This window comes from Emydura macquarii, unplaced genomic scaffold, assembly GCF_026122565.2.
Source record: "Emydura macquarii macquarii isolate MOO-44397 ecotype Brisbane River unplaced genomic scaffold, CSIRO-AGI_Emac_v2 contig_2676, whole genome shotgun sequence".
In the NCBI taxonomy this organism is placed as follows: Eukaryota; Metazoa; Chordata; order Testudines; family Chelidae; genus Emydura; species Emydura macquarii.
The window spans coordinates 14,066,785-14,138,873 of NW_027132813.1; the positions used below are offsets into that span (position 1 = coordinate 14,066,785).

General features: G+C 44.4%; 1 long non-coding RNA gene across 1 annotated transcript; it reads left to right on the forward strand.

Moving 5' to 3' along the window:
- Positions 1 to 2,840: 2,840 nt before the first annotated feature.
- Positions 2,841 to 46,551, forward strand: LOC137164510 (uncharacterized). The gene is made up of 3 exons (XR_010923063.1): positions 2,841 to 3,117; positions 45,124 to 45,207; positions 46,248 to 46,551. It is a non-coding gene; the product is annotated as an uncharacterized lncRNA (long non-coding RNA).
- Positions 46,552 to 72,089: the final 25,538 nt, after the last annotated feature.

Below are 72,089 nucleotides of genomic sequence, written 5' to 3' on the forward strand. Positions count from 1 at the left end.
GCTGGGGAAGAGCCTAAAGGAAGCCCACAGGATTGACAGAGCAAAAAGTTAGCTTTGCCTCTCTCTCTTTCTCACCCCCGCCCCAGTGCCCCCTTCTTGTCCTGGGCTGAGTGCAGTGGAATCAGAACTAGGATGTGACCCTTGCCATTCATGGGACAGAACCCCAGCTGGCAAAAATTGGTGTAGCTTCATCAACTTCAGTGGAGTGCTGCCAATTCACATGAAGTGGGAATCTGGCCTAACATTCTGAGCCAGAGTTTTAAAAAACAAACAAAACATTATAAAAGGGTTTTGGGGGTTTTTTTTTTGGAAAGAGATCACTTTGTTTAGGAGAGGGTAAATAGTATGTAGAATGTAATTGTTTTCAATAAGCATTTAAGCTGAGATTTTCAGCCATCTTAAAATTAATGGGTGTCAAAATCCTTTTGGTATCTTTGAAAATATCAGCCCCATAGAGCAAAAAATCTAGTCCTGCAAGATCCTGAGCACCCTCAACTCTCATTAAGTTCAATGGGAATTGAGGGATCTCAGTGCCTGAGAGGATCAAGCCTCAGATTTTTCACCCCTGCCATTTTAGTGAAATATGTACATGCAAAGCACTCATTTGTGCATGCAAAACACCAGTAAGTGAATGCTTGCTTTTCATGCAAGGATGTTTATTTTGGAAGTGTTACTTTGAGTCTATCTAATAGATCCTTCATTCCTTGTGCATCCATCACTCCCATTGACTTCAGAAGTGTCTTTAATGGGGCTCTTGAATGCTTCAGGAATACAGAATAGGCCAGATTTACAAATATAGGGCTCAGAGTCATATCAACATATGTATGATGCCTAGTTCATGTAGTCCCATAAACAGCGGGCACAAGTGTAAATAGTATAAGTGTATTAAAAACAGCTTGTCACATATATTTTCAGGGGACATTCTTCTCCTGTCTGAATTGTCAGATGATATTAGAGACCTCCTAATAAAGTTCCAGCTTCTTTGGAGTCTATCAGCATCACATGATTAGAAAGGATGTGAACCTGACAGTTTGACCTCTTCAGTCCCCATAGAATACAATCATAAACCTGGCAGATAGAGCTAGATCACTCTGAGTTTTTTCCCTTTTATTCTATTGCCTTTTAAGAATATAGATAAGTTTATATTTAAGAGGAAAGTCACAAAGTAATCCTCCTAGCTTCTTAGTTGCTTTCATTTAGTAGGCATGAAAGATGATGGGAAAAGTGTATCCAGAGCAGGTTTGGAATAAAAATGGAAGAGGAAAGCACTGGCATAGTGTGTCACCTGCAATATTGCAACTGAGTGACACGAAACTTTTAATATTGTGTTTAAATGTAAAAAAACCCCTCCACTTCCATGCAATGCTAAAGCTGATTAGTCAAAATATAAAAAGTTATAGATATATTAAAGTTGCATCAGCAAACTTAGCTCAGCCACATTGTATGTGTTTTATTGACATTCAAGATGCTAATAATTATATTTACACCTGTTCAGATTGGTTTTATTTATTATTTTAATTAGGATCATCGGTCATGTTGATTACAAATATTTGTGCTTTGCCAGTAGCCATCTGAGGCACATTTACACTGCACCTGCAAAACAACTATTGAAATGAATAAGAGCTGTTTGTGGAGTACCTGCAGAATTGGCCCAGAACTGTATAACCAGACTTGCACATGTGGTCTCTTATACAATGAACATATTGGATGTGGAGGAATTACAGACTTTAATATTATAGCCAAATGGAGTCCCAAATTAAATATCTGACATCAAAGCAATTTTCACCTATGGGAATTCCACTTAGAAAACTAAATTGCTAAATCTCTGCTCTGTTTTTCAAAGCCTGTATTGTTGGCTTGTCTTTGTGTAGAGACATTTAGTGGTGCTGTTCCTTTTTAAAAACACTTAAATCTGCTAAGTGAGCGCCTCAGTGATTTGTAAATCAGTGAAGCTTCATTGACAGTAAAATGAAGCAAGCAAGAAGGGGTGTGACCGAATGGTTGAAGCAGAGGACTCCAAGTTAGGACTATTCCTGGGTTCCATGTGCAGCTCTGCGACAACCTTACTTTATTGTCTTGGGCAGACACCTCTTCCTGTGCTTCAGTTTATGCCTGTTAAATGTTGGTCAGATGTGCCTCGCACTGGTATTATGAGGTTTAAGTATTCAATCATTGAAAACAATAACAAAAATATTGGAAGGTATATTAAGTCTCATGCATCAGGGTTTAAACTGATCTCTGACTTCTTGAGATCAGGATGAGATCTAATGTGTGTGTGTGTGTGTGTGTGTGTGGGGGAGGGGGGAGGCAGACTGTCCCAAACAGGCCTACGGTGGCATTCTTACCCCTATCTTTGAAGCATATGTTATTGGCTACCGTCAGAGACAGGATACTGGACTAGATGGACTGCTGGTATGATCCCTTTTTGGCAATTCTTATGTTCCTGTTAAGTCTTTGTAAAGTGTTCTGAGATCCTTGGATAGAAGAGATTATAAAAATATTATTCTCTAAACTGTTACATACATGCAACAGCAGTGGTTCTTAATCCTTTTGGGTTGACAGTCTGAGAAAATGTTACAGGAAAAATCATTCCGTGACCTAACTTATTACACATTACATGTGGTTTCAAAGGACTGTGGGATTTGGGTCAACATTGCTGTAACGGGGTGGCTTGCCCTGCTGGAGAGCCAAAGGCTAAACCAGCCTGATTACAGAATGGGCCGCACCTGAGAGGAAGCAGGTGATTCCTCTGTAAAAGGAGTCAGTGATAGTGGTGAGTAGTGATAAAGCCCACCTGGGGAAGAAGATTCCTTCAGGGTCTTGAGTTATAGTACAGAGATTAGTTTTCCAGGCAGGGAGGCCTGGGAGAGACTTTGCTTGAGCAGTCTGAGAAATAGCCCTAGGGAGGGCAGAAGTTTGTTTTTGTGTTAAGACATTTTTGGACTTTTAGGTTAGATAACTGGGATCCTGAAAGGGATAGGTTAAAGACTGTGATTTGGCCAGAGGGCTGAGTTACTGACCATGAAACTACAGTGCTGTAGTGACTGTGGGCATGGGGGCACCGAGCCTGGTGAAACAGCTGTGATGCCACATCTGATCATGAAAGGATGCCTAGTGGTGAGTTGATTTGGTTGCAAACCTACTGAAAAGAACATTTTGCAGAAATTGTGGGTGTTGGGTTGGCCTCTTGTTGGGTCCCTAGATTGAATGGTGGGGTGTTAATAGTTGGAATTTAATAAATTTAGCAGTCAGCACCATAATAAAATACCTGTATAATCCAAATGATTTCCAAAAAACAGATATACCACACGCCAAACTGACAATGGACAAAAGCATCCAATGTTGTCTTAAAAGTATGACTTGATGCTTTACTGGCTTAGATGGAATGCCCCAGGGCAAGGAATTTAACTCCTCTTTAATTGTTTAGCAGAATTCTAGCTGAACAAGAATCTTCCTTCTGTTTGCTTTTTTGTTTGTTACCTTTGCTCTTTTTTAGAGCAATTGAATAACTCCTAGGAAGCTAGTTGGAACAGTATACTATCATCATTATCTTGTAATTAGTTTATTTATTCCCAGCCAGGGCCTCTGCTAATTAAAAAGTGCTGTACTGCAGACAGGTGGTGGCTGTGACAAATTAGGAATCTCTTTTGCTACACAATCTATTACATTGAAGCAATGGGAAAATGGTTTTCTAAAAATATAGCCTTCTTGATGACCTGGTAAACAGAGCATGCAAACTCAGAATTGCATATACCCCAGGTATTCTTTCTAGTTACATTGTTCACCCTCCTCAGTTATGGGGTGCTTTGCTTGTATTATGCTACTAATGAATGTGTTTAACCAATTATTATGTGAACTCAAACACAATTGCTGAGTGACTGCATCTTTCTATTGTGACACTTACACCTGTGTGTGTCTCCATACTTTGGTAGAAAGCTTTTCCTGAACAGTTTATTGGTCATGAAAATGCTGCATCTAGTTACATGTTTCTATTACAAAGGCATTGTAGTCTACAGAAACAGTTGGTGCCACCTGCATTTCTTTGAACCCAAGCCGGTCATTCAGCTGAGTAGCCTAATGTTTGTAATGAGCAACACAGGGGGGAAAAACTTGTTTCACATCTGCATATGGCGAATGTTGCCAGGCAAGGAGTCACACAAGTGTTGTTAGAGTGCTAAAAGGTATTTGTGCTGTAGATATTTTTAAACAGAATATTCAGAATGTAGGGGAGGCTCTGGGCCGGGACAAACAGCTCATGGTTTCCCACAGGTTATAAAAATCACCTTAAGGGCCACTCAGGGAACTTCCCTGTTGTAGGGAGTTCCCCACCACATGTGGAGTCAGAGAAACTAGTTCCATGACACCCCATACATACCAGGGGTGGGATGAGGTCTGGCTCAGTTTCCTAACTGTTATACTCTGGCTATTCCTGGCTTCTATAGTGGTTTATAGGGTCCACTCAGGCATCTCTGCACCTCAGCAGGGAGGGGGCTGAGGTGGCCTCTGACTGGCCTAAGATGTAGGAATGGCAAAAGAGGTGTAAAGCCACCTCATCCCCCCTCTCAGTCCATCCTCCAAGCCTAGCTCTAACAGAGAGCGGTGAATGGAGCCCTAAGAGTCTTTCTGCCTAACTTCAGGATTCCGGTGGATTTTTCAGTCCTTTCTCAACAATCTGAGTTGTTCATGTTGCCAAGACTGTGGCTGCTGCTGGTACTGTGATGGCCTGTAGCTGCCACAGCTTTGAAATGGATTTTGATAGAAGGAAAATTAAAGATGGGTTCTGTCCAGGCAGGCCAAAAAGAAAGAGAGTGCTTGAATTCTTGATCTCTCCACGGGTCCAAAATCTGTTAAAACAGGGGATATAGTATCCTGATCAACAATTTCCTCCAAACTCCTCATTCCACTGATGTTACCTATGAGTGTGTCTACACAGGGCTCAAAGATCCACAACTGATCCCCATCAGCTGACTCAGGCTTGTTCCGCAGGGCTAAAAAATGCTATGTAGATGGTCAGGCTTGGACTAGAACCTGAGCTCAGAGATCTTCCACCCTTACAGGGTTTCAGGGCTTGGGCTCAGCCCAAACCCAGAATGCCTACACGGCAATTTTTCAGCCCAGATTCCTGAGCCTGGTGAGCCTTAGTCAGCTGACCTGGGCCAGCCATGAGTGTGTTATCCCTATGTAGACATACCCTATATCTCTTCTGGGTTGTGTATGCTACTAAAAGATTGTGGGCCAAAGGTGGCCTTCACTTATAAAGCTCACTGATTTCAGTGGGATTGCATAGGTGTAATTGAAGACTGAATTCTGCCCTAATAGCATCAGGATGTAATGATTTAACCCAGATCTGCTGCTTGATGACATGTTAGTGACTAATGCCGTTCAGAATGAGATCCAGAAGTTTGGAAGTAGATTGGATAATCTAAATATGACAGGCCTTTAGAAATATGTATAGTAATAACAAATGATGTTTAACAAAAAGTTTCCCATCTCATTTCTCTCAGGCAGAAAGAGAGGATAAGCAATACATTTCTCTTCAAAAGCAATCCAAGAGAAATATATTAACAGTCCTATATAGTTTTTGATTATTCAGAAAATAAATATTTGTATCCTAAGTACCTGTAAACCGTTCTTACTGGCAGTAGAAGTGTAGTCAAAGACCATGCAGCCCTGAAACTGAGTAGTGAAATTCTAAACTTAAACTGGATCTGATTAAATATTCTTTTTAAGAAAGGGTCTGATTTTTGATCTCACACCAGAGTAAAACTGGTATATCACCATTGGCTGCAAGAGTTACTCGTGATTTACGTTTGCACAATAAATCAGTATTGATAGATTTCACTTTCTGGTTTTTGGGCACCAACCCAATCTGCTGCCCAATACATCAGGGAGCAATTTAACTTTTAGAGAGACACTTCAGTGAAAAAAGGAGGAAAAAATCAGTTAGGTTTGCTTAAAAAATGATTTTGGGTCTAATCTACCTAACCTCATCTCTCTGTGCTTTAGGGATTATAAACAGATATTTGTACTTAATTGAGAATAATAATAATAAATAACAAAAGCCAGCGATAGGCTTCGTCATCTAACTATGGTCCTGTTCCTATGTTTGTATGGATCTAGGGCCTTTTTGTCTACTACTTGACATGATTTAACGCCTGTGCAAGGAGGATTTAAAGTACTATTACCACTGACGTAAATGACTACTCTGCACACCTTTAAGTGACTGAGATGCAAGACTGGAGAATTGGGCCCTTACGGTTAGGAATTTCCCCTTGGTCAGACTCTATTTTTCAATTTCTCTCTGACAGGATTCTAAAGTTTTGAATCTTCTGTTCTTCAGTTTCAGCTGTGTTGTCATGAGGTCCCTGAAATCCTGACCCCTGGCTCTATTGACAACTATGGGTGGTGGTGGTGATGGTGTCATTGATTAACTGCAGGCTTCTCTGCCCTGAACTCAGCAAATTAGAATCTCATGATTTCAGCAGATGTTTCTGCTTCTTTGCCAAATGTAAAGTTTATGGACCAGTGAGGTGAAAGTCTAGAAACCTGCCTCTCAACACATGACCTGGGGAGCATCTCTGACTTTATAGAAACACTTTGTAAATACACAGTCCTAATGAACACAGTACTTAATGCTGCCTCCACCCCCTCATTTCTTAAGAGGGAGCGTGCCACTATTTTTAAAGCACACTTTAAGGAATGAACAGTCATACAAATTCTGGCTACAGAGGCTTCATTTTTTTGCACATGTTCACATGGTCCTTTCCCACAGAGAAACCTATGAGATGGGGCAGGCCAGAGATGCAGGAAGACCTTGAAGTTTCTTGGCAGTCATCCATCCCCAGCAAATTAGATATCCCAACATGGCTGAAGGCAGGCAGGGAATAGTGATCATTAGGCACCAGGATAGATGCTGAAGGATTTTTTTAGTGTCTGCATGGTGTGAAGGGGTGAAGAAGGCTACATAGTTGGATTCCTAGAAGCAGGACATAGAGGCTAGGAAGCTGCTGGTGAAATAATTGGAACGCAGGTGTATTGAATCTGTCTTTCTGCTCAAGGAGAACAGGATTCATACACAGTCAATAAAATAAACAAGGAGGACTATTCCAAGTCTGTTCAACTGCCACAGTTGTCAAGAGGGCCAGCACCAATGAGACAGGCCTCAATAATTTGATAAAGGAGACTTTCTTTTCCTGTGTGAAAGGAGTAGGCTGTTGTCTGACCCCAGCAACTATTCGAAGGAGATGTGGGACCATGCTCTAAAGGCCCAATCCTGTTAATGGCTGAATGCTCCCAGGGAGTTGAGCGTGCTCACAGGATCTGGCTCTAAGGCAATGTATTACATGTACATCACTTATTTCCATTCTATCATTGAACAGAGGCTCTCTAAAGACCTAGCCTTTACTGAAGTCTGGGACAACACAGGTGTACATAAGTCTCTGACTCCAGAGGTGGTGGTTCACATAGTGTGTGTGTGTGTGTGTGTGTGTGTGTGTGTGTGTGTGACTAGTCCTATGGATTTCTGAACCCCCACACAAGCAGAAAAAGAACATGTGGTACATGTGTCAAAGTAAAGTGTGGAGATTATTTGCTTCCTCCTTAAATACCATTCTAGGCAATAATAGGCAACGTAGAAAATATTGCCAGACATAAGGGTCTTTCCATTTTACAAGCCAATTTAAAGCTTCTGGCTTTGTTTTACTTCAGAGGAGTAGAAATCTTAATCCCTGAAAGTTTGACTTTAAATTACATCTTAGTGTCCTTCTCATAGTAGAAGGGATGTAAAACAGGTATTGACTTTCCTCTGGTTTTTTTCATGGCATTACAGCATGCTAACTCTCTAGAAAATCCAAGCTCTTGTCTAGTGACAACTTTTTCTTGCAAAACATAGTACTTATACAGGTGATCAAAGATGGGGCACAAATCATAACTGAGAACTCAACACTCCCAGCTTTTTGGGAAGTCTGTATTCAGAGATGGAATTTGTAGCTAATCAATTTCTACCAAGTCTGAGCAAATATATAATTTTAATTTACCAAACCAGATCCTCAGATAGTGTAAATTTATGTACCTCAATTTACTCTAGTTGAGTATCTGGCTCTCAATCTTTTACTTTATTGGCCGTTAAAATACTGGATTGGTATGGAGGAGAGCTGAGTTCGATTTCTGGCTCTGCTACAGACTTTGACTTTGAGGCACAATGAAATTTAATTGCGCATCCCCATTTTACAGATGGAGGTAGGGGGAATAGAACATTCACTAAAGTATGTGAGGTGCTTGGGTTCTACAGTGACGAGGTCTGTATAAGTATCTAGATGGATCACATGAACATCTGTTAAGGTTTATTTTATCTTTTGACACTTTTATGATCCTTTGGAAGGATCACATTTGTAGGAAAACCTAGGAGCTCTGTTATCTGGATGGAAACAAACCTTTTATAACCTTTCTATTTTTTTTCCTGAGAGGAAAAAGATCTAATGATGGAAAACACCAAACTTTGGTCAAATAAGAAAAATAAACTTCTTTGAGGCAAGCGTCTTTCCCATAAACTGAAACCTCTGAATGAAGTATCTGCCAAAGAATGCTCTTTTCCTGGAACACAGGGAATAGAAAGCCAGCAACTTGCTTTTAATACTTTCAACCAAATTTTACAGCAACATCTGACATCTAGAATAACCTTGAGCCTCCCTGTTTTTTTTAAATTTTCACAAATACTACTCCTGTTTCTTCCAGTTCATTGATATGTTCATTGAGGATGTATCATACACTTGTAGATTTCTGAGAAGTATCTTACATATGAAAAGCTGGTGATAAAGCTACCAAAGACCTAACTATGCTGGCTGGCTGTTTTTGTAGTATAAAATAAAAACTAATCTTTCTTCAGTAAGACCCCAAAGGGCTCTTGGGAAGGCTGTTTTGGCTATATCATCACCCTAGCTTGTTTAATTTTGTAAATCTGTAATTGGCAATACGTGACCACACTCTTGCTTATTTTAACTAATATTTATTTAAATCTTACCAGAGAGTGGGTAGGTAAGATCCTGTGGGAAGAAAATCTAAAGGAAAAGGGAGGTGAGGAGAGCTGGCAGTTTCTCAGAGACCATGTTAAAGGCACAACTGCTAACTATCCCAATGCAAAGGAAAGAGGATGTGGCCAACCTGCCTCTATCATGAGCCCTTTAATGACCTGAAAATCAAAAAAGGAATCCTACCAAAAAGTGGGAATATGGACAAGTTCCTAAGTAGGAGTACAAAAGAGCACAAGTGTGTGGAGACAAAATCTGGAAGGCTAAGGCACAAAATGAGTTACACCTAGCAAGGGACATAAGGGAATAAGAGGAGATTCTTTAAATACATTAGGAGAAGGAAGGATGGAGGAAAGTGTATGCCTTCTACTTACCGGGAAGGAGAGGTAACTGCTGACAACATCAGGAAGGCTAAGGTGTTTAAGGCCTGTTTTACTTCAGACTTCACTAAAAAGGTTAAAGGTTACCAAATATTCAACACAATTAATATTAACAACAAGGAGGAAGAAACACAAGCCAAAGTAGGGAAAGAGCCGATTAAAGAATATTTCTATAAATTAGATTGTTCGGCTAGATCCTTAAGTACCCTAGGGTGAGTTTCATCAGGCCCTGCTGACTTGAATACAATCTCTCAACTGTTAGCAATTCTTTGAGAACTCTTGGAGGATGGGTTAGTCTTCAGAGGACTGGAGAAGGGCAAACATCAGACCTATCTTCAAAGAAGGGACACTAGGAGGACTCAGGCTGACTAGTCTATAATTCCCCAACAATGATACCTGGAAAGATACTGGGAACAAACTATAAAAGTAATTTGAAAGCACCTAGGGGATAACAGGATTATAAGGATTCACAAGTATGGATTGTCAAGAACAAATTATGACAAACCAACCTAATTTCCTTTTTTGATGGAAAATCTGTAGGTGACACCAAGCTGGGAGGGGTTGCAAGCACTTTGCAGGACAGGATTAGAGTTCAAAATGACCTTGACAAATTGGAGAATTGATCTGAATTCAATAATATGGAGTGCAATAAAGACTAGTGCAAAGTACTACATTAAGAAAGGAAAATCAAATGCACAGCTATAAAATGAGGAATAACTGGCTAGGTGGTATTGCTGAAAAGGATCTGAGGGTTATAGTGCACCACAAAGTGAGTCCTTCGTGCAATGCAGCTGTAAAAAGGCTAATATTCTGGGGTGTATTGACATAAGTAAGTCATGGGAGGTGGTTATCCTTGTCTACTTAGCACTGGTAAGGCCTCAGCTACAGTACTGTCTAATTCTGGGCTCCACACTTTAGCCTCTCTCCAATTTGTTCACATCTTTCCTAGAGGAGATCAATTAAAAGGTTTAGAAAACCTGATTTATGAGGAATGGTTTTAAAAAAAACAAACAAACCCCCCAACACCTGGGCATCTTAATTCTTGAGGGAAGACCTGACAAGTCTTCAAGTATGTTAAGGGCTGTTCTAAAAAGGACTGATGAACTGTTCCCCAGGTCCATTGTAGATAGGACATTACCTTGCTGCAGATTAAGCACATTGCTTAAAAAGGAATTCCTATTACCCAACCAATATCTAACTATAATGGTAGTTAAGCACTAGAATAGGGTTCCAAAGGAGGCTGTGGAATTCCCATTGTAGGTTTATTAAGAATGGATTGGACAAACACCTGTCTGTGTTTACTTGGTCCTGCTTCAGTGCAGGGTGCTTGACTTGGTGACTTCTTAATGTTCCTTCTGAGCCTTACATTTGTAGGAGTCCATAAGGTGGACTGTAGTTTCTTTTGTTTCCATCAGGATAAAATTCATAAGCAAGCACCAATTTATCACTTACAGAATAATTTTATATTTAAAAAAAATTCCAGAGTTGGACAAAGTTGTTTTTGATTGACTTACCTTATGGTTTGCAAAAAAGAACTCCTCTTACAGGCCGTATGTACAGATTACTTCATGTCACCCAGCATTGAAATGTAGCCACCTCTGAGCAGGGATTTAGCAGCCTTTTTAACAATGGACATCAGTACTAGTTTCAGTTATGCAATGGACTTCATTTTGATGCTGACTACACTGCTGTAAATGTGAAGTTATGGAGTTTTTTTCACATTTAGACCTGTGCAAATGTTGAATAGCTATAACAGAGGTCAGCCTCTTTCCTAGCAGAGCTAGAGGGTATGGTTGCTAGCTACACACTTTGAGCATTATCTTCCCACTGCAGTCGTTTGGAATTCTGCAATTTAATTTTAGCAGGGAGGCTAAAAGACTTTTTTTCCCTAAACTACCAAGGAACCAAAAAGTCAGTGGGCCAATATTTTATCAAGTTGTGCAAAAGATCGAAAGTGTTGCTATGTCAATTATTTTGTGCTTCGTTACAAACAAAGGTCCTGGTCTGCAAACACTTATGCACATGCTTAACTTTTCTACTGTGAGTAGCCCTTTTGATTTCAAACTGATTGAAGCACATGCATAAGGGTCTACAGAATTGGGGGCCTAAAAATTTGGGCGAGTTTTGGCAAAAAAGGCCTAATGTGAGAATTAATTCCTTTTGAAAATCCACGCTTTTCTTAGTGATCTACCTCTTTCAGCAAAACGTGGTGTGGCAACTTGCATCTCTTTGCACCACGCCCCTCCCCAACAAACTAAATAGCCCACATCTTGTTGAATTACTCCAAAAGTGGAGCACAAACACCTAGAATAAAAGGGCAATTTTTTCCATGCAAAATTTTGTGAAACCATCCCCAATTTTTTATAACTGTTTTACATGCTGAACATGAAGTTCCATGGGTGTTTCCTAAAAGTAGCAGTATTCTTAGCGTAGACATTAATCCTGCTTTCATTTAAGTCAGTAGTAGCAGGATTGAGTTCTTGCTCTGTAAACCCTCCGGCTTAACTCAGGGAAATGATTTGAAGTGTTTGAAAGTTCTTGACTCATTGTTTTTTATTCATACTTTCCATTCCTCTGGAATAAAAAAAATTAATAGAATGAAAAAACACTTTTCTTGGATGCTGCACCTTTCATTCAAAGCTTTTAAGCAAATATAATGACCCTGACCTTGCTCCCATTGATTTCAATGGGGCAGAATCAGGTCCAGTGTGCATTTATTTATAAACTTTGGGGAAAAAACAAAACCAACCAAAAGTGAAGTTTAGAGATGTTTTCTAGAAAGTTTGCTTAGGATGAACAAATTAATAATAAGAACCTATCATAACCATACTAAATAAGTCAATTGCTCAAAATTCTTTAGGGACTGTACCAGCTGACGGGGGCAATTTCAGTTAGAACCATATGAACTTAGGCCCCTATTCTGCACACAGTTATGCACAATCTTTATGTAGCCCCACTGAAATCAATTAAATGACTTCTGTTGGCAGTTACACACATACTTAGTTTGTGGAATCTACCGCTTAGTGACTCTCGTTTCCTAAAATAATTCATAAAACAAGTGAGATTTGCAGGAGGATTCACCATTTCTTATGATGAACACTGAATTGCTTTTGATTTTCAGCTCTTTGAAAATCCTGCCCAATGCTTCTTTTTTTCCGCCACTGGAAAATTGCAGTGAAAGGTTTCAAATTCAATGATTCATTTTTCTCTTGAAAAATGTCAAGGAAATAATCAGCATCTTCCAACCTGCCATGATGAGCATAGCTGTCTTCTTGCTTCTCTACCTGCGGATCCCCAAAATGGCTAAACCTGTTTTTGTTTGCCCCCGCCCCCTTCAGGAGGAGTTTGACTCTTAGCTGATATGGAAGACTTGTGGGATGCCAAAGGGACACAACTGAAAGGCAGACCATTTGGAAACTAGAGCTGAGTTTTTTTTTTTTTTTTTTTTTTTTATGGCGTGGGCTGAAATTCTGGACTTTGCTTCTTAAAAATATTGTTCGCTGTCTCCATGTAAATATGAACAGAAAGTCCTCAAGGACTTGATGAGATGTCCTATCCATATCAAGTATCTTCAGCTCTGATTTCAGACTTTAGTAATGAAAGCAATAGTAAAGGAGGCTCATTTATTTTGTTTAGCACCATGGATTATCTCTGAACATCATTTTCCATCAGGTCCAAGGGGAAAGCAGTGATGCGTTTAACTGCCAAATATATCAGATTAAACAAACGATACAATTGCTTTTTTGGTTTTAAAAACACAAAACTAAAAAGTTGTTTTTAGCTCAGAGCTAAAATATGAGCTGCTACAGTTTTAAGTTAAAGACCCGAAGCTGCCTAGCTGCTGCTGTAACACACTTAAGTTTTCTGTGGATTGTGGGCATATTGGGACCTGTAACACACACTTTCCAGTGCCTTACAGAAGAACACCAGAAAACTGCTTTGGTTTAGCTAACCAATGCCATAGAACTCTGTAGCAAACTAACTATTTTTCATTTGAATCTGGTGGCTTTTTGAATAACAGTCTTCACCATGGCTGTTAATCAGCTATTTGCTATTAAAGTGCAAGAAGGTGGTGATATAGGACATCTGTCTGTGCAATGTTAAGTGACTCTTCCAGTTCTGACATTCACCCAGCATCAAAGGTGCCATAAAGCCTCTCCATGCAGCAGAACCTCTGCAGTTCTATTGCATAGGATGGGTTACTGCAGAAGGGGAGCACAGAAGATGCATTCAATCTTTTGTGCAGTAGAGGTCTTCTCTCTGCCAACCCAGGTGAGAGACAGAGGAGGGAAAAGGGAGAGCTTAGTGGATCCATGATTATGTAGATCTGGTGGCTGACTCCCTGAAAAGTGGGTACTGAGATCATGGGTCCTATTCTAGCTCAGGGCCTGGAAAAGCACCTGTGGGAAGACAGCAGGGCTGCACTGTGTTCAAGTTGAGGCTGTCCATTCTCACAGCTCCTACAAGTGCACCTCTTTTTGATACGTCAACTGCTCTGCTACTCCAGTTCTAAGCATCTGGAGTAGAGCTTGCCTGCCTAGCTAGCATTGAATAAATTTGTGGTAGAGATTTACTAAGCTATATTTGATGATCTCTAATGGGGTGCTTAACTACAATGCAGTAGCTGGCAGGAAAAGTTACCCCAAGGGTTTCACCCATATGGTCTATGGGGTGGATCTGGCTCCCATGCTATAGTTCTGACTCCTATAACAAATTCAGACTTTCCAGAATGAAAGCATGCTTCTAGCCCTCATGGCTGCAGAAATAACCTTCCCCATGTGAACTGAGAGTAACTAGTTCAGTGATGACTACCTGAGTATGCAGACCGCCTGAAACAATGACTCGGAGGTATGAACTCCCTGCCCCTCATTAATCTGATTGAAGAATCAACTCTGAATCCCAGTGATGGCACGTAATGTCAACATGAATTGTTTAACATGTAGTGGAGGGATTAAAGTAGAGGGTGGGAATGAAGCTCACTGGCATCGAAATTAGGAATTGCTATAGGTAAGAAAATGCAGAGAAAAGAATGGAGGAGACTCTCAAAAACAAGGACAAACAAAGGATGAGGAAGGAGAAGAAACAAAGGGCAGAGATAAGTGACCTAAAAGGGAGCAGTTTTTGCCACCGAACACTGAATGCAACAAGAAGTCATGGAACAAATAGTAACTAAAACACTGAGTTATTTATGTAAAGACCATCCCTTTTGTGTTTTTGCAAATGCCTATATACATAGGCATTCACTGTGTATTGTAGGAAGTATGTAGTGTCCTTTCCTACTCAGCATCTCAGGGGCTAGTCAAACTTACCTCACCGATGAAATTACCCAGTTATGACTGCCTACCTAGAGGAAGAATGGCATTAGCATTTTAATGCAGGTCTAGAGCCCTTTGGATTGTTCAGCCTTCATTGTGCTGTGAGCAGCCTGTGTGGCACTGCACCCTGGGACAGTAATTCTGTGTCTTTAATCCAGTGCTTGGACAGCTACTTTCACTTCACTCTGCCTTTGAGACCATTCCATTTCAAAAAGATTACCCAGGAAACACCCTGAATTGGGTCCTTTGGCTGTTAAATCTAGATATTTTAGAAGCTGCCCCTGGGTCCAATTCTGTGTTCCTTTGTTCCCATGCTGAATGCTTGGATATTTGCCCCCCAGTACAAGTTAAGGTCTTTATGATCATCTTCTGACCACCAAAGCAGTGCAAACAGGCTTGGGTGGAATAGAGAATTGGCCCCTTTGTCCGTGGCATTAAAGAAAAGACTGAAAGAGATGGCAGAGTGACACAATTGTATGTTCAGTGAGAGCCCTTCTTGCTATAGGACCTTCCACATTTGGGGCCGCCTCCTGTTCCAGTTGAAAATGTCTGACTTCACTGAGTGCAGGATCATGCCTCCATGGGTGACTGTCAATTATCTGATGGATTTTATTTCCCTAGTGCTTTATTAAAAACAGGTTTGTTCTTTGTCTATTAAATTCTCACTTAGAAAATTACACTTTGTATATTTTTCTCTTGTGAATGCCCACAACTGAGACTTTAGTTAAAAAAGTACAGACTTTATTAATGTTGTCCCTCTTCCACCCATGTAAACCCAACTCTAGGGAATTTCCAGTTTTCTAAGCAAAATCTGCATATTGTCTATTTATCCCTCCCTTTGTCTTCCTATGGTTTGTGTTCTATTCTGTATAACTAAGGCACTAATGCTTTGGTCTAAGTGATGCTCAGCACCTTTCTAGTCTGGTACCTGCATTAGTATGTCACTCTAGGGGATTAGCCCTGGATGGAACTACAGAGTTCTGGACTATTCAGGACTGTTAATAGTATGAATCAAATTTTAAAAATTTAAATTTAAAGATTTAAAAAATTATCTATGTAACTGGTGGGTAAAATTGAACTTGTCCAAGTTGATCCTTGTCACATACCCACTAAGGTTTCCTAACCTCACCCAAAACTATTCTGATGAGACCCCTTTGGCACAGGCTAAAATCGCTTTTCATGGCAGGTTTAGTGACCTGTAGTCCTGCAAATAAATCTTGAGGGTTATGGCTGCAGGATTACACCACTGATTTTCATCACTTTACAGAGGGCTGATACCTTAATATCCAGATATTTTTATATAACTGTTTGCTGCTTTATTCATTATAAGTGTCACCTGAATACTCACAGCACTTCCCAGAAAAGTCTGTTTGTTACATGTCCCTCATGGAGACTCCAGTCGTGTGCGTCTGGACAAGGGCACAGACTTCAGGTCAGTAGTCCTTAAGCAGGAGACATGAGTCTATGGGAATCTGTGTTGCTCATCCTTTAATCTGGCAGTGGATTTATCCTCCTGGAGAAGCAATGTGTTTACCTGATGAAACACATTGTCTCCTCCTCCCCCGCTCCCACACCCTCTAGGAAACACACACACACACACGGACTGAACACATGCGAGGTGGGCAGTTAACCCTGCATGGCTTTATTTAACTATAAGAGGGTCAAGAAACTGAAAAGAGCTCCAGAGTCTGGATGGACCACTCTATTGAGAATTGACTACCTAACCTCATACTAAATTTTCCACCCCCTGACCAATCACTATTGAATGGATTCCCTTATGCAAAGACTAACTCCCAATATGCATTATGAATGAGCTAAGACTATTAAATGTTCAGCTACAAAGCCTCTGTCTGAAGTCTACAATGTTGGCCGGTTTTCAGGCACAAGTAAGGGACTCAGTAATGAGATGGGATAGAGTGCATTAGACATCAAGGTGGTGAGGTCGCTAAGGAACACTTAGTCTGTAAGTATGAAGTTGTGGTGCCTATTCTAAATTACTCAGATATTTGTACTTGCTATTCCATCCGTGAGTAGTTACCCAAGTACTTTTGAGGCAATTCCTCTTTCCTGATAAAGATCTTTTTTTTTGGGGGGGGGGGGGGCTGGTGTTGTCCCAAAGTACTCACAGGTTGCACATAAGGTGTTAGGGCCCTACTATCAGCAACTGGCATTGGAGCTTGAAAATGAGATGAATTCTGGATAAACCTTCATTCCCTTCAGAGTTCCTCATCTTCCTCACCCAAATCTCAGTACTGTCTCCTCAGTTGTTTACTCACATGCCTGTTGGAGAAATGTCCATGGATTTTGATTTCTTCAAAGGTGTCTGACTCTCCCAGCCCTCAATGTCTACATTTTGGAGCCCAAATCAGTGTTCTAATAAGGCAGTTTTGTTCTGGAGTCACTACTGCAAGTGTTTGTTTATGTAAGTCCTTTTGACAGCTCTGCAGGGAGTGACTGGCAGGGAGCAACCAATGCCGTCGATTGGGCTTACTTGGGATTAAAGTGAGTATTTGCTGAACATGTCTGATATTCCAGAGGAAAAGGAATATTGTGCATCTAAGGGCAATAAGTTTAGTGGGGTGTGAAAAGTCATTGTTAATGGATCAGCTGCTCATTGGACCAGCTGTTTGAGTTGGCCATGTCCCCTATACAGCTTCCGTAGTGCAGCCTCTGATGTGACGAATACTCTGATTTTTAAAATAGCCATATTAAGACTGTTTTTAAAAACTGTGTGTGAGAATTCTGATCAAAGGCACCTGAATTTCAGTCTCCATGACTGTCATACTCTGTTTTACCACAGAGCTGTCAATGGCAGTGCCTGATCCCTCTCTGCTGCCTTGCAGAAGCACTGCAATCTTATCCTAATGTGGAAGGAACATTGCTAGAGGGGACATAACAGTTCAGTCTCCATGTCTATTTAATAATCATTAGCCTCTCTTCTGAGACAGCAGTAATTAGCTACTTCGTTGGCAGACTCTGGTGATTTTTGTTTTGTTTATACAGTTGCCCAGTGAATAGGAAATGAGATCTTCTCCCCCCCACCCCCACACACACTATTCTTGGGTCATCAAGCAGCCATCCCATGATGACCACTCTCTCTCCCATTCAGCCATCTCTACAGTTAATCTTGTAACATGACATAAAGCTGTTTGGGATGGGGGGGGGGGGAGGAGGGAACATTAAACACATTATTCCTGACTGGAAGCAAAGTCAAAGAACAGAACCTTCTAAGGCACATCACTCCTGCTGTCCTTTTACTATGCTGGGGAAGGGAGGAAACTTGTACTGATCACCTTTAAAACATACATATGAACTTTTTTTTTTTAATAGCAGCATGATACAAGACTAACCTGCAGGCCTTCAGACATTACATATACATACCTAGATGGATGCTAGACAAACGTTTCAGTGGCTAGTGGACTGGAAGTCAGGATTAGGTTTCATTGCTAGCTTGCTTGACTGTCACTGGTTAGTTGCATGACATTGAGCAAATCACATAGCCTCTCTGTGCCTTCCTTCCCCCAGCTGTAAAATGTTGCTACTTCTCCAGGCCATGAAGTTTTGTGGGAATTCAATGTTTGTAAAGTACTTTGAGTTTGCTGGAGCAAAGGTGCTGTATAACCACAGTGTGTTTGCCCTGTATTCTCTGTGAAAGTGTTTGCTCCTTCTCACTCACAGCCAGGCTCCTCCTCCTTCAGTCCGCAGCATCCTTTGATTATAATATTAATTTGTTACTGCTGGAATTAAATGGCATGATGCAAATCTGGCATGAGGTCTTCATTGTGGGATCAAGTGGTAAGAGAATGAGCTGTGGGGGAGCAAATGATTGTATAACACATTAGGGTAACGAGCTGAATAGGATTTCAGACGGAAAATTTTGCCTCAAATGAAAGTCCCTACCTAAAAATATAAGCCAAAAAAAAAAGCTGCTAGGTAATGGTTTTACTGTCTGTGATATGTCCTATATTGACACCATTATAGTATAGGAAATAGAGGGGGAAAGATTTGTTAATGTGTTAATTATTTATTGGTGCTGTACAAAACAGGCAGATATGGATCCTGGTCCTAACTTCTAGGAGTAGTCCCTCTGAAGTCTATGGGCCTGATTCACTTCTCATTTACACCAGTGGAATTCTGGAATTCCTCATTTTTTTGCTGGTGTTAGGGGTCCCATGGGTAGTTTTACGTAAGGAATTATTACTTGCCTGAGTAAGGGTTTGCATGATGGAAGCCTTGGTTTTTATCAAACAGATCAATAAAAACTCAGCCATGTAATACGAGAGGTCCTATCTAACTGCCATGGAAAGCAGTCTTTCCATCAACATCTGTAGGAGTAAGACTGGGCTCTAGGTGACCGGAAGGTGGATTTATTTCAAATCAGTGTAGCTTAAATAAATAGACTTGTATTTCTCTATTTGACTGCACTTTGTTGGTCAATTAGTGGTGGATCAGCTGCATGAAAGATGTGTGTATAAGGAGGGATGTGAGTAGAAAGGGTGGCTATTTAGATGCTAGTTTAATTGTACAAAGCCTCAAAGTTTTTTCTGTAAACACATTTGCTTTGCTTTTCCAAATGTATCTTTACTAAGAAATTAATGGACTTGTTTGATTTGGTACATATGCACATTAGAAATGTAGCTTTTGTTTTTTTGATGTTAGCTCAACATATCCAATAGAACAATCTTTGTAACAGTCTCATCTAATTATTCACATACTAAATGTACAGGAGATGACTGTTTCCATCCTTAGTCCTCTATCACATGCTCTCTTCAGCAAGAGAGTAAACTCCTTTTATGCTACAAGCCTTTCTATCCTAATGTCATGGACCTCATCCTGCATATGTCCGACCATCTCACTTTTTTCTGTCAATTATTAAAATCAAACACCAGCTCACGAAATGGAACTTATTGAATACACTCTGTTAAAGGACAGAATCTCCCCTCACTTTAAATTGCCTGCATTGTTTAGTTTTTTGCCTCTTGTGTCTCTCTCCATTGAGAACACCAGCTGACTCTTGACAGGTTGATAGCTTTACCTGTTCCCTTCTCTTTCTAATCTGCATCTATTCTTTGAACCTGTTACTAGCTTTGGGCCCAATCCTGTAAATGCAGACTTGCATTGCTAGGCAGGATTACTCATGTGCGTAGTCCCACTGACTTCATTATACTCCTTGCTAGTGGGAATACCCATAGAAGTAAGTCTTCAGGATCAGGTCCTACCTAATGGTGAGCTTTTCAATATATAAAGAAGAAATAGGTAGAAAAAGTTTAGATAAGAGAACTGAGTGAAAATGTTATGTAAAACTCAACCATTTCAGCAAGCTTTAAAAATACAAATATTTGGAAAGGCATAGGATCACTTTGCCCTGAGAAGAACAAAGTCTATCATTCAAACGGAATGATCATCCTGTTGGCAGAAACTAGGAATGGGCAATGGGGTGGATCACTTGATTACCTGTTCTGTTCATTCCCTCTGAAGCACCTGGCATTGGCCCCTGTCAGAAGCTGGTCTAGATGGACCATTGGTCTGGCCCAGTATGGTGGTTCTTGTGTTCTTAAACTATTTGCCAAATAGTTTGTCATCTTATCCAGAATGTCATGATCTAAGGTTACAAATGCTAATTTAAAATTCCCCCTTTAAAACTTCCCTTTTACAAGTGGCCTAATAAACCCTAGTCCTCCCATTTAAAGAAATGTTAACAAGTGAAAGAAAATATAAACACAACTACTCAAATTTCTAAATGAATACTGAGCTACACTGACCTTTCACTTACTCCTTGACAAACTCATCCCTTGTTTGTATCTTGTCTATTTAGATTGCAAGTTCTTTGAGGACAAAGACCTTCTCTGGAAAGCACCTAGCATGCTTTTGGTACTATGTCAACAAAAATAATAAGAATGTAATATATCTGAGCCCTTACGTGTGCTCTTGCTTTGTAGCATTCAGACAAGGTCTCTAACCTCAAACTCCTAATATTTAGAAGTTTATACTTGAATTTCCCATTATAGCTAAGAAACAAAATGCTGTTTGCTAAAAATGGAGATCTAGTGCATTTAATGCTTCACGTGCAAGTGTGTGGTGTGTTTTTTTTTTTTTTTTTATTTACACAGCTACAGAAGTAATGAACATGTAGCTAGTTAAATGTGTCCTGCATTAAATGGAATGTGATGAAAGGAAATACTTTGTAACATTCAGTGAGGGATTGGTCCTTTATTAGGATAACTATTCAAAGTTGTAACTAAATATTAAAAAAAAAAACTTTTGGAAGGGATTTAAAACATCCTGGTTCAGTGCTTACACCAATCGCTCCATATTGGCGGTTGAGACTCATCAGATGGGCAGATCATCCCACATCTGCCTACTACAGGGTTTATTGTACCTTCCTCTGAAGCATCTGGTGCAGGCTAGTGTTTGAAGACCAGTTATTGGACTAGATGGATTATGGGTTAGGAATTACATATTTGCTCAGCAATGTTCCTGTTTCCTACAGTGTGTGTGAGTGGAGGATTTTTATCCCTTTGTCTCTTCTACTAGTGGTCTATTTATGGCAGATATGGAATGAGAGCTGCCTCCATGTTCTCTTTTTACTTTGGTCTTGGGGAACAGTTTCCCAGAACATCTTTTGGCAGCTGAGGAATGAGGAATCATTTCTTCTGTGGTCACGTAGCTAAAGCATGCAGTCTCCTGTCTCTAGTCTCAGGTTTCTCATTCGCTGGTATTTCTGTCTCGATGTTTCCAGAAGGTTTAGTGATGAGAATCACAACTCCTCAAAGCCATAGTCTAGGCAATGACTGAGATCACCTATCACTGGGATTAGTTGTCAAATAGAAAATAGTATTGTTACTGTAGTTCTTTCTAAATTATTCAGTCCTGTAGGTGATACTTTTCCTGTTTGAGTTAGTACAGGAACAATGCTTGAAAAATATTAGAATGACCAGAATCAATAAAATACAGATTCTTAAGTGAATTTAAATATTGATCATAAAAGCTAGATTTAAAATTGTCTATTTGTCACTATATAAAATATTATTTACACCATTGGTCTTTACTGTCAAATCTACATCTAAAACCTGGTTCTCACTAAAACAGTTTTGTTCCTCCGGACCATTATCTCATCTCCATATTGGAGATCTTGTGCATCCATACGGCCAATATCTCCCTCTTTTATTCTTTTTAGTGGTAGAGGAGAGAACAGTCCAGCTATATGCATTACTCCCCTAGTATATTTAACAGTACCGGCTGGGGCATCATAGCCAGTAGTGGGGGGTGTTGTTAACCCAGGCTAGTGCCAATCTAGTATAAAATTTGATATTTTTTCTCCATAATTAAGAGATGTATCCCTTACCAGGGGGAAATTTACCCTTACCGGGGGAGCAGAGATGTTGGAGCTGCCCACCCCACCCCAAAAGAGGGAGTTTCACCCTCTGTGATCAGCCTGGTTCTCCACCAGTTACTGACTCACCACGAGGCGGTAGCGGTTGGACTTGCCACTCAGAGGCTTTCCTCACGGAGAGGTCCCTGCCAGCTTGAAGCTGAGCTGAGCTTGGCACTAGGGGCAATGAGCTGCTAGAGATGCAATATTTGTAAGTCCAATGTTTTGGGCTTCATTAGGAAAATTGAGATCATGATACACTTTCAAGAATAGGATGTTCACCCCAGTGTCTTGGTAAAGTTCCAATTTAGGTAACTCCGTTCTGCCTGTGTAAATATCCCTGCAAGTTATTCATTTGTTTACAGTACATTGCTCAAAGTTCTTTAAGGCCTCTCAGAATGAACAGTGCTTTAAAAAATAATTGCTATTAATTGAAGGCTCATTCATCAACATAAATGGCAAATTCCCTTTGACTTCAAGGAGAGCAGGACTGAGCTTTAAATAATTCTCATAATGAAGCATAAGTACAAAGAAAAACTCCTAAATCATACTGTTCTGAGATGCTGAAAAAATCTGACAATTTGACAACCTTTTTTCTTTTTTTCCAGTATACAGTTCTTCAGTTAGTCTATCAATTTTACACACAGATCAAAAAGCTATACAACACTTGGAACAGTGTACTAAAGCAACTGAGATGCCAGAATAATATAGGAATGGACTCCTGCCAGAGTTGGTTGCTTTTTTATTCAGTCTGTCATAACTTGCTTAAAAAAGCAGCTCATAGGGACTTTGGAATTTCTTGTATGAGGCCTACTTACCCTAGGTGCCCTAAACAGTACTTTGTATCAATAAACGCACAAGATTGTCCTGGCTTAGCTATCAGCCACAGATACTGAATGTTTGAGAGAGGTCTTCGGATTTAAGACTTGGGCCACAAAGGGCAATGAAGCTTTTTGAAGCACAGCAACCTTATTGTACACTGGATCCATACTGACTTCAGACGCAATTAGTCTCTCTAACTTTTCTGTAAATAAACACTAAATGTTTAAGCAAATCAGCAGACTGACCCTATTTTAAATATAAAAAATGGCATTACTGTTTTTTCCATTTGTATCTGGGTTATTTGTTGTCATGGCCCTGCGTTTGAATACTTGGAGGCATAAACAGTCATGTTATCCTGGACTGTATTCATTCCTCCTCGCTGATGGATGGATCTCTTTTGAAAAGCTGCTCTCATTAGAGCAGAAATTGGCATTCACACTGAAAGGTGAACCGCTATTTCAAGTGAAATAAACAGTGCCTGACTCACACCAAAGTATGTTTAAGATTAAGGTTCTATTTAATTACATTGGTGAATTGCATTCTTCCTGAATTGGGAGATAGTTCTCCAGGACGCAGTTTATAAACTGCATTTTGTAATAGCCAAGTGCTCTCTTGTTAAGACTTGGGTGTTCCAGTGTACATCAATATCTATATAAATTCTCTATAGGTACTTTGTGTACATGTACACACACACACAAAAAAGTCCTTCACTTCCCACCCCTCCCCAAATAGGCAGCCCTGTAAGGTTCATTGCACTGTACTCTCCCCTTAGAATGAGGGGCGCACAGCCTATAAGTACTGGAGCCAGAGGATTCAATAGCAGAGCATTCCCCGCTTAAAATCTTTTAACTCTGTGCTCTTGAGATTCCTGCTCTTGCCACGGGGTGTTCTAGAAGCCACATTGCCACTAGCTGCTCACAACATGATTGCACACTAATCCAAAAAGATTTTCTGTTGGGAAATATGGTTTCATCAAAATTATTTTTTTGAAACTGCATTAACTTTTGGCAAACCCCACCCCAAAAAATTCTGGTATTAATTTTTTTTCCAGAATTTTTATTTCATAGGAAACTTTGAAAATATTTTTTTTGTTCTAGCAAATGTCTAAATTTCCCACTACAGAAATTCCAAGTTTTACCCAGCTCTAACGAGGGGTAAAAGTGCTATGCAGTGGAATTAATCCAGCATCTAGCAGATTTGCTTTGCAATCTGTTAAATTGGGAGGGGAATGGGCTGGTACACTCTTTTCACCACCTGACATTTTCAAATGTGAAGCAGCTCATCTCTTAAACCACATGTCTGCTTTGAAGGATGATGCTTTGTGCCCATGTTATGTTGAAGTGTTTTGATGCTTCATATTGGCATCTGGCGGTAGGGGGAGGCCTAAGACCAGCAGCAGTTGTTGAGAGACTGGCAAGGAATCTGAAAAGTGGCCACACAGTGTGAGACGTGGCTGGAAAACCTTTTTTTGGTTTAAGTGTAGATGCAGAGAGAGGCCGGGTAGCCAAAAAACAATAGCAGCCAAAAAGCTAAATACATGCAGCTGAAGAACTTAAATTCAAGAGGAAGACATGAGAGGGCCAGAATAGTACTAACAAAACAGACTCTCCCTTTCCCTTCCCTGATCATCTTTCATCCTGCTACATCCTTCTCCACAAGTCTTGGCTTTCCTTTCTTTCCTCCTCCGATTGTCAAGAATGCTTCAGAATTGTCAGTTTAGGCTAGCGCAGCAGCAGAGAACAGTGACTGCAGCTAGAAAGTGGGGGGAGGCACCCCAAAATCAAGCCAGAGAGCATCATAAATGAATATGTAATTATCACTTCTCAAGAAGGTGGCACTTCTATGTGTAGCTATGGATGAATAATGCAGTTGCCTTGCAGACACAAATCATAGCCTCTGTATAGTCATGACTCCATACTTATTTTACACATGCAGCTCAACCCTGCAGTCCTTTTGCACACATTACTCTTCACAAAGCCCGTTGGAATTGTGCACTCTGACTGCAGGATCAGCACAATATATTGATCTTCTCTGTGGCTCTGTGCAGAATGAGCAATCCATTTTCTCTACCTTCAATATTACGGGATGGCAGCAGCCGTTACAAATCTGCCTCTATCAAAAGTAAAAATTAAACCATCACCACTTACTCAACAAGGAATTGTTTTGTTGAATGGCAGCTAGTGTGTTCTTTTTTTATACACCCCCATTTCCAACAGCTGGAGTTTCTTAAAGATGAAACCTACATCTTTCTGGATTGTGGCAGGGAAAAAGAAATAAGAGAACTGCTATTGTCTATCCACTTACAAAGAAACCTTTTGAGATGTAACCAAACAGATCTTGAGAGGTAAAAGGAGTTGTTGGGAGGAGGTGAACACTGCTAGAGGCACCACTGAAGATACAGATTTAAACTGAAAAATTCCCATACTAATACAATTCTATTGCATAGTGCATAGAGGCCCCAGCTAAGATCAGGCCTTGTTGTACTAGATGCTCTACATTCTCCTAATAAGAGACAATCCCCGTCACAAAGATTATGATGTAAGGAAGTAGTATTTGCCCCCATTTTTTGAAGTGGGCTGCTGAGAGAGTGAGATTTTCAAAAGTTCTCAGAATGAAGAAACCTAAACAGTCTCCCAAGGATCTGTACTGGGACCAGTGCTGTTCAATGTATTCATAAATGATCTGGAAAGAGTTAAACGGTGAGGTGTTTAAAGTTTGCAGACAATACAAAATTAATCAAGACCATTAAGTCCAAAGCAGACCAGAAACAGTTAAAAAGGATCTCACAAAACTGGGCAACTGGGCAACAAAATGACAGATGAAATTCCATCTTGATAAATACAAAGTAATGCGTAGTAGAAAACATAATCCCAACTACACATACAAAAAATGAGATCTCAATTAGCTGTTGCCATTCAAGAAAGATCTTGGAGTTGTGGAAGGTCTCTGTAAACATCTGCTCAATGTGTAGTGGCAGTCAGAAAATCAACAGAACATTAGGAACCATTATAAAAAGGAATTTATAATAAGACAGTAAATAATACCATTTTATAAGTCCCACATCTCGAATACTGCATGCAATTCTGGTTACCTCACCCTTCTCCACAGGCTTGTTGACCCCTTCAGAGAATTCTAATAGATTGGGAAGGCATGATTTTCCTTTTCAGAAGCTGCATTGCTTCTACTCCAACAAACTGGGTTCATTTGTGTCTGATAATTCTGTCCTTTAGTACCAGTTGAAACTATAGTAAAGTTAGGTTTTTCTGGCCTGTAATTGCCAGGATTGCCTCTGGAGCCTTTTTTTTTTTTTTTTTTTTTTTAATTGATATGTTAGCTATCCTCCAGTCATCTGGTGCTGAAGGTGATCGAAGTGATAAATATGAAATTACATAACTGTGGTATATAATCGGAGTTCCTTCACAATGCGTGAATGAGTCCAGGTGACTTATTAGTATTTAATTTATCAATTTTGTTTCAAAACCTTCTATGAACACCTCAATCTGGGACAGTTCCTCAGATTTGTCACCTGAAGAGTGGCTCAGGTGTGGGAAACTCCCTCGTATCTTTTGCAATGCAGAGAATTAATTTAGCTTCTCCACAATGACATTCATTTCCTTGAGTGATCTTTTAACACCTCAATCATTCAGTGGCCCCAATGATTGTTTGGCAAGCTTCCTGCTTCTGATGTCCTTAATTTTTTTGCTATTAGTTTTGTCTTTTGCTAATTGCTCTTCAAACTTATTTTTTTGGCCTACAAGCTTTGCCACCTCAATTACATTTGACTTGCCAGAGTTAATGTTCCTTTCTATTTTCCTCAATAAGATTTGACTTCCAATTTTTAAAGGATACCTTTGAGCCTCTAACTGCTTCTTTTACTCTGTTTAGCCATGGTGGCATTTTTTTTGGTTTTCTTACTATTTTTAATTTGGGGTATATATTTAATTTGAACCTCAGTTATGGTCTTTTAAAAAAAGACTCCATGCAGCTTGCAGGCATTTCTCTTTTGGGACTGTTCCTTTTAATTTCCATTTAACTAGCTTCCTCATTTTTATGTAGTTCCCCTTTCTGAAGTTAAATGCTACTGTGGTGGGTTCTTCAGTATTCTCACTCTCCTTAAGGATGTTAAATTTTAATTGTTATAACATTCATCATCTCTTGGACCAGATCTTGTGCTCCACATAAGACTAAATCAAGAATTGCCTCTCCTATTGGGAGTTCCAGGACTAGTTGTTACAAGAAGCAGTCATTAATGGTGTCTAGAAACTTTCTCAGCATCCCATCCTGAAGTGATATGTACTCAGTCAATATGGGGATAGCTGAAATCCCTCATTATTATTGTTTTCTATTTTTATAGTCTGTCTAATCTCCCAGAGCATTTAGCCATCGCCATCCTGGTCAGGCGGTCAGTCGTAAAGACTATAACAGTAGGAACAATTTCAAGCATGGAATTTCTATTCATAGATTCTATGGTATAATTTGATTCACTTAAGATTTTTAATATATTTGACTTTCTCCCACAGATAGTGCCACTCCCCAATCAGCACACCTATTCTGTCATTCCTAGATATTTTGTATTAGTGTCCCATTGACTTGTCATTTTTCCACCAAGTTTCTGTGATGTCTGATATCAATATCCTCATTTAATATCAGGCACTCAAGTTCATCCATCTTAGTATTTAGACGTCTAGCACTTGTATACAAGCACTTATAAAATGTGTCACTTTTTAGTGGTCTGCTTTCACGTGATGTTAAAGGGGACTTTTTTTTTTTCTTTCCATTTGACTGGTTATCCTCCATTCCTACCTGTACTGTAACTTCTCTCCGCTCCTCTTTACTAGGACATAGAGAATCCTGATTAATAGATCCTCCCCATGTGATGTCTTTGTCCAAATTTATGAGCACCTCTACACCTTTCAGCTTTCTCCAGCCCGTAGTTCAAAAACTTCTCTGACCTTTTTAATTTTACATGCCAGCAATCTGGTTCCATTTTGGTGTAGGTATAGAATCATAGAATCATAGAATATTAGAGTTGGAAGGGACCTCAGGAGGTCATCTAGTCCAACCCCCTGCTCAAAGCAGGACTAACCTTTGCTATATCATCCCAACCAGGGCTTTGTCAAGCCGCAGCTTAAAAACCTCTAAGGATGGAGATTCCACCACCTCCCTAGGTAACCCATTCCAGTGCTTCACCACCCTCCTAGTAAAAAACTTTTTCCTAATGTCCAACCTAGACCTCCCTCCCTGCAACTTGAGACCGTTGCTCCTTGTTCTGTCATCTGCCACCACCGAGAACAGCCTAGCCCCATCCTCCCTGGAACCCCCTTTCAGGTAGTTAAAAGCCGCTATCAAATCCCCCCTCACTCTTCTCTTTTGCAGACTAAACAAGCCCAGTTCCCTCAGCCTCTCCTCATAAGTCCTGTGCTCCAGCCCCCTAATCATTTTTGTTGCCCTCCGCTGGACTCTCTCCAACTTGTCCACATCCTTTTTGTATTGGGGGGCCCAAAACTGGACACAATATTCTAAATGCGGCCTCACCAATGCTGAATAGAGGGGAATAATCACTTCCCGTGACCTGCTAGCAATGCCCCTCCTAATGCAGCCCAATATGCCATTGGCCTTCTTGCCAACCAGGGCACACTGCTGACTCATATCCAGCTTCTTATCCACTGTTACCCCCAGGTCCTTTTCTGCAGAGCTGCTGCCCAGCTCGTCGGTCCCCAGTCTATAGCTGTGCATGGGATTCTTCCTTCCTAAGTGGAGGACTCTGCACTTGTCCTTGTTGAACCTCATTAGATTTCTTTTGGCCCAATCCTCCAGTTTGTTTAGGTCACTCTGTATCCTATCCCTACCTTGCAGGGTATCTACCACTCCCCCCAGCTTAGTGTCGTCCGCAAACTTGCTGAGGGTGCAATCTACCCCATCCTCCAGATCATTAATAAAGATGTTGAACAAAACCGGCCCCAGGACCGACCCCTGGGGAACTCCGCTTGTGACCGGTTGCCAGCTAGACATGGAGCCATTGATCACTACACGTTGAGCCCTATGCTCTAGCCAGTTCTCTATCCATTTTATAGTCCATTCATCCAACCCATACTTCTTTAACTTGCTGATAAGAATACTGTGAGAAACCGTATCAAAAGCTTTGCTAAAGTCAAGGTATATCACATCCACCGCCTTCCCCACATCCACAGAGCCAGTCACCTCATCATAGAAAGCAATCAGGTTGGTCAGGCATGACTTTCCCTTGGTGAATCCGTGTTGACTGTTCCTGATCACCTTCCTCTCTTCCAAGTGCCTTAAAATGGATTCCTTAAGGACCTGCTCCATGATCTTTCCAGGGATTGAGGTGAGGCTGACCGGTCTGTAGTTCCCCGGATCCTCTTTCCTCCCTTTTTTGAAGATGGGCACTATATTTGCTTTTTTCCAGTCCTCAGGGACCTCCCCCTGTTCCCACGAGCTTTCAAAGATAATAGCCAATGGCTCTGAAATCACCTCAGCCAACTCCCTCAGCACCCTCGGGTGCATTGCATCCGGCCCCATGGACTTGTGAATGTCCAATCCTTCTAAATAGTCTTGAACCTGTTCCTTCAGCACTGCGGGATGTTTGCCTCCTTCCCATTCTGTGCCACCCAGTACAGCAGTCTGGGAGCTGATCTTGTCTGTGAAGACAGAGGCAAAAAAGGCATTGAGTACCTCAGCTTTCTCCACATCCTCCGTCACTAGGTCGCCTCCCTCTTTCTTTAAGGGGCCTACACTTTCCCGAATCTTCCTCTTGTTGGCAACATGCCTGTAGAAACCCTTTTTGTTCCCCTTCACGTCCCTTGCTAGCTGCAACTCCAATTGTGCTTTGGCCTTCCTCATTTCATTCCTGCACGTTCAAGCAGTGTTTATATAATCCTCCCTAGTCATCTGACCAAGCTTCCACTTCTTGTAAGCTTCTTTTTTGTGTTTAAGTTCGCCAAAGACTTCTTTGTTAAGCCAAGCTGGACGCCTACCATATTTGCTATTCTTTCTGCACATCGGGATGGTTTGCTCCTGTGCCCTCAATAAGGTTTCTTTAAAATACAGCCAGCTCTCTTGGGTTCCTTTCCCCCTCATATTAGCCTCCCAGGGAATCCTGCCCATCAGTTCCCTGAGGGAATCAAAGTCCGCTTTTCTGAAGTCCATGGTCCGTATCCTGCTGTTCCCCTTTCTTCCTTTCATCAGGATCCTGAACTCGACCATCTCATGGTCACTGCTGCCTAGGTTGCCACCCACTTCTACTTCCCCTACCAAATCTTCCCTGTTTGTGAGCAGCAGGTCAAGAGAAGCATGGCCCCTAGTTGGTTGCTCCAGCACTTGCACCAGGAAATTGTCAGCGACACTCTCCAAAAACTTCCTGGATTGTTTGTGCTCTGCTGTATTGCTCTTCCAGCAGATGTCAGGGTGATTGAAGTCTCCCATGAGAATCAGGCCCTGTGAACTGGAAACTTTCCCCAGTTGAGTAAAGAAAGCCTCATCTACCTCATCCTCCTGGTCTGGTGGTCTGTAACAGACACCTACCACGACATCACGCTTATTGTTCTTGCTTCTAAGCTTAACCCAGAGACACTCAACTGACTTATCTCCAGTTTCATACTGGAGCTCAGAGCAGTCATAGTGCTCTCTTACATACAGTGCAACTCCTCCCCCCTTTCGCCCCTGCCTGTCCTTCCTGAACAGTTTATACCCATCCATGACAGCGCTCCAGTCGTGTGAGTTACTCCACCAAGTCTCAGTTATTCCAATCATGTCGTAGTTTCTTGACTGTGCCAGGACTTCCAGTTCCTCTTGCTTGTTTCCCAGGCTTCTTGCATTTGTGTACAGGCACTTGAGATAAGTAGCCGACTGGCCTACTTTCACAGTATGAATCGGGAGGCCTCCCCTGCTGCCCCCTCCTCCTTCTGCTTCCTTGTGGTGTCCCTCTTCCCCACTAACCTTCGGGCTTAGGTCCCCGTCCCCCGTCAAAACTAGTTTAAAGCCCTCCTCACTAGGTTAGCCAGCCTGTCTGCGAAGATACTCTTCCCTGTCTTCGTTAGATGAATCCCGTCTCTTCCTAGTAGTCCTTCTTCCTGAAACAATATCCCATGATCGAAGAATCCAAAGCCCTCTCTTCGACACCACCTGCGTAACCACGCATTTACTTCCACAATGTGACGGTCCCTACCTGGGCCTTTTCCCTGAACAGGGAGGATCCATCCTTCCTGTACAGGCTCCCCCTTTCCCAAAAGATTCCTCAATTCCTAACAAATCTAAAACCCTCCTTCCTGCGCCATTGTCTCATCCATGCATTGAGACCCTGCAGTTCTGCCTGTTTGGTCCTGTGTGTGGAACTGAAAGAGTTTCAGAGAATGCTACCATGGAGGTCCTGGGCTTTGATCTTTTACCTAGAAGCCTATATTTGGCCTCCAGGACCACCTCCTTTTTCCTATGTCATTGGTACCTACATGTACCATGACCATAGGCTCCTCTCCAGCACTGTGCAGATGTCACAAAAGATCTGCAGCCTTCACACCCAGAAGAAAACTGCACAGTGAATTGCCCTGGTCATCACAAACCTTTATTATTACCTGTCTCTTCCTAATAACTGGGGTTCCCTGCTCTGGAGCAGTATCCTTGGTGTGAGAGGATACCATGATATCATCTGAAAGGAAGGTACCAACTATGGGCTCGTTTCCCAACTTCCTAGTTTTTCTTTCCCTGAGGCTTTCATCTTCTTTCACAGACTGGGGGAGGGGGACTGGGATCACTCTATTGCATCCCAGAATGTTTCATCTGTGTATCACTGTCTCCCTTCAGTCCTCCAGTTCAGCAACTCTGCTCTAAAGAGTCTATAATCTGGGTCTGAGGGCCATGAGCTCCTTGCACCAAATGCACACACACACAATACATGCCTTGTGGGCAGGTGGTGTACATGCTCCATTCAGTGCAATGAACGTGGATAGTGCCAACTCTGCTGCTGGACTTCTGCCTGCATTCTTTGTACTCCCATGTTTTCTCAGGGGAGAGGGGAGTGTTTATTGGCCTAAATTTAAAGAATGTTAGGTGTATCTGGCTCTCATGCTCCCTTTCTAAACTCCCCTCACAAAACTCTCCTGGTTGCCAGCTCCTCTGGTTGCGTAAAGGCTGGCTTTTTGAACTCCTGTTCTCCTTAGGTTGCTTAGGTTAAGGGTTCCTAAAGGGATTAGGAATCCGAGCTAGGCTCAGCACATGGGCCCCCCCCCCCCCCCCCCCCCCCATGGACCCTCCTGTATACTAAAAGAATGTAAAGAACACTCACCCCAAGGGTTATGTATCCAGAGAAATCCCTTGTAAAACTCCCCTGTTCGTTGCTCCTGTTCACTCATGTGACTGATGGCAATATGTAAGATACCAGGACAAGGCCATAGTGGACACCAGTTTCAGAAAATGTTTCAGCTACATTCTTCTCTGGTGTTAATCAGGTACTTGATGATTCTTCATGATTTGTTAGGGCTAGGAAAAACTAACCTGGATGGACTTGGACAGAGAATGGTACTGAAAGGCTAACGATACATTGCTGGTTTGGAGTTAATACAACTTGATCCTGACTTGTGTGCAGTTGGGCATGCAATGAATCTCCATTATGTGTTTGTTTATGGGCGTGATCACTTCTCAGATTGATTTCTCCTCTCCAGTTGACAATCACTTTAGTTTGGAAGACATTTAAAAAAAAAAAAATCAAAGTTAATTGTATACAAGCTGAATTGGAAATTGATTAAGGAACATCTGTAAATGTCTAGCTAATAATGCCTTATTGAAACACAGCATATGCCACTAGAAAGGAGTTTCCAGCACTTTTAATGATTGGACAACAGTTGTCGTCCTTGTGTATGTTTCAACATTCTGAAACCGTTAAGTGGTGTAAGAACAGGCATAGGTAGATTGCTTCTGGCTCCCATATCCCAGTAGAGATTTAAAACTGGACCAAGTGGTCAGTTTGTTATGCAACAATAGTTCTTGCTGTAACCATCTCCAGATCAGGCCAAGGGATGAACACACAGTGGTCTCACATGGCAGTGGCATGTTGATTTGTTTACTAGGTGCTATAGCAATTGGTGTTGACTTAGCACATAGCAATTTTCCCTCTGGGGCAGTATGGAACCAGTATCCCCAGCATGATCAGATTCAGAGGCATGATGCTGCTAGCATCATTGTCTTGGGAATAAGATGTAAAACAAGATGCAGAACACTTCTTATTGTAAAGGTCACATGGGACCTCTCGGTCACCTTTCCATAAGCCCTCCTCTTGCAAATGTCCCAACTGTACAGGGATAGTCCTGATATTCAGAGCTTTTTCTTATATAGCTGCTTATTACCCCCCCACCTCAGTCCCAATTTTTCACACTTGCTATCTGATCACCCTAGCTTATGGTGTTGGAATGCTGGCTAAATCCCAACTCAGGCAAAATGTAACTACCAATCTAAATTTTACTGCAGTTTAATTGGGAAGTCTTCACTTCCCCTCTTGTGCACACAGCGGTGTGGTGTTGCTGGTGCAGTGTCAGTTTCCACCTGAAAGGATGTTGCAGCAGTGTTTGAATTCATCTTTAAAGACACACTTAGGAATATTTTGGAATTAAATTGTGTGTATGTTTAGGTGTGTAAGATATTGGGCTAAAATGTCTTTTCAACTGCAAGATGGGTTTTTTAAACTTGCATAGTAAAAGGGGAAAAAGTACCCACAATCAATTTTTTAGGGTTTTCCTTTCTTGCAATAAACTAAACATTATGGGGAAGAACCACAATTATATCTGTAATTTCTTCTTGTACCCATGTGTTGCAAGCAATATCAAGTAATTAAACAAGTCAGAGTAATAGGTGGCTTATTGGAAAGGTTACTATTGGTGGCTTAGTGTGGGATTTTTAAATGTGAACTACTGTACAATCCCCAGGCCTTGCAGAGTGAGTTGAGAACAAGACTTTAGACAGTTCAGGTACAATTTACTCTTTTGTGGGTCTAACTGCAGTCTAGAAATAACGTTTAAAGTCGCTTGCATGTGTGTAAATTATAATTGCAATTTACATGTATGTCAGCTTTCATTGCAAAGGACCTAAAGTGCTCTACACACTGTGCCTCAGTGCTGTACAACTGAAACACAGCCATCTCTGGAATAGATGGTGATGAACAACATACAGCACAGCAATGGCTGAAGGTGGAATTTTGACTGAGGACACGGGGACAAATGCATGCTCTTAGAAGTACCCTGGGAGTCTTTATTTTCACACAGGCCCTGGGGTTTTAAGGTCACATCTGAAAGACCCCCATAGCTGCATTGTAATAAAACCTAACTACCACAGGATGAACTGAATCTACACTGCCAACATTTGAACCTCTTGGTTCCAGGAAGTCTGTTCAGACCTGTGGTTTAGACCACTAAGCCATCCTCTTAGGCAGTAACCATATTGAGCTTTAACAGATGGCTTAGGGGCCAAATAACTAAATATTGACATTCCGGTCTTTGTTTAGGAAACATCAGTTCAAGGAAAACATGCTTACTTTAGCAAACATCTTTATTCCAGTGGCTCACCATTCTAAAGGCAATCAATGGCTAAACATTTTAGCATAGAACTCAAAGCATTGTGGGATAGAACTAAATTTCATTTTTTCCCCTCAAATCCACACACAAGTTAACTCTTTCCTGTAGTCTAGGCAGTCTAGATGCACTGTAATAAGGTCACCTTTTTTTACTAGTGAACTTGTCCTAAGTAAAACTTAAAAATATTTAAACTGAACACACACAAAATGGGTTAGCAATAACTTCATTCAAACAAATCCTGTTTCTTGCAGTAAACTAGAGCACACAATTTTAGCTTAGGGATTATCTGGGATTTTACTTAAATGGCACAAATGTACATGAAGCTGTATGGCATTTTACAAAACATAGTTAGACAAGGTCTCTGCCCCACACACCTTATCTGTCCAATTCAGAGTCTACCTTGTTGAACTACTAGCTACTAAAATAAACAAAAAGTAGGGCCTGAGCAGGCAAAGTATCACTCGAAGTGATAAATTTGAAGGAGAGCTGGTTTGTTTGGGGCCACAGGAAAATGAAGGCATTTTCACTTCAGGGAATGGCAGCATGGGAGGGGGGGAGGAGAGAGAAAGAAAAAGCACAGCATGAGAAACTGACAATGGGAGCATCAAGGGGAGAGCAATGGGGGGGGGGGGGGCGGGGGGGGAGGGCAGGAGGGACCCTGAACACAACTGGGTTCATGATTTCCTGTACAAACATCCCCCTGCACAGACAATTAAGCCAGACTGCACAGAGGTAAGGCTGAAGCCCTGTAATATGAGACTTGGTGACTGTCATTCTCTGAATGCAGAGCTGCAAGCGTTATGAGCATGTTGCAAATAATGAACCCGTTTTGCAGAAATCAAGGATGTTTTGCTGAGGAATTACTCCTCCCCCCCTCCCCCCCCAGCCTACATTATATTTTTATCCCACAATTACCATTTGAGCAGTTTTATTACTTATGAAATTAGCTATTTTCAGATCCCCCAACAGAATGTTGGATGAAGCAGATTGTTTCTTAGCCAGCATTTGCCAAGAAAACACATCCAAGCACCCTGAACACTCTAGCAAAGTTACTGGAAACTTCCTGTGCTGTTTCAAATGTTGGCAAGTCCAGCAGATGTGCATGGTTCTGAGGTAGAAAAATAACACCTGTATAACTCTCTCTCCCTCCTCCTCTTCTTCTCCCCCCCCCCCCCCAATGCCTGGGCATCCATTTTAAATTCTTTTTTTAATATTAAAAATGGCTTTGCCCCCACACCTGACAGCTCTTAATGAATATTATCCACATACTTTTTTCATTTACAAGTCCCTGGTGTATCCCATTTAAAAATGCTTAGACTCCCTACCTCAGTTTCTGAACAGTTCAAGCTTCAAAGAGATAAAAGATGGCAGATTTTATCTCTCTTGCCCAGGACTTTGCCTATATCTGCTTCCAAGTCTGCATTCTAGACGTATCAATGACTTCATCTTTCACATCTACTTCTCTTCAGTCACTTTTGCAATTTACATTTTTTACTAGCCCATCCTGTTTATACTGTTGCAATCCTTTCTGCGCTTGATTCTGTGGAATTACTTTTTATTCCTTCCTTAGAACCATATCCATTTGAGATGGAAAAGGCTGACTAGGTTATCTTGTCCATTTTCCCCCTGCCAATGCTGAATTATTTCCTACAGTCTAACTTTAAAATTACTTACGCAATGGGGTTTCCACTATTTCCCTTATGAGGCTATATTCCATGGTATGACACTGTAGAGCTCATCATTTAGGAAGTTTTCATAATCGTTATCTTAAATTTTCCTTCCTGTTTTTTTTGTTCTATATCCTTTGTAGTTGCATCCTATTGGACCACTCTAAATGATTGCTCTCTCTTGGTGTTGACATCTTTCAAAACTCCGATACCATATAACTTAATTTATTCACAAGTTGTTGGTCACCTTTCCCTCCTCACAATAACACAATGTGCCTGATTCTTTCTTGAGATAAATAACCAAGAGAGAAAGCAGTCCATGCTATCAGCATTTGCTGAACTGTTATATTTACCCCTGCAACTCTCCTTTTTTGTTAATTAAGTACACTTCTGATAATTTCCTTGTAGCCTTAGGGGTGTTGTGTAACTGATTTGAGGCTCCCAACACTTCACAGATCAATGTTAGACTACTATTTAGGAATTGCCTTAAGTTGGGGTTGGTGTGAAGTTGTACTGTCCTATAGGGAGCCAAGGAAGGCACAAACAGTCCCCAAACTTCCTGGTGGAAAGGGTGTATGTGCCCAGACCACACTGTCACTTTAGGGGGTGCAGCTTGTTCTACAAGCCAGGGCACACATGGAGAGAGGACAGAGTAAGGATCCTATCAGGAGCAGTGTGCATGGAAGGAGCAATTCTTGTGCTCAGACAAGTGCAGCGACTTTGGCCTTTGCATAGGGCAGGCAAGGGGGAGATATTTTGCACCTTATCTATTGTATACTTGTGCAATAGCCAAGGATTACCTGGCCCTTTGTGGGTTGACCCTTAGGAATTGGACATGTAGTTATCAAATCAGAATTTAATAAGAGAAAATAAAAAGACAAGGAGGGGGAATGTTCCCTTTAAAGGACCAGGTTAAGATAAACAAACCAGCCCAGCATCATTGTATTTGATATTGATTAAGGCAGTGACTGAGCAGAAAAATTGATCCTTTTCATTTTCATGGTCACTGAGTGAAATAGAAAAATGCAAAATAAATAGTATAGAGCAGTTTTCTACAAAACTCTTCTACAAAACTGCTTCCTCTCATGTGGGAAGTTTCTTTACTTCTGTAATATAGTATTGGAACACAGCACAAGCTCCAGCAGTTGCTAGAGTTAAGGTTGTATAACAGTTTCCATTCTAACTGTTTTTAGAACTCAGAATAGGGAACACAGTTCACAAAAATGTCCTTGTCCTCCCTTTTCCCATTAAAACTCAATATTTCAATGAAAATATGCATCTGAATTCTGACACTATTAACCAGCTCTACTAACAACTTTCACTTTCTGAAAATGCCATAATTCTCTGCTAAAAGATGAATTTTTGGAGAAAGTTTGGACACAGCTATAGATAAATATTAGAATCATAGGAGATGCTGGGAAAAGCTTCCTGCAGACCTTGTAACAGGGGAAGGGGCTGAGGGAGGGCTCCTGCATACTTGAATCACATTTTCAAAAATGCTCAGCACATGCAATTGAGGCCAGAGTTTTCAGAAGTCGCTGCCTATTTAGATGCCAAAATAAGATGCCATGTTTTCAAATGTGTGCTGACCACATCTAATCATCAGATCACTTATTCAGATGCCTAAAAAATAAAATTTGGCCTCGGAGAGTTGAAAATTTGACCCTGAGGGCTTTTGAAAATTTGCCACCCAGTTGTGTGTGCTAAGCATTTCTGGCTATTAATGAACTCAGTTGCTACTTTTAAATATCTCTAGTTCCCCCGCCTGCCTGCCTTAGTTTTATCAACCTGAAATGAATTGAGCCATGCACGGCACCAGACAAATCTTGTTGAGACCTACTCTATAACACATGTCATCAGAATTAAAGAAATACTCTTGGCAAAAACACAAATCGAGAACCCCTTGGTTTCCTTTTAACAAAATAAATACTGTTAGGAAGAGCTTTTCTTAACTGATTCCAAATCTGGCAATTCTCAGTCAGGTTGGCTCCATGGAGTCCTGTGGAGCATCAATGATCTGGTCAGGCTCGAAATAGATGGGCCATGAATAGTTTCCGTAGGAGGGAAATGAGAGGGGTGATTGAGATGAGCTCACCACTTCAGGAGTACATGGGTAGGCAGAAAAGTACATATGCAGTAGGGGCCAGGCCTCATTGGGGCACCATTTACAATAGAACATAAGATGTGGCAAATGGATTGGAGGTCACGGTGCTTCAGAGTGGAAATGACTAAAGTATGGTTATACTGGAATTAAGGGGTAGGTTTTTTTCTCCACAAAATGCTCTGCACTCTTGAAGTTAACACTCGCTGCTCTGTTTAAGATTCATTCAACCCTTGTGGCCTTATGTGTGGTGCCTTTGTTCTGTTTTCTCAATTGCTGCCACAGCAGCTCACTGAGGGTTATTTTTGGCAGTTACCTTCTGGCCCCTTTTGTTGCCTTTGTCTCTTTCCACTACACTCTAATACATTTCACTAGGACTGTTACGCTCCCAGGATATATGGGGAGAGTGTAAGGGAATAAATTCAGTCAATTGTGCAGCCAGTAATGAGTTGTACTGCAGCCACTTCCAACCTTGTCTCATGCTATTTTCCCCTTCACAAGTGAAACTTCACAAGCTTTGGCTTTTGGTCTGGATTGTTGCCTGATTTTTGCCCTGTCTTAATTCGTAGTAATTCATTTCTTCTGTACGTACCAAGGCTGCCCCATATAGGACCTGATCCTGTTCAAACTGAAGTCGATGGAAGCTAGCTTTGGTCCGCACAGTCTGAGACTAGTTTAGTTACTCCATGAATTCCCACCACCTTTTTATGCTGCTGGTGGTTTTTCCTCATGTTCCCTGTATACATTAGACCAGGAATAGTCAATTATCTTTGTCACGGTCCAATTTTCTTGGTCAAGGTACATTTTTTTTGGGGGGGGGAATCCCAACAATAAGTAAGTAAATATTTCAGGGTCTGTTCAAAAGCATGTGGTGGTCTGGATTTGGCCTGCAGTCCCCCTATTGACTACCCCGCTTTACACAGTATCTCCCCAGAACAGGGACCTCGCTTTAGTGTATAACTGCAGCTTTGTGCACATGCATTTATATAAATGCAATACACTTAATATATTCATGCTCTCTTGGCATGAGGGAATCCAATTTAGAATTTGTTACTTCTGCAAAATGAAGTGTGTTCCAAAGCTGGCTTGGGGTGCCTATGCAGCTCAGAGCCATGGGCTCTCTAGCAGAAAGATCGAGACGTAAAGCAGAATCTTGGCTTTTCTTATGGCAAAGAGCTAACAAATTTTTCACTCACATGTTTACTAAGCACACTTTGCTCCAATCAAGGCTAAAATGACAATGTAACCTCAGATCACTACAGGAGAGAGATTAGTGGTGTGAAAGGCAACTGGATTAACGAAAGGAGTGAGAATAAGGAACTTCTGTTTTTTAATTCTGAGCTCAGCTCTTGCACTGACTCCCACTGTTGCCTTGGTCAACTCCCTTAACACCCAGCCTCTTTCCCATTTGGTGTTAGTGTTTCTTACCTACCTCACAGGGGGAGTGACAATGACTAAGTTGTTACACATATAAAATGTTGCATGCAGTGGAATTCACCACATGCAAGCAATGGGGAAAGCCTGTGTAGAGAAAAGACTACTCACTTTGCATAAAACAGTGTGTTAGACCCTTGCAAGCACCTGCTTCAGAAATGGCCAAGCAGCTTAAGGTTTGCCTATGATTGCCAACACCACAAAGGGCTTTTGTCTCATTATGTTGGACTTCGGAGTGGAAGGTGAGAAATCAAAGTTTTTGGGGGGAATATCCTGAAGTGTCGTCTCAGAAACACTCCCCAAAATCCTCAGGCTGCTACTGTGTAAAATGGCAGATTTTGGGGGACATTTGGGGGAGGGAACTATTTTGTAGGCTTACCCAAATGCTAAGGCTGACTCTGCTAGGGTGTGTTGGTTCCCAGCAGGAACAAAGGTTGAACTTAAACTTCAAAAAATGACTAGTGATTTTTAGGTGCCTCTGTTTCTAAAAGCCAGGTTGGCTACCCAAAAACTACTGGGCACCTACCTGTCTGAAAATCAGGCCCCCTTTTGGCTGTGTTTGATTGGACACCCAATCACAAGTCACTTTGAGGGGGAAAATGTCCTTACACGATAACAGGTACTTGATAAACGAACATAGGAAAGAGGGAATTTTGACCCAGAAACCTTAACAGTCCTTACAGAACAAATCTTGATTTTTTCCATAAGGATGATGATATGGAACATGTGCATGAAGATAGCATGGCTGATGGAAATGAGTGTCTAGAAATGGAAATTTCCACCTCTGAAGTAGAAGGAAAAACATAGAGCTTACCTTACTCAAATCCAGGGAACTGAATAACTAAAGAACTGGCACATGACTGCTAGTCAGTAGCAAGAATTTTAATCTATTTGGGGGGTAGTAGCTATTCAGTCATATGGTAACATCGTACCTACATTTAAGAAAGGGGGGAGGGGGAGAATGATCTAGGCAATTACTGAGGTCAGACTAACAAGCCTGTAATATGCAAGGCTCACAGTATGAAAGAGAGAACAATCAAATTCATAGAGATAAATGGTATAGGGAATTGGGTTTACTAAAGGTACATCATGCCAAACCTGACTTTTTCTTTGAAAAAGTAACTGATCATTTTTTTAGATAAAGGTAGTACAGAATGTACTTGGTCTTCATTAAAGCGTTTGACACAATACCACATGGAAAATGATTAGTCCCATTTTAAGGAAGATGGGGATCTGTACAAGCATTAAGGTGGATAAAGAACTGGCTAAAGGGGAGAAGGCAGTGGGTTGTGCTGAAAGGTGAATTATTGGCCTGGAGGGAGGTTACTGGTGGAGTTGCTCAAGGCTTGGTCTCGGAACCAATCTTAGTCAATATTTTTATTAACGAGGCTTGCACAAAAAGTAGGGGTGCACAAATTTGCATATGATATAAAGCGGGGAGGCCTCTTCTATACAGAGGAGGATCAGGATGGTATACTGGAAGAATGTGAAGTGGACAAATAAGATGAAATTCAATAGTACAAAGTGCAAGGTCATGAACAGAGGGTCTAATAAGAATTTCTGCTACAAGTTGGAGGCTCAGCTGGGAGAGACCTGGGTGTGTGGATCGATGACCGGAATGACCGAACCGTTAAGGTGATACAGCTGTAGAAAAAGGCAAACACAATACTAGAATGTATTAGGCAACTTTCTTCCAGTAGAGAGAGAGATTAATGCCATTGTACAATCCACTGGTAAGACCTCATCTGGAATACTGTATACAAATCTGGAATAATAAATTAAATTGAACTGGAAGGCCTAAGAGCTTGGCTGCTTAAGTCTAGCAAAAGGAAGGGGTGGGGGTGGGGGTGGGGGTGGGGGTGTGTGTGTGTGTGTGTGTGTGTGTGTGTGTGTGTGTGTGTGTGTACACACACACCAGGGAGGGTGAAGAGCTACTTAAGCTGAAGGACAATGCTGGCACAAGAACAAATGGATATAAACTGGCCATGAACAAATTCAGACTGGAGATTAGAAGGTTTCTAACTATCAGGGTTGAGGTTCTAGAACAACTTCCCAATGGGATGTGTGGGGGGCACAAAACTCCATTTCCATTGAGAGAGAGAGATGGTGTGTATGTGGTGGGGTTGCTTGTGGTGGTAGGGGACAGGATTCAGCAGCCCTGGGGCTCACTTTTGATGTATGTTACTAAAGCTCATGCTTCAGGGTTTCAGCCAGCTACTGGTAAGGATATGTTTTTCACACCCCTCCAGTGTATTCTGGGTGTTGGGGTTTTTTTTTTAAATATCTCCTTCCTCTGAAGCATCAGAGATGGCTGTGGATGGGGAGGGCCAGGCTCTGAGGTGGCACTGAGCATTCACACTCAGGTGTGTGGCTGGCTGGTTCTTGCTCACATGCTTATAGTCTAACTGGTCACCATATGTGGGGTCAGGAAGGAATTTTTCCCCCCAGGTCAGATTGGCAGTGATCTTGGGGATAGGGGTTGGGGGTTGCCTTCTGCTACAAAGTGGGGGGGTGGGTCCCTTGCCAGGGATTGCCTGGGTATACTTAACTTCCCTGCCATTGCCTAGGCCTTGAGCACTGGTGCATCTCAGCTCTTGTATTCTCTGCAAGTGGCATATAATGGTTCAGTCTCCTGTGGGCTATAAAACATTGGTTTAATCTCGGTTGTTGGGTGTAGGTGGCATGTGATCTACAAGAGGCCAGATGATCTGGTGACCCCTTCTGGCTTTAAACTCTGACTAACATGGGTCAAATTGAGCCTCACTTGTTTACACCAGCTCAGGATCTGGTCCATAGTTCCTTTCTCAGAGCAGTCTGAGTATAGAAAGTGTCCCCAGCTGCAAAATGCAGTGCCTCTTACTCTCTGGATTATTACTCTTCAAGACCTTAATGGCTTATTTTTGGAACATTGCCCTGTGAAATGTGCCCAGTGCCCACCTACTGAATTCCCATGCTTTTGTTTCCAGATTTACTCCCCCACTTAAAGGGAACATTTTTAATTTACAAATTAGGCAAGGATTGGCTCATCCCTCATGGTGCTATCTCTGCCAATGAAGTTAAAACATTTTTTCATAGAAAAGTATTTAACTAGTCTGCATTTGAACTCTCCTAGCCTATTATAGGACGTGGGTTTTTTTTTTTTAAACTCCTTGTTCATTTTTTTTTCATTGGAATGTTTGGTACTCAGCATCTGGATGTGTTTTTGTATATCTTAATTTAAGGGAGCTCTTGAGGTTGTTGGGTGTAGGTGACGATCAGCACAAGATAATGTTCCTAAGGTCAACCACTGAGTTTTAAAAATGTGAACAAAATGGCCTAGTAATGGGTATCAGCAGGAATTCTTGCTGCTATATCAAATATGGACTCAAAAGTCAGGGCTGCGTAGATGCCCACTGTATCATGATTAACAGAGGCAAGCTCATATCAAACAAAGCATTTGTCAGCATTTTCTGATTGCTTAATGCATTTACCACTCAGTAGAAACTGCTTTCTATAATTACGTAGGCTTTACCCCAAGTAAGAGAAGAATGGCCCAAGACTATTATGTGGTGGTGTCATGGTAGGAAGTCAGGGTTCTGAATGAAGGTGTGGGCGTTACATGAAGAGGCCCAGGCTCTAACACCATAACCTCTGTGTTTGACTGATGCCTTATCTTATGTAATACTGTGTGCTGTTGACAGTTCAGTCATAATTATCAGAGGTCTCAGAAGACACTAAAACCTTTTCTGTTTGACCAAAAATTTGAAAATGGAATTATTTGTTCATTTTAAACACTTTCTCCTCCCCCCCCCCCCCCCCACCCCGCCAACTGGGAAGACGTGAAGAATTTAAAAAGTGAGTGTTTCTCTCTTAAAATCTCCCCCCACTGTTCCAAGGAACAGTGAATGCAAGCCCCCCATTTTCTCATTTTTAAGAACTTTTTCCATTTTCTAGGGAAGAAAAAGGGAAAAGCAGCTTAAAAGTTTTTAAAAAGTGAGAACATCTTTCACTTATTTTTACCCTTTTCTCCCTTTTTTTGGGGGTCAGGGAGAAGATTGAGACTTCTCATCCTTGCTCCAAAAAAAGGGGGGTGGTGGTGAGGGGGCAGGGGAGGGATCTGCAAAACCCAAATGGGAAAAAAATTTTTTTTGACTTTTTTTAAAATGGGGAGGGGGAGCGAATCCTGGCAAACTTTAAACATTTTTGTGAAAACTTAGTCCAAATTTTCTGTCTCTGCCTTACTGGGGTCTGCTGCAGTTGCCTTTTGTTCCAGTTGTGGCCTGTGTACGAATAAGTGTATACTATATAGCTATAATAATCCTTTCTGGTCTTAAAACCTGAGTGAAATCCTGGTCCCCTTGAAGTCAGTGAAGTTTACTATTTACTTCAAGGGGATCAGGATTTCACTTTATGAATCTTCGAAACTTTTAGCTTTTTACGGCATCTTTCATGCCATCTGTCTCCTGAAACACTTGATAATGCAGCAAGGAACATTTTAAACTTTATTTTTCTCTCCTCTATTAAATGTCTCTTAGTGAGATCCATCTTTGTAGTGTGTGAAAGTGCCATGAGACAGAGGTTCTGAGTAGGGTTTTAAAAACTGCCTAGAAGAATTAAATGCCTAATACTGCTTGGTCACATTGCTTTCATCACTTCTTGTCCTCCAATGGGTATAATTTGTTCTCCTGCACCTGCCATCTTGGAAAGTTGATCAGGAAAGTACAACCCCAAAGAACTCCCTGAACTATTGGTGATATGTTAATGGATTTAAAATAATTATTTTAAAATAATGTATTTGAGAAGTATAATTTATTGGGGGCCTGGACCATTTGTCTTATCAACACAAGGGACGGCTGGATTGCCATACTGGGATAGAATAGAGGACTGGAAGTTGAAAGATCTGGGTTGTTGTCACCTGGGAAAACATTTAGGGTCAGATTCTGCCACCCTCTCATGCTATGTATTATCTATCTTCAGAGGTTGACCCAGTGATGTTAATGGGATTATTTATGGAATAAAGTACTACTTGGCATGAATAAATGAGGAAGAATCTGGCCCATTGTTCTTTACACCTGCTAGCTCCTCAAGGCACTCTATAAACCTTAATCTTCACAATACTGCTATGAAGTATACTACCACAGGGTGTGCTGAATAATTCTATGTTTGTTTTGTAGATGAGGGTAACTGAGGCACAGATAGGTTAATGCTTAAATTTTTAAAGGTGTCCACTAATTGTGGGCTAATAGTTGGCAGTCCAACTTGACTCGAAAAGGTCTGATTTCCAGAAGTACTGAGTACATTTCAAGACAGACACTTTTTAAAAAACAAACTCACTATAAAATGAAGTGGATGGGGTACTTAAATGACAATGTGAGACTTGTTTCCTGTTTATAAGATGGTAATTGTATCTTGAATGAAATAATCTTGGAAGCCAAAGGCTTCCTCTTACAGATTCAGGGTGAAATCCTGGCTCCTCTGATGTCCATGGTAAAATCCCATTGAGCTCAACAGGACGAGGACGTCACCTTAACTGCTGTGAGTGCTCTCTATTAAACTGTTAATATGCAGATAGGGGCCCAACACCAAACTGAGAATCCCCGGTTAATGTTTATTCAAGTAACTGTTTTCCTAATGGGAAGATATTTGGGATTCCTTCAGAGGTGATTTGTGCTACTAAGAGTGGGAAGGTTTCTGGCCAAGTCAGGACACTGAGGTGGCACCAGTTCAAGACACTGAAATGGACTTAATCTTGTCCTGCTGGATTCCACATAAAGCACCTGGGCATCCACTTGTGACCTCAATTAAGCTGATGTACAGTACTGTGGACAAAGGTATAGCTTAGTGGATGGACATTGAGACTTCTGGGATCTGTTTCCAGCTCCCCATTTAATCAGTCTGTAGCTTTAGACTAGTCAGTTAACCCTTTTATTTTCTCCGTTTGACTGTGGGATAATACCTACCTCAGATGTCAATTAAAATTTGTAAAAGACTGAGTTAATTGGATAAAAGGCACCATATGAATGTGAAGTATTAATTAGAAAAATATAAGCCTATGCTTATTCTTCACACACCATTCCCTTGTTTCAGAAAATTAAATAGCGGGAAAAGAATTGTGGAGTTAGGAAGCAATAAAACCACAAAATGTATAATAAACCCACATGGAAAAGGAATATAGCTGACTTCCTGGATCTGAGTTATGTTTCAGAATATATAACATGCAGTACTGTATTTAAAATGGATTTGACAACATATAAAACATTAAAAATATGATGACATTGGCCAATATCTAGGATGTATATTTCCACACACACAATATATTGTCATGTGACTGATATTAAATAGCATAGAAATTGGCCATGTCATAATATTTTAGAGCTTTTTTAAATATGTTGTCAGAGCTATTTTAAATACATGTGCTCAGCATTTTATGAAACATCTAACATTTGGACATAAGGAATATATACTCTGGGTCCAATGGGACCAGTGTTTTAAATGTAAGGTGTAGCTAATACATACTACTTTTTTTGGTTTGCTCCTAAATCTACAACATATCTGCCTTGTTGTTCTATGTATAGATTTACATCAGTGGCAATCCACCTTCAACAAGCGGAGAGCCGTTCATGCAATCCTAATGCAGGCAAAACTGCCAATGAAGTTTCTGCAGAATTGGATCCTTTTTTGAGTTTTTTTTGCAATTTTGTGAATGGACAAGAGAACCTATGTAGAGTACAAGTATGCAAAACTAGTATTGATGCATTGCATGCCCATCTGTCACCTTTTTAGCTTAGGATTTCAAAGCCCATTACAAACATTAATGAACTGAGACTCAGTGAGACAAGTTGTTTTCATCTATAGAAAGGGATGTGATACTGAGGCACTGGAAGGTAAAGGTACTTACTCAAGGTCCCAAGGAACTTGTAGCAAAGCTGGAGATAGAATCTGTAGTCTCTGCTCTGTGACTTAGCAATGAGACGACAACACACTTGTTGGAAAGTAAGACTGTATCAAAACAACCCTCTTATTAGAGCAACTTAGAACTGTATTACTAAAGCCATAGTTATCTGAGGTATTGAAAACTACAGCACAGATGCAGGTTTTAACTTACTTTTTCTTTCTTGTAACTAACTTTTTTTTCCCTGAGTGCATGCCACATTGTTTCCAGGGACACATGACCCTCAGGCACCATAATGTGTCACTTGTTTTTTTGTTGAATTTGCTTGCTTTTGGCAGCCTGGTTTGTAGAGAAACCACTATATTAGGAACAGATCTTACTATTCATGATATCTAATGCTTTTCATCTGTAGATCTCAAAGAACTTCTGTATCATTATCCACATATTACTGGGGGGGAGCTGAAGTTGAGGAAGGGAAGTGACTTGCTGAAGGTCACCCAGCAGGCCAGTGACAGGGCACTGGACTGGAATCTTGGTTCAACGCCAAGATCGATCTACTAGGCTATGCCGCCTCCATTTTCATTGCACATTGTTTCAAAATCACCAGCATTCCATGACTCTCCTGTCTTGATACCTACATATAGTTTCCACAGGGCACCTGCACCCACTGAAGACCATGATAAGGCTTTGACTGCTATCCAGTCCAGTGAGTCAAATGCAATTTACACATTTTAAAAAAAAAAAAGGTCATGTAAGAAATAAACTTGGACCAGTTCCTATCGGGACCGAGTAAGCAGTGCTTGATTGAGGGGCTCCACATGTGGATAGCCAATTGCAGTATTGGGTTGATGAAGGCCCTGGGGTGGGTTGGTTTTTTTTTAACATCATTCATGGGCAGAAAATGGTTGTAGTTAGGCTACTGTTCGCCAGGATGCTGTAGAACACATGTCCGTAGGGTGTTAGAAAGCTAAGGTGGCCACTTTCAGTAATGATTTAAATATTGCCAAACTTGTTATAGATATGGGATTCTAAATAACCCAAGGTGGGCAGGCAGGGGGGCCTGAATCCTCCCATTTCTTGAGCCAGAATAGTGTTATCGATACTAATGCTGAGCTCTGTGACACTGCTCTAATTGGCATGCTTCAGTGTAGCTTCTCTTTTTTGGCTTCTGCCTGTTGGTATGGCTATTCCCTCAGCTAAATATGTGCTTAATTGAAACAGCAGTAGTGCTTTGGAAATAAAGGTCAGCATGGAGACTATTTTAAAAACAGCTACAGTCTGTAAATAGGGCTGCTGCTTCTTAAATTAGATCTGGCATTTTTTTCCTTTGGCTGGCTGATTAGACTGTTTCAGCACTTCCAGGAACATGGGGCTTCTAGAGCGTCTCCAACTGCTTTAGTTTAGATTTCCACCATTTGTTTGATTTATTTGCAATATTTTAAAGTATAGCATAAAGACAAGGATTTCTCCAGAGCAAATGATTGCTTTTTCATATGTCCATGTACAGGTTTTTTAAGCCAGTATATGGCCCAGTTTTCTTCTTTCTTGGTGCTTTGTCATTCATCTTTCCCATGCCTTTCCTATTAGATTTTTACATATTTGATTGGAAAAGACTAATTGCTGTCTAAATCCTTCTCTTATGTTCTAGGTGGATGTAGAAAAACAAAAGGGGCTAGAAGTACTGCTTAGTTTCTCTTTTCTCTCCAGAGGACCATCTGAATGGTGTAGCTTACTGACAAATAAGAAAAGCACTTTAAAGTGCAGCATGTAATTGTAATTATCTATAATGGTCCATATTTCCTTTTGGGGGAGGGAGGGGCCTTGCTAAAGGGGACAGGTGTTTAAAACAGCATAGACTTAGTCCTGAATGAGACACAACCAAAATGGTGGAAATGAGTTGTAAAATGGGAATTTCACATTTCCTGGTATGTGAGTTCCTGGAAGATGTCAATCTGACTGCCATACTGCTAAAACAATGGAACTGTAAGTGAATCTAAATTCTAAGCAAAGAATGGTTAAATTCAAAGCAGGTGCTGGATCATCTGCACATACTGGAACTCAAACACAACGTTAAAGGAAATAAGAGGAATGCACAGCTCAATACAAGAAACAGCAGCTCTTTTGTGTGTGGGGAGCTAGAACTGGCCAACATTTTTTGGTAAATAGAAAACTTATCAAAATACATTTTTTGGGGGGGAGGGGGTACTGAAACTATCTGTGAACTTGGATCCAATTAAGCAAATAGTTTTGGCCAAGAAAACCCGAGTTTTTTTGTAAATGACAAAACATTGACACTTTGCATTTTGAAATAAGATTTTGATGTAAAATTTAAGTAATTTAATTTTTAAAAAGGGGAGGTAAGAACATTCTGAAATGAACTAAACTTTGTTAACCTGAAACAAAATTTCTGTTTTTCAACTCTCTAAACACACTTATTGTTTTAGCAATAAATAAGACATTTTCCAGATATTTTGGTTTTACCCCCAAATCCATTATTCCCTCAGTTATAACAAGGGCCCAAGGACTTGGAGTGAAAGGAAAGTATGAGTTGTACTGTTCAGGTGGAGGGAAAACAGTCACCATATATCTTGAAATTTACAGAGATGTGAATTTGGGACCAATGCTTGGCTCATGCTGTTTGGTGTTCTCATAAGGCACAGCTAAACATGTCTTTACCCCACAGTGTAATTTTAGTATCTTATCTTGCTGTGAATTGTTGGCATCAGAAACAATGAATCATGAGGCTGAGGTTATAGACAGGTGGGAAGGTACAACACAGTGTTGAAACATTGCCACTGCCTGGGCGCTGTAACATAGAACCAGGATTTGACATGCAAAATGACACAGGATTTGATAATACCTTGTCATATGACAGGCTCTCTGATGCTATGATTAAACTAAAAGCAAGTGAGAGTTTTATTGTTAAATGAACAGAAATAGAAGGCTATCAAATCTATTAAGGCACTTTATATCTATATCCAGAGCTACAGTCTTAAGTATGCTTTTTCATCAGCATCTCAAAAGAGAATAAAACTGTTACATGTAATATATAATGTCCAAGTTGCAAGTGAATCTGTGAATGAGTCGTGTGTCGTGTCCGTGTCGTCGTCCCCCCCCCCCCCCCCCCCCCCCCCACACACACACACACACACACACACACACACACAATTCATCCCTTTCCTTCATGGAGCTCAGGGAGAAAAGCATTGCCCTCAGTAGTCTCATAACACTTGCAGCTCTGCATCAAGATAATGACTAATCAAATTACATGATTCAGTGCTTCAGCTGGTCACCTGGTGGGGTCCGGAAGGATTTTTTATCCCAGTGCATAAGTGACTAGATATGTTCTGTTTGTTTTTTTTTTTACTTCCTCTGAAACATCAGAGATTGGAGACAGGACACCAGACTGAGTGGAGCAGAGGTACAGAGACTTCTTTCTAGATGCCTAGCTGGTGTAACTTGCTCACATGCTTAGGGTTATGCTGATCATCAGATCTGGAGTTGGGAAAGAATTGTCCCAACGATCAGACTGCTAGGGACCTTGGGGTTTTCTTGCCCTCTTTTATAGCATGAGGTATGACATGCCTGCTGGGATCATCTGGACCAAAATCTAAAGGCCAATGGATCAAGCAGTGATTTTTCTGACCTAATGGGTGACACCCAACAAGAAACTTGTTTCTAAATAGAGTAGACAATGTAGGCATAGACTGTATGTAAAATGACCTCACCAAGAAAATTGCAATCACTGTTGTGATTGCTCCTATTCTAAACCAATTCAAGTCTTTGACTAACTGGTCATGTTACATTTTGTAAATGGCCATAGTGAAGTTTAGATCCTGTCCCCAGCAGTAACTGGAACCTTTTACTGCTGTTCTTCTGTAGCAACAGTTGACTCCCCATATCAATTTCAATTCAGTTGAAATCAATTGAATGTTAGTACTTATGTGGTGCAGTCAATGGGTTTAGACCTGGAAACTTACTGAGAAGCTAGTTGGAATATTCAGCAACACCACTGTTACCAGAATTGCTCGTCACTTTGGAGTGTGCTCATTTATTAGTTAGGTTCCTGGGGTCTCTGTACTTCTATCAATGCACTGCTTGTGTGATTTGTGTTTCTTTAAGGAGCTCTATCTCTCTTCTTCTGCAAGTCCCATCCCCCAATGGATCAAACACACATACCTTAACAGGCAGGGTCAATCAGCACTTCCAAGCTGACACCCCCATATGCCCAATACTCAGCACCTCCCCTCCTCCCAATCTCATGTCCTGGTAGTAACTCCTTTGAGCAGACCCCACAGAATTTGAGTGTTACAGGGATCTTTTGGCTTAGGTAAGAGGAGCATTGCTGCAGATCAAATGAGGAAACTGAGAAAACGAAAGAGTAAACAAAGTTTGGAGAGAGTTTGACAACCAGCTTGACCATAAGTTATTTTATTGCCAGGTATATGAAACTTATGATGATACTAGTAGTGATACCCATACAAAGACAAACGCACAGTTATAATATTACATGGCTTCAATTGGGGTATTGGGGAAATCGAGCTCAAGTTTGAGCAAAAAGTCAGGTTTAGAAAGCTATACATGGAGTGAGAGAGAGTTGAGGTCTCACCACACAGTGAAACTTGAACTTCAAAGGGAGTGTATCCATGTATTGCCTTAGAGCATCTTAGAGTCATTTAAGATTGGTAGCTTTTCATCCCAATCCCTCCCTGAGCTTTTTACCTGTTTTCTTAAAGTTTCCTTTTAGAGTGCAGATGGTTCGTTTGACTTGCCCAGAGGACTCAGGATGTCCAGCTATGTGGAAATGTTTTTAATGACAAAAACTTTCTATAGCTCTTGCATAACATCTCTCACAAAGAGGGATCACAAGTCTGGGAATTCCCAGAGAAATTGATGCTTTCTCAAGAAAGCTCTCAAAGAGCTGCTTAAGCATGATAGGCAGTGTTGGTTTTAGTAGGGATGGCTTCCACTCATTTGGAAAAAGGATCTACTATTACCAGGAAGTATTTATTCCCTTTACTGGTGGTGGCAAAAGCACCTATGTAATCTATCTGAATCCGGGACCATGGACCATCTATTCTTTGATGCCCCAATGCATTCTTTTGAACCTGGCGATCAGTATTAACCATGGCACACTGTAGGCGATTATCACACCATTGAGCTAGATCTGCTTTCATGCCTGGCCACCAGCCTATATCTTTAACCCTGTTCAAAGTATCCTGTGTCCCTCTTTGCCCTTGCTTATGCACAAACTGAATTAGGTGTCATTGCCCCCCCCGTACCTGGCTGGGGACTATCCAGTGCCTTCGACCATCTGCATCTACTGCCCACCAGATTTGGCTAAGGACTGGATCTCTGTATCCCCATCCTGAAGGGTACTTAAGTCCAAGATAGCTGTTCCTTTGCTTAAAGTTTTTTTTTTCCCCTGAGTAGTCACTGCCTCTCTTTGCTCTACCTGGTCTGTGTGGTTACTAATAGCAGCAGCTTTGGTTAAGGCATCAGCTCTATTGTTCCAGTGCACTTCTTCTGAGTGATTTCCCCCTCCCCTCTCCTTCCCCCCCCGCCCCCCGATGCCCCTTTGAGTGAGTCACCCAGGTGTCTCCAGTTCTTTCCTTGATCAGGTTAGCAATTTGTCTCCATTTGTCTGAATGAGAAATGGAGCACCCATATGCAGCTACCATCTCTATCCAGCCAAAGGGGGAGCCAAAGTGATTGGTCTGGCTGGCCAATCAGTCAGTGTAAATAGCAACAGAAGTGTCACGAGATTCATAAGCTAGGGCAGCTCTAACTGCCTCCATTTCTGCTGCTGGGGCAGAATGGGGGCAAGCTGGTCCTTGGAGCATCTGTCATTTATGAAGATGACTCCATATCCTGTCCGGGGATGACCGGTATGGTAGAAACTTGTCTGCAAACCAAATTACAAACTCCTTCTGTTTTGTCTGTGAGCTCTTGTCTCCATTCTGGCCGCTCAAAGTGCTTTACAAGGGGGAGAGAGCAGGTATGCTCTTCTATAATTAGCCCATACGGGGCTGGCGAAACAGCTTGCTCTTTTTTAAACTCGGTTTACTAGGGTGAAGGTCCACTGAGCAATGCATGGGGTTAGTCCATACACTGGGAAAGTCTTGTATCCATAGATCGCTAATGGAGGTGAGGGTGGCTGGGGGTGCCTTTATAGTAACACAACAATGCACAGCAGAGATCTCTGCAGGCCCCCTTCTAAATTCCATAACACCCCGTTAACACTTCAGCTATTTGTAGATCTAGCTCGGAGGAAACAGTCCTAGGATTCCCTTCTTGTTTTCCCCTTATTAGCACAGCATTCTACTCATCCCTGTAATCTGTCAATTTGCAAGGGAACATCCTGCCAGATGGGAGCTTCCTGAATTTCTTCCTGCTTAGCTGAACCTGTTTGGTGGTGGATCTCCCTCTGGAGATCCACCAAGGACTTGGAATATTTACCGATGCTCTAGTGTCCACAAGCAATTGGGTTAACATCCCTGGGTTCCCCACTGTAGCCCTCACAGTGGGTCTCCCCCATACATCTCACTGAAGCCTTGCAATCCGTTGGTGAGGCTCATGAAGAACCAGGCACCCCTACTTATCAGCAGACTCCCTCAGGAACCTCCACTCAGGAAAGGAGGCGGGGGTCTGGCATTGACAGGGAATGGGCATGGGGGGATGTACTCTGTACTGGGGGGGGGCTCTCTGCATGGCCTGAGACAAAGCATTAATCAGGACATGAAGGGGCTGACAATCACATTCCCATATCCTCTCTGAAGTTCACCAGGTTCTTCCAAATCATTTTCCTAAGGGACTCCTTGGGTTGGAATTGCCCAGGGTTGAGAGGTAGGGGGGGTTAGAGTTGGGAGGGTGATTGGCAGAGTGAGGACCATTATTTGCAAATGTGATAGCCTGCCTGGGCTCTGATGTAGTGTTTTGTTTTTTTTTTGTTTGTTTTTTTGTTTTTCTTGCTTGCTTGTCTTTTTAAAATGCCAGAGTCTCGTAGCAAATCTCCTGCCTGTTTGATTTTTGCCACTAGTTCATTCCAGATTGTGTTCTAAATCCACAGCCGCCATAGTCATTTTTGTCTGAGAATTTAACCTGCATAGGTGTTCTATACCAATTGGGTCCTTGGTAATGGGAAGTGGTGATCCCATTCTCTTCTTTCTGGGATAATTAATCAGATCTGCCAGCATTTTCTTTTGAATTAGGTAAGCTTCTGGGGCCTCTCCTGGCTTCTGCTCTTCCATTACATACAGTTTAAGGGAAGAAGCAGGCAGTAATATTTTAAGAGCACTTATCCATTCCCGGGGTCCAGTGGCAGTCCACTCCCAAGAACTTATGCCTATGTCCAGAGCATCTGCATCACAAGGAGAGGTGCATAACTGAGCCAATTGGCTTAAGACCATGCTGTCAGAAGAGGGGTACATTAGCCAAACATGAGCCAGCAACACAACCGCAGTGTCACGGTTCAGTGGCTCTAGTCTCTCAGCAATAGCCTTGGCTTGACTAGGAGATCATCTCACTATGTTCGTGACCATCTCTGTTGTGGGAAGATACTCCTGTAACTAGACATTTAACCTCCCTTGTGAAAACTGGCAACATTATGCATGTGAGGCCAATTGGGATTGAATGGGCTTTTGGGGATTGCATCAGGGGGTATCTCTATTTTCCTAGGGGACTCGGTCGCAATTCTCTCTCAACCTTACAGCTGCTACCACCCTCTTATGAGCACTAAATTGGGCCTGCAATTTATTAATCTCTGCCTCACACTCCTGATGGCCCACCGCTGCCTTTGCTGCCTTGTTCTCATCTGTCAGGAAGCAAGTTGCTGCTTCTAACAAAAATGTTAACACTTTCCTATACTGCTCTGCATTCCTGCTTGCCTTGTCTCTCTGCTCTTGCATGTTTCTAAGTACAGTCCCCTTTTTAAGCTTTTTCTGCTATAAATTCACACCTCACATTCTTTCAAATGCTGTTGTAACAGCTTTTTCTCAAGCTCCAGTTCCTGCCTCCCCTTTACTATTTCAACCATTTCCAAACATGCATACAATGCCCATGCATCAGCTGCATCCTTTGCACGAACATGTGGGCTTAATGGTTGTGTAATATTGTTCAAAGCTCAGACCTGCCTCAGCCAGAGGATTCTCACCCTCGAAGTACCCCTTTTTCCAGGGGCATATCCACTTCATTACCCACCTCTCTAACCTGCTGTTTTTCTCCTGTCTCAAGCAAGCAGCCAAGGGGGATTTTCCAGCCATCTCAACTTTCCTTATTACATTAATGATCACTACCAAAAGCCCCTTTTAAATCTCTAACACTGACACAGTATTGCTCTAAAATCTTAATTCTAAGGCACAACTCTTTATGGCACGGTTCTACAGTTATTCTAAGCATGAGTCTAACTTAAATTACAGGAGATTACCAAATATTCTATGAAAGAGGGACCTTGCTAAAGGAGTTTGGTCTGATAGAAAAAAGGAAGAGAGCTTACTCAGGTCTGGGCCTCAGTTTCCCCACTCTGCAGCAACTACTCAACAATTACCATGCAATTAGGGTCTTGTGCTGCCTGCATTCTCCACCAATTTTGTTACCAGATTTGCCCATCACTTCGGGGTGTGCTCTTTTATTAGAGTTATGTTCCTGGGGTCTCTGTAGTTTTATCAATGTACTCCTTGTTGCTTTGTTTCTATATGGAGTTCTCTCTCTCTCTCTCTCTTCCCCCCCCCCTTCTGCAAGTTCCCGACCCCCAATGGAGCTACCATGGACCCGAATCAAACACACACACACAGCTTAACAGAGCACATCTGATCAGGCAGGGTCAATCAGCACTTCCAAGCTGACACCCTCATGCCCCGGACTCAGCACCTCCCCTCCTCCCAATCTCACGTCACAATTGTCCTGGTAGTAACTCCTTTGAGCAGACCCCACAGGATTTTTGGGTGTTACCTAAGCCAAGGATCCCTGTAAGAGGAGCATTGATGCAGAGCAAATGGGAAAGCCAAGAAAACGAAAGAGTAAATGGAATTTGGGGAGAGCATGGTGACTAGCTTTACCATAAAAGTTTTTATTGCCCTGTATGTGAAACTTATGGTGGTGGTAGTAGTAGTAACCATACAAGAAGAGACAAACAAAACAGTTACAATATTACATGGTTCTACTGGGGAAATCTAGCTCAAGTTTGATCAACAAAAATCAGGTTTAGAAAGCTAAAGTGGAGTGAGTGAGTTGGGGGTCTCACCATTCAGTGAAGCTTGAACTGGTCAAGGTTCCCAGGTGTGTGTGGGGGAGTTTGTAGGCAAGCTGTTCATCTTAGGGTCCAGAGTGCTTGAGACCAGCAGAGTCCCCCAACATGATCAGTGAAGATATTCCAGTCAGAAAAGGGTGAAGTCCTGGTGAACTGGTGCAGTTTTTGGATCCAAGTATCAGAACAGAAGCTTGAGCTTGAGTAGGTGTTTTGTAGGGAAGCAACAATGGTTCAAAGGAGAACACTAGATTTGTTTATGGGTAAATGGTGGCTCAAGGGAGTTACATCAGATTTGTTTTGTTGAGGCGGGGTAATAGGAATTGATCATTCCTGGCTATGGGCAGTGTTACTCGGAGGGAGCTCACAATGCAGTCAGACAGATTCAGTATATTGGGGATCCATAAAGGATTCATCCCTGGAATTGGTCTGATAAATGCTGAGCTGGGTATGTGCAGGCATGGGTTGGTTAACATCTGGAGCAGAGATCCCCCATCATGCAGTGCCCCCCTGCTTCTCTGGTCCCAGAATTTGGTGCGGTCCTTTCCCTGGAATCTCTCTCCTCCATTCTGAATGCTAATGGAGGTGCCTCCCTGTCCCATCTTTAATGCAAATGAGACTAGGGGAGTTGCTTTAATCCTGTCATTCTTGTCTGGAGAGGTTTTGGTGCATCTCCCACTGCATTTTCATTCCTTTTTGTAAGTCTTTCTTCTGATCAACCAGGCAGAGGTTGGTGGGGAGGGGGAAGTCCTTCGTGAATCAGGCAGGCTGGGTGTTGCGCTAGAGTTCTCCAGGAACACAGAACTGACAGGTAATGCTACGAGTAGACATGAAACATTCGGTGCTATCCTAGGTACATTCAGCCTGGAACACTTAGTAGCAGTTAAGGGATAAAATTACCATGCTGTGGAAAGTTTTAAATAACTGCTTTTTTTTAACATAACTTTTATCTTTGTTTCTTGTGATTCCCTGGGGTCCACCAGGGGGAGGGGGGGGAGGAAATAATTTGCACCATTTATTGATGTTTTTGACAGGATTTTTCTCAATAGGAGCATGGAATATGCTGTTTCTAAGTATATGGATTTGCCCATAGGTCAACGTTTCTGAAAGACATGCAGTGCATGGAAGAGAGCACTAGGCACTCTGAACAGAAACCACCCAGAATGTTCCAGTTTATTCACTAAACAAACTCTTCTGCCTTTCCCACATACACACTCTGACGAATCCAATATAGGGACATTTCTAATCTATAACTCCAATTATTGATGAGGTTCCCATCAATGCAGGGGCCATGTGCACTTTGCAAAGTTTGGATTCCTAGCAAACATGTTGATCCTAGATGGGAGTATACATTTTGCAACTTCTCCCAGCAACAAGCTATGTTGGTGTAGTGGGGAAAATCTACCCAGGAAGTTAAGTGGTAAGGATCTTATCTTTATAGCCATCTGTGGACATGATTGGCAAGAGGCAAACTGTAAATTGGGATAATCACTATGAATGGGAAGCAAGATCATTTTTTTTCCCTTCATCAACATGAATGTGTCCAGGCTCAGATATAACTTCTCAGGGGTGGGGCCCCACCTTCTGATGTAAATATGTCCTCTGGAGCATGTCTGTAAGTAAACTAGTTTAATAACCTATGTCCTGGCCACTTACTTAGGTTTTGCATTTACTCTAAAATTCAGCATAAGATCAGTACTTTGCCATGGCAATGGGAGCAACACTTCTGTATATATTCCTTTACATTTTTGTTGGCTTGCTGACACCAGGCACTTCAATACTTTATATCCTGTGAACATCTATGTGTTTCATACTACTCGAAGTATCCGAACAAAGCTGGGAGTGGGGGCAGGTGTTAGGTTTTAATAAGAGAACATTTCCTATAACCATGTTCTTGTCTTTTTTATTCTCAATTTTTGTCCTTTTTCATTTGTGCTTGCATGAAGGGAGGGACTGCTATAAACTGAACAAGGAATCTGGAGTGTATATGGTGCTTGGTTATTACTATTTTATTGCCTACGATCCATATAAGTTTTGTTTGTGTGCAAGAGGGTGTCTTTCCTTGAGGTTAGAGGAATGTCCTATGCATGCTATTGACTTTTCAGTAGAGCTACTGAATTCCTCAGTTCTATTGACTGGCCAGGCTATACCTTTGATATGCCACCTTTTAAATACATGTGTATATGTATATTTTTTTAAAGGAAACACTCTAAAGTAGATTAGGCCATGTGTGTGTGGTGAGAGAGCACAAGAGAACAGAATATGTGGAGATGTAATGTAGTATAAAGTGTTTATCAGCTTAAGTGTGGGACAACTGCATTTTTAGAAGTGGGTACATCTACAGCAGTGTTTTGCAGATCATTCCAAATGAACACTGTTTAAAAACTTTGCTGCAGCTCACACTGGGACCTATTCTGTAGTGTGTGGCCTATGCAAAACCTCCATTTTAGGAATGCTTTAAAGAGTAGAAGTCCATTTTGGGGGACTGCTTTTCATATCACTCTGCCTGAAAAGCTTCTAGTTATCAGTCCAACTGAAAACCATTTAAAAACAAATAAAATAGACTTTCTAATATCACAGATTTAAAGTCTGATATCCTGGTACCCAGGATTAAAGAAAATGCTGTGCATCCCATTTGTAAGATGGGCATCTTCTCTTTTCAATGATGTTTCAAGCCAGGATATACCATCCTTTAAAGCTGACACTTCTATGTATAGAAAAGATGTTACAGGTCCAGGATTGTATCTTGTCCATCCTAGGCTTCAGACTGGAGTAACTTGGGGCAGAGAGTCTGGCAAGTTTTGATTTCACTGGGACTATGCATGGGGACGGAAGCTGTACTAGTAGATTGCATTGCAGGATCAGGATCCAAGTCAGCAGAGCCATTCTCAAAGAAGCTCCATAATCTGTTCCACTGCATCAGTTTCTCTGATCGTACTTGTGCATAAACAGGGTCTGATCCAAAACACATTTAAGTCAATGGAAAGTCTTCAATGGGCTTTGGGTCAGATACATGGGAGGGTAACAGCAAGGGTAAGGAATGAAGGGCAACTTCTAACCACATGTCTTATGGCTGCCAGCTTCTAGTTACCAATGAGGTGAATAATTGTGCTGAGTGCTCAGTCCTGAAGCTTGCCAAGCAAATCCACCGGGGGCGGGGAGGAAGCTTTAAGAATAAAACCAAACCAAATCCCTTACTAGAGCTGTTCCTGGGGCCCATTTGTGAAGTGCACAATTCACAATGGGTTTGTTCCATAGTTTAAAAAGAGCATTTATAAAAATAGATCAAATGGTTTAAATACGATACCACTCCCTACTGTGGGGAAAGCTAAATCTTTCCTTTCGAGTATAACATGTTTCCAATTCTGAGCACTAAATTTTTTTTAGAAGTAGTTTATAAAAAAGCATGCTGACACTGTAAAAAGAAAAAAAAAATTAGTAGTATGCTTCAAACTGAGTTCTTAATGGTCCGTTCAATAGGAAAAAAGGCTCCCCTTCCCCCCCCCCCCAATTAATTGAGTTGCTAGTCTTTGGTTTTCCCAAATGAAACATTTTGGAGTGAATAAAGCCCACATTGAGTGTTCAGAACCAATCTCCCCCTCAGAGTGTAATTTAACCACCAACCCTGTGGCCTGGAACACTTTAGGTTAAAACTTTAATGGTTATTTTGGAAAAAAAAGCTAGCCAAATATTCAACCTTTGGAATATTATGTATGAGTTTTTCTCTTAAATGTCATAGGAAAGTGTGTGTGCATGCGCGCGCACCCGTAAGCAAAATTTACTATTTCATGCCACTGGATTCCATTACTAGAAACCTTTACAGATACAATGCTGGGCGGGGCAATGAAGTTAGGCCAAATTCTCAGTCATTCTAAAATGGGCCGTATTAGTGCTGCTTTAAAGATCAGACCTATAAATAGCCAAGCTAATCAAATACTGGGTAGGAATGGACTAGTCCTGGCCTCGGTTCCATTATTCCAAGAAAAGGAGACCTATTTATGTAGCAAAAATGCCCTGAAGGATCTGTCTGCATTTTAAAAAAGTGGGTGGGTGGGAGGAAAGGGGGCATCTATTGGTATTACACTGGAGTCATTTTATTTCTATGATGCTTGCAGTTAAACTGAGCCGAAATCACCGACAAAATAAGAACCATATATTATCAGCTTTCAGTAGCTGAGCTTGCTCACAACTGTGTTTAATGCTTTATTTTCTCAAATTAACAACAATTTCTAGTTGCAGAAAACACAGCGTTTTTTAAGGGCTGATTCTGCACCCAATTAAAGTCAGCAGGAGTCCTGCCATTGACTTCAAAGAGACTGGGCTTTTGGAGGGTTTAAAAAACACCTGCCTGCCTCATTTTTTGTTTCTATATTTAATATAAAAAATCAGATTTTTAGTCGACACTATCTGCCCATCTGACACACTACAGAATTTTACTAGTTTCTTTACCTTTCATTTCACATGGGATTGGGGATATTTTAAATCAACTCCAGTGGCTGGAAGCTTTGGAAAGGAGATGAGCTGCTACTCATTGGAATTCAAATCTTGTGACATGCTGAATATCTCTGTAAGGGTTTCAATGGTAGCTGCAGTTGCTTAGCATTATGCAGGCTTGAACCCTTGTTGTTGGGGTGGGAGGAGAGGGAGAAAGAGAACCACTTCATGTCAGTGAGCTGTGCAACTTTGTCTGGAGCCAGAATATCCCCCATAGCTTTTTGGCTGTCTTCCTCCCCCTCCCTAGTGTGGACACATTTGTTGGGGGCATGAAGAATACTAAAGGGAACAAACATCTATTAATTATAAGTCTATGAAGTGTCATAGATTGGAAATACAGCTCTCAAAATATTTAGTCACTAAAATGGTGTTTATAAAATTAGAATGGAGTGGGTGCCCACTGCATTAGAAGCCCCCTCCAGGGGCATGTAAGGCCTGAAATGCAGAGTATTGTAGGGGAATCCAGACAACCGGGAAAGAGTGCAAATGGCCTTGACAAGCACAGGGTAACTGCACCATTGAAGTCCATGTCAAACCTATTCTAAATGTATGGGTTTCCTGTGTCCTTCCACTGGGTAGGGCAAAAGGATTCTAGTCTGTGGAGAATATGTAGGATTAGAGGGATAAGATTGTCTAGCAAGGAAACAAAGGTTTGACCTAAATAGGTGACAGTTTACAGTACTTATCAATCCATCACAATTATTTAGAACAGAAATGGGTAAGAATGTCTAAGCAAGTCAGTGGTTTGCTTTTATGCAAAAAGCCTAAACTAAAGGTTCAAAAGAGTTTAGTTTACAATTGTTTCTATTGTTTTCATTGTCCTGCACCTCTGTACTTCCATATTTTGTCAGGTCTGACAGCACTGCAACATAAGTCTGTTCTCAAAATAATTGTACAAAAATACATGTCACAATCAGAAGGTAGGACCTAGGACTGGAAGTCAAGAGACCTGGGTGCTAATCCCAGCTCTTCCATGGTCTTACAGTGGGAGCTTCAGCAAGGTATTGCTCCTCTATGCCTCAGTTTCCCTATTTGTAAAATGGAAATACTTGCTTTTCTAAAACACTATTTGATCCATGGATGAAAAGCACTATATAAATGTCAAATCTACCAGGAGGTACTAGAAATCTTACAAAAATCTTTCATAAGATTTCCACCTCAGCTGAAGACCTACTTTGAAACTTTTGAGGTTAACCAGAGGTTTGCAATCATTGCAGTTTATTTAGTCTCACACTTTTTTCCACCAGGGGAGAATACTGTATTCAAATAACATGAGAAAATATTATTTAAAGATATCAGCACTGTTAATGAAAAACCCTCATTGCTATAGGGAGATCTCAAAAATTTACATCCAGGAACTTTACGATGGAAAATGTGACCAACAGTGTTTTAAAACATCCATTCTTTTTTGAAATCTGAAACTTCCCCTCTATAAAATAAAATAAAGCCTCTTAAATGAAGCTTTTTGCAGTGACTAAAAGCCCATAATATTGACTATTTTAAATAGTAGACACATTGCTGTAAAAGATGAATCTCATTGCAATTTTCACTCACTCTAAAAACATTTTGATATACATTTTTGATTGCGCATCTTAAACCCATGGACAACTACTTTCTTGACCATTACCATCCTGATATTTTTCTTTGTATGCAAATAGCCCTGAGTTTTACACACAAACTAATCATTACAATTATAAAATACGTGTGGAGAAAAGATACAGGGTAAAATCCTGGCTCCATTTAAGACCAGGGCAAAACTCCCATTGAGGTCAATAAGGCCAATATTTTCACCTACAGTCTTATAGATACTTTTTGATAACTATGCAGAGTAGGAGTGTATGAACTGTGAACAGCTCTCAAGTCCCCTATCTGGCAGTCATAGCACAAAGACACTCCCATTGACTTTGTGGGACACCTTGCTTCACAGGGATTTGCAGAATCAAGTCCTAAGAAAATTCAGTAAACGCTGATTTTGGGTTTAAATGTTGCTTGTCCTGCTTCCTGAATAGTCCTAGTGAAGACTATTTTCATAAGCCAAGTGAACAGGGTTAGCCAAAATGAAACTTACTTTATAATCCAGTCAAGGTACAAGGCACTACAAAATGGATTTGTTGCTTTAATATGCAGTTATACTGACCGTGAGACAGTAGGGTCAGAGGACAGCAGGAGAGTGATCCTATTGGGTGCTGGGATACAGGTGGGCCAGAGGAGAGGAGTCACTGAACCTGGACTCAATTAGTTATGGGGACAACAAATGAAAAATGAAAAAACAGGGACAGGTGTGAGGGTCAAAGGGCTAGATAGAGGGAACCTGAGGGAGACACCAAGCAGAGAACCCTGGACAGCACCCACTGCTGCTCGAAGGTAGCCAAGGGGTCAGCGGCACAGCCCAGAGGAACTCTGCCTGGATGCATGAATGGGAAGAGGAATGGAAGTAGGCCCCACAGTTGCAGAGCACCTGCCACAGCCGACCTCCTCTTCCAGGTGTTGTAGCTAGTCACTTTGGCCAGGACTAGGAGGAGGTTGACAAGGACGTCCTGTGACTTTGTGGGGCCCCGGATGGGGTATGTGTATAGGAATAGGTGTGAGGGAAAAGTGCAGCCAGTACTGCAGCAGGAGGTTCTGGAGGAGCCAGAACAGGGGCTGCAGCCTGGTGCACTCAAGATAGGTGTGCGCCAAGGCCTCCCTCAGGCCGTAGAAGGGGCAGGTGTTGGGGAGAGGGCTGAACCACACCAAGTACATGCCCGTGCTCATGGCTCCATGAAGTGGCTGCCAACTGATGTCCCTGGCGAGCCACAGGGTCAAGGTGGAATAGATACTGGCAGGGGTCCTCGCCCTCCATAGGTGGTATAAGGTCCCACCATTTTGGTGTCTGGGCAGGACACGAGGGTGAGAAAATGGAGGGGGTGGAGCATGAGCGTGTAGAGATGTTCCCTGGCACGGTTCGGAAATGGACCGGCTGCCAGTCATGCAGCTGGCCCAGTACATGGGGGGACAACGACGGGGGGGGGGGCGGCTCATGCCTGTTGCCACAGGGGCTGCAGCAGCTTCATCAGGAATGCCACTGCTGGCTGGGTGGGCAGAGGGGCTGAGGGAGTCCCTGGTGCTGGGAGCAGGGGTAGCAACCTGGGAGGGAGAGGAAGGGGTGGCTGAGGCCTCCATGCAGGGGGAGGGGAGGGTCATCCCCCCCCGGCAGGCCGGGGTCAGACCTAGGGCATCTATCTTCTCGAGGAGGGACGAGAAGTACCCCCCAGCCCCCACTAGCTCCTCCCTGGTGGTAGCCAAGGAGGCAGTAGCTCCGGCACCAGCAGGGGCTTTGGATGACAAGGGGGTGGGGAGGGTTCCCAGCCAGGGATTCCTCTAGGAGGGACTCCAGGAGGGAGATGGTGCAGCCCACATCTGCTGCCACAGCTTTCTTGGCCAGTGCTGCCCACTGGGCTCCTGCGGGGGCCCAGCTTCAGCAGCCCCCTTCCTGGATTTACAGGGGCTCTCACCTGCCTCGGCAGTGAGGGGGAGGGGGTGCCAGGCTCTGGCCTTGCGTTGCCATGCTTGCCCTGCACGAGCACCCAGCCCTTTGATGTGCACAGCTGGGTGGCAGGGACAGGACCAGGGGGGCAAGAGCACAGGGTTGGGGGTATGGGAGTGATAATGGGGAAGGAGAGGCCTCCTCGCAGGGTGAGCCCTGGCTCCCTCTCCTCCACAGGCCCTGCTGGACTGCACTGGGTGTCGGCGGGGCCTGCCCGCTCACCTGGGCAATCCAGGGTGGGCACCCCTGGGGCCTGAGCGGAGGTGATGTCCCGTGATGGAGGAGGGGTCACTGAGCTGGGAATACAACTGAGTACAGGGAACAACAAATGAGAAAACAGGAAGGGGCGTGAGAGTCAAAGGGTCAAATGGAGGGAAGTGGAAGGGGACACCGAGCAGAGAACCCCGGACAGTGCCCACTGCTCCCGAAAGCTGTCAAAGGAGCCAGCGGACGCTGCCCAAAGGAACTCTTCCCGGATGCGTGAGTGCACAAGGGAACGGAAGTAGGATCCCCCAGCTGCAGGGCACGGCCCCCCCTGCCCAACCTCCTCTCCCTGGTGTTATAGATGGCCAGGGGCAGGAGGAGGTAGATGAGGAGATCCTGTGACTTTGTGGGGCCACGGATGGGGTGTGGGGAAAAGTGCAGGAGATTCTGGAGGAGCCGGAAGAGGAGCTGCAGCCTGGTGCACTCCAGATAAGTGTGCGCCAGGGTCTCCCTCGTGCTGCAAAAGGGGCAGGTGTCGGGGCAGGTGTCGGGGCAGGTGTCAGGGCAGGGGGTGAACCGTGCCAGATATATGCCTGTGCTCACGGATCCATGGAGGAGCCACCAACTGATGTCCCCGGCGGGCTGTGGGGTCAAGGTGGAGTACAGACTGGCCCACCAGGGGTCCTCGCCCTCCGCAGGTGGCAGCAGGTCCTGCCACTTGGTGTCAGGGCAGGACACACAGGCAAGGAAGTGAAGGGTGTGCAGCACAAGTGCGTAGAGATGATTCCTCAGTGCGGTTCGAAAGAGGACCGGCTGCAGCTTGTGCAGGGGAGGGGGCGGCCAGGGGGGCTCGCGGGGCCTGGGCCTGATGGAAAGCGCCGGAGGGCTGGGCCTGATGGGGGGGAGGGGTGAAGCACCCTCTCGCAAGACCCACCTGAGATAAGCCTGAGCAGCGGGGGGCAAGGCTGCCTTCACTTCCTGGAGTACGCACCGGGGAGTTGGAAGGGTGGAGAGCCCCATGCGCTGAGTCAGCGCCTGGGGGTTCACCCAGTCCCCCCGGTCATAGTCCAGGAGAGCTCCGATCTTGGTGACTCCCGCCAGGACCAGCCTCTGTTGCACTGAGGGGGTCTCCACCACCTGCACATTGAGTTGGGGGTTGTGTAGCAGGGGCTCTGCGAGGAGGAGGTCCTGGTAGAAGACCCCTTGGATGGAGAAAAAAGAGCTGCTGGTCGTATCGGAGCCCTCGGAGGCGGCGGAGGAAGGCGTGCAACAAGTGGCTCCACACCAGACTACCTGCACCATAGAGGAGTCTCTGCAGGGCCTGGAGGTAGAAGGTGTGGACCTGGCTGCGGATGCAGCACAGGCCCTGCCCCCCTTCCTCCAGGGGGAGACTCAAGATCCCTGCAGAGACCCAGTGCAGTCCTGGCCAAAAACTCCAGAACTACCTTCTGGAGGTAGGCCAGGAACCTTGGGGTCGGGACTAGGGTATTGAGGCAGTACCAGAGCATGGACAGGACCAGCAGGGAGAGGCAGGGACCTGCAGGGAGAGGCACCAGAGCAGTCCCTTCCAGCTCCGTAGCAACCGCACCACCCTGTCCGTTAAATCTTGCCAGTTTTCCGCGAGGGAGAAATGGGTGGCGGAAAGGTAAACGCCCAGATAGAGCAGCGGACCCGCACTCCACCGGATGGCTTGAAGCGCCTACCATCCGGCCAAAGCTCTTGACCCAGTTGACCCAGGCGGAGGAGGCCACAGAGTAGATGGCCAGGCAGGCCTCCAACCATACCAGGTCGCCTGGGTCCTGGACCATGAGGAGCACGTCGTCAGCGTACGCTGACAAGACCAGCCTCAGCCCTGGCTCACAGTGCACCAAACCTGTCATCCTCCGATGGAGGAGACAGAGGAAGGGCTCGATGGCCAGGGCGTACAGCTGGCCCGACAGCGGGCAGCCTTGGCGCACTCCTCGCCCGAAGCTGACTGGTTCAGTCAGGGTCCAGTTGAGCTTGACCAGGCACTCCGCGGAGGCGTACAACACCCGGAGAAACCCACAAAGCAGGGCCCGAAGCCGAACGCCTGCAGGGTGCCCAGGAGATACCCATGGTCCATCCTGTCGAACGCCTTCTCCTGATCCAGAGACAGGAGGACGAACAACAGACCATCCCTACACCCGAGCTCTAGGAGATCCCGGACCAAATACAGGTTATCAATGATGGTGCGGCCCGGGACGGTGTAGGTCTGGTTGGGATGGACCACGTCCTGCAGCACGGACCCCAGCCTCAGGGAGACGGCTTTGGCCACGATTTTGTAGTCCATGCAGAGGAGCGAGATGGGACGCCAGTTCCGGAGGTTGCGGAGGTCCCCCTTCTTGGGCAGCAGGGCGAGCATGGCCCGCCTGCATGAAAGGGGGAGCGCTCCGCTGTCCTCGGACTCGGCCCAGACGGTGGAGAGGTCCGGGCTGAGGACATCCCAAAACACGCGGTAGAACTCCACGGTCAGCCCGTCCATGCCCGGGGATTTGTTGGTTGGCATGAGGCGGAGGGCTTCTGAGAACTCGGCCAGAGTGAGAGGTAGCTCCAGCCGGTCCCGGTCACCTGTGCCGACTGTGGGAAGTTGGTTCTAGAGCATCCTGCAGGTGGCGGCTTTGGTCGGATCTGGGGAGAAAAGGTCGGCGTAGAAGGCCTGGGCCCTTCCACGCATCTCCACCGGATACGTGAGGGGGGCGCCGTCCTCTGCCAGAAGGCAGGTGACATGCTTCCGGGCCCCCTGCCTTTTCTCCAGGACGTAGAAGAAGCGGGAGCCGCGATCCATCTCCCGAAGGAGACGGATGCGGGATCGAACTAAGGCAGCCCGAGCTCGGAGGTCTTTGAGGGCCCGGAGCTCCTCCAACTTCTCCCGGCATGCTCTGCAGATGGAAGGATCCTGGGGGCTGGTGGCCAGATGCCTCTCCAGCGCTAAGACCTCCCGCTCCAACTGCTCTATCCCTGCATCCCTCCGCTAGCTTGCCCCCCCGAGTGTAGTCGCGGCAGAAGAGCCGGGCACACACCTTCCCCATGTCCCACCAGCGCTGCGCCGAGGGAAAGGCGCACCTCTGCCCCCGCCAGGCCAGCCAGAACTCCCGGAAGGACGCCACGAAGCCCACATCCTCCAGCAGGCTGTTGTTGAAATGCCAGTACGCCGGCCCCGGCCTCTCTGCTGCCAGCGAGGCCGTCACGGTCACCAGGTGGTGATCCGAGAACGGGGCTGGCCGTACGCTGGAGGAGTGGGCCCGCGAGAGATGACGGGGAAAAATAGATACTGTCCAACCGGGAGTGGCTCGACCGATCTTCCCCCACCCGGACAAAGGTGAAAGTGACAGTGTCGTCTGGGTGGTGGTCCCGCCAGACGTCCACCAGGGAGTGGTGGTTTAGGATCTCCCTGAGGACGTCGGCGGCGGCCTGGCACCGCTCGATCCCCGTGTGGTCCCACTCCTCGAGGGTGGTGTTAAAGTCCCTGCCCAGGACCAGGCACTCGTGAGGATCCAGTGCACCGAGGAAGGTGGCCACCTGCTGAAAGAACCGCACCCGCTCCGGGCCGGCATTTGGGGCATAGACGTTGACGAGATTCAACATCAGCCCCTCCATGCGGACCCGGAGGTGCAGCAGACGGCCCGGCACAACCTCGGTGATCCCTAGCACCTCGGGCTGCAGGGTGGGGGAGAACAGGGTGGCTACTCCGCCCGCGTGGGCGGAGAGATGACTCAGATGCACCCCGTCCCCCCACTCCAGCTGCCAGCTGGCCTCGGCGGCTGGGTCCAAGTGGGTCTCCTGCAGGAACGCAACTGAGTACCCACTCCTCTCGAAAGAAGGAGAGCACTTGTGTCCTGCGGAGACCCGGCTGCAGCCCCTGGCGTTCAAGGTGGCAAAGATGATAGGCATCATGAGGAGGGCTGGGGGAGATCCTCGCGGCCAGGAATGCCAGCGGGTCGCGCTGGGCTCTGCAGCAGCCCGTGACCGGTCCCGAAGGCCATTAGGGCGTCACAGAAGCTGCGGGCCCACTGATAGGGACCGGACGGCAGGACGCTGCAGCCTTTTCCCTCCTTCAGCGTGGCCCGCACGGCCCAGAAGACGCGGTGGAAGTCCCCCCAGCACTGCAGCGCGAGCTGCACCCTGTTCCGGGCCCCGCGTGAGTTCCGGAGGAAGGTGCGTAGCTCCTCGTGCAGCGCCTGGGGGGGGGATTCGTCCTCCGGTCTGGCCCCTGCAGCGGCCCTGCTGCCGGAATGGGCAGAGGATGGGGGCAGCGGCAGAGGGAAGACAGCAGCCCCTAAAGGGCTGGGAGTAGCAAAAACAAAGGCCGCCTCCTGGGAGCTCTCCAGGGGGAAGGACACAACTCCAGGGGCGGCGGGGGGCGCAGGTAGCAGGGGGAGGGAGGGAGGGTTCGGGGGCGGAAAGTGGAGGAGGAGCGGGACCAAGGGGAGGGGTCAAGACGGGGAAGAACAGGGTCATTGGAAGGGACAGGAGGGGGAACAGGGTCAGGTACAGAGTCCACGGCGGCTAAGCCAGCGGGGTGTGGTGTCTCTGGAGTGGGGCCGGGAGCTGGAGGGTCGGGCAAGGCAGGGGGGATGGCCTTGGGGCCGGGCTTAGGAGCCGCGCCGTCCGCCATCCCGTGGTAGAGGGCAGGGAGGCCAACTGCCCGGGGCCTGAGTGGTCAGCCCCAGCCATCGCCCTGAGGGCCGCAGCGGCCACAGCGGAGGCAGCACCGTCGGCCGGGGAGGGGAAGGGTTCGGAACAGTCTGGGGTACAGGAGCAGGGCCAGCAGCCGGGGAAAGGAGGGAGGGGAAAAGGGAGGGCGGCTGAGGGCCATCCTCAGTTGAACCCTCTGGATGGGGAGGTTCGTCCGCCCCTGGACACGCCGGGGTCAGGCCCAAGGCATCTATCTCCTCCATTAGGGAGGAGAAGTCTCTCCCCGCCACCACAAGGTCCTCCTCGGTGGGGACCGAGGAGGGAGCGGCCTCGCCCCCGGTAGAGGGGGCAGGGGGGCAGAGGGCCATCCGGCCGGGGACTCCTCTAGAAGGGACTCTAGGAGGGAGATGGTACCACCCACAGCTGCCGCTGCAGTCTCCTCGGCCGGTGCCACCCACTGGGCCCTGGCAGGGGGCGCGGCGGAAGCCCGGGTCCAGCAGCCCCCTTGTGAGACTTGCAGGGACATTCACCCCCCTCGGTGACGAGGGGGAGGGGGCGCTGGGTCCCGGCCTTGCGCTTGCCGCGCTTACTCTGCACGAGCACCCAGCCCTCTGAGGTGGAGGGCTGGGTGGTGGGGGCAGGGCCAGGGGGCAAGAGCGCAGGGGAGGGGGCGTGGGAAAGTGGAGGTGGGGCAGCAGGGGAAGGAAAGGCCTCTCCCTGGGGCGATCCCACTCCAGTGCCCACCGAAGGCGGCCCTGGCTCCCTCTCCCCCGCAGGCCCCGCCAGACTGCTCCGGGCGTCAGCAGGGTCCGCCCGCTCGTCTGGGCACACCAGGGGAGGCACCCCCGGGGCCTGTGCGGAGGTGGCAGGTGATGGAGGAGGGGCAGCCACAGGGACCGCACGGCTGAGGGGGGCGCTGCTGCTGGTCTGGCTGGTGCCCCCCTGGGTCCCAGGGATCCTGGGCTCCCCACTTCGCCGGGCCAGGGGGCAGTCCCTCCGGACGTGCCCCGTCGCCTGGCAGAGGAAGCACCAGGCCCCACCCGTGCTATAATGGACCCTGTACTGGGCCCCTTGATGGGGCACCAGAAATGACCCCTCTAGTGCCTCTCCCCCACGCGCTGCCAGCGGCAGCTGCAGCTGCACCTGCTGGCGGAAGGAGAGGACGTGGCGGAGGGCGGGGTCCTTGCAGCCGAGGGAAAGCGGGCTGATGATGGAGATGGGCTTCCCCAGGGCAGAGAGGAAAGGCAGAAGGGCGGCATTGGGGAGGAAGGGCGGGACGGAGGTGAGGACCACCTGTACGCCCAGGTCTTCCAGGGGCTCCACCGGGACGTGGACGCCCCCTACTGCCAGGCCCGTCACCGCCACCTCCTGGGCGGTGGCCTCCGATGCCAGGAAGACCACCTTCTCATACATCTTGGAGGCCGCCACCACCACTCTGGGCCCCACCACCCACGCCAATGCCCGCACGTAGGTTTCCAGGTGGGGTGAGGCAGGCACCAGGAGGCAGCGGACCCCATGCCTCCTGGTAAGGGTGGGGAAGGGGCCCCAGCCTCCAGGGATGGTGCTGGAGGTGGCGGTCGGGACAGATGACGGGGCGGCATGTGGAGGACTTGCAGCGACCTGGGCGTACGCCCTGGGAGCGGCGCCGCCCCCAGAGGCCCCACCATGGGCAGGGTCGCCGTCCGGACAGGGCCTTTGCCCTTCTTCCCCTGGCCCTTCTTCCCGGCCGAGGGCACACCCCCCTGAGCAGGGGGGGCGGTAGCTGGAGCAGCGGCAGAGGCCCTAGAGTCCCCACCTGAGGTGTCCGCCGCCGGAGCCCTAGGCCTGACGCCCGATGGCCTGGCAGGGGTGGCGAGGCCAGATGCCTTGGATGGGAGCGGGGGCTCAGGGCAAGGGGCAGGGGCGTCCAGTGAGGGTTTCCCGGCCCCAGACACACACGCCATCTCGGGAGGGGACGGGGCGGGTCCGTTGGGGGTAGGAGGGGAGTGCGGAAGAGAAGGGGGGGACTGGTTGGGGGAATGGGGGGGAGGGGAGAGAGAAGGGGAAGGGATGGCGCTCCTCCCCGCTAGGCTGAAAGCAGGGGAGGAGGGAAGGCCAATCCAGGCAGGGGCGCAAGGAACACAATCACCAGCCCTGGGTGGAACACCGGCTCCTCCGGCTGCACTGGGGGCAAGGACTGTCAATTGGGGGGAGGGGTGCAATGTGCAGGGGGGGGCAACAAAAAAACGGGGGGGGGCAATTAAAGGGGGTCTATGAGCACCATGGGGCAGGAGTACTGGGCCAGGGCAGAGGGGAAAGGGCAGCAGAAGGGGGATGGGTGGGGCTAAGGCAGGGCTGGAAAGGCTCAGGGGCAACCCACTGAGCCTGGGCGGGGCAGGGAGCAAACCAAGGTAGGGCCAGGGCAATTCAAACAGAAAGACAGACCAGGGTAGGGCCAGGAGAAGTCAAACAAACAAGCCAAGGCCAGGGTGGGGGTAGAATAGGGCAAACAAACAAACCGGGGGGGGGAAGCAAACAAACTAGGGAGGAGGCTACAGGGTGGGGAGAACTGCAGAGGGGGCAGGGGGCAGTGACAGGGAATGGGGGAGGGGAAAGGGCAAGGGTGCCCCAAATTCTGGGGCCAAGGGGGGAGCAGCAACAGCAGCAGGGGAAGGGTGCTCACGGCAGCAGCAGGCCCCCACAGCCAGCCAGGGGGGCAAGCAGGCAGTGCCCCCAGGATGGGGCAGCAGGGGCTCCCCAGGGCAGCAGGCTCCTCCAGCAACAGGAGGAGAGTGCTCCTATTTGTGACCCGGGAAGTGGGAGGTAGAGAAGCCTCACAATGATCAGAGCCTTGTTCCCTGTGGACTGAGGAAAGGTTACTACAGGTCAGTTAGAGCACCTGAGGCCAATCAAGGCCCTGCCAGAGACATCATTTAAAAACCCCTGCTCCAGGAGGAAGTGAGGAGAGCTGGCAGTAGTGTTGGAGGAATGTTGGAACTAACTGGAAAATCAGGTGAAGGGGAATGCTTGCCTCCCCACCTCCCTGACCCAAGAGGAAGTAGGGCAAGGAGCCCAAGCAGCTGAAGGGGCCAAGCGGGAAGGAGCCCACAGGAAAGAACCACAGCCTCAAGCATTGGGTGTTACCAGCATGGACAAGGTCAGAAATAGGGTTTTGCCTTTTGTCCCTGATACGCCAGAAGAAGGAAAAGCCGGGACCCACTATAGCAAGTTCACTGACTTGCTACACATGGTGTATTGGGTGGGATTCTGTGCAGTGGATGTAATCCAGGATAAGCCAAAACCACCCTGTCTCCAAAATGGATGATGTGATCAAGGCACCGATATAAGCCACGGCAGCCCAACAGGAGGCCACCCAGTTCCAGGCTGTGGCCCAACAGGAGGTGGTATGACTACAGCAGGAG